The sequence below is a fragment of the Oncorhynchus nerka genome, linkage group LG15 (genome assembly GCF_034236695.1).
Source record: "Oncorhynchus nerka isolate Pitt River linkage group LG15, Oner_Uvic_2.0, whole genome shotgun sequence".
NCBI lineage: Eukaryota > Metazoa > Chordata > Actinopteri > Salmoniformes > Salmonidae > Oncorhynchus > Oncorhynchus nerka.
In genome coordinates this window covers 44,194,962-44,263,265 of record NC_088410.1, presented here as the reverse complement: position 1 = coordinate 44,263,265, position 68,304 = coordinate 44,194,962, and the positions used below count along the sequence as shown (strand labels likewise).

General features: G+C 43.1%; 3 protein-coding genes across 3 annotated transcripts; all 3 read left to right on the top strand.

Moving 5' to 3' along the window:
* Positions 1 to 8,347: 8,347 nt before the first annotated feature.
* On the top strand, positions 8,348 to 16,622 carry LOC115142762 (transmembrane protein 128-like). The gene is made up of 5 exons (XM_029682477.2): positions 8,348 to 8,534; positions 13,105 to 13,237; positions 13,565 to 13,726; positions 16,046 to 16,154; positions 16,363 to 16,622. The coding sequence occupies exons 1-4, from the start codon at positions 8,435 to 8,437 to the stop codon at positions 16,143 to 16,145; spliced, it is 495 nt and encodes a 164-aa protein (XP_029538337.1). The 5' UTR covers positions 8,348 to 8,434; the 3' UTR covers positions 16,146 to 16,154; positions 16,363 to 16,622.
* A 94-nt stretch (positions 16,623 to 16,716) lies between these two features.
* Positions 16,717 to 27,388, top strand: otop1 (otopetrin 1). The gene is made up of 6 exons (XM_029682476.2): positions 16,717 to 21,191; positions 21,495 to 21,631; positions 22,363 to 22,421; positions 22,633 to 22,763; positions 23,893 to 24,809; positions 25,097 to 27,388. The coding sequence occupies exons 1-6, from the start codon at positions 20,813 to 20,815 to the stop codon at positions 25,265 to 25,267; spliced, it is 1,794 nt and encodes a 597-aa protein (XP_029538336.1). The 5' UTR covers positions 16,717 to 20,812; the 3' UTR covers positions 25,268 to 27,388.
* A 2,315-nt stretch (positions 27,389 to 29,703) lies between these two features.
* Positions 29,704 to 33,366, top strand: LOC115143604 (D(1B) dopamine receptor-like). The gene is given in 2 exon segments (XM_029684103.2): positions 29,704 to 29,730; positions 29,733 to 33,366. Coding segments are annotated over 2 exon segments (1,410 nt in total). The 3' UTR covers positions 31,116 to 33,366.
* The last annotated feature ends 34,938 nt before the right edge of the window (positions 33,367 to 68,304 follow it).

Sequence of the window (68,304 nt, the reverse complement as noted above, 5' to 3'; positions counted from 1 at the left end):
CGTAATGGGTCAGCGGTCAAACGACCTCCACTCATCACTGTAAAACGCTCCCTGAAACACTTCAGCGAGCAGGCCTTTCTAATCGACCTGGCCGGGGTATCCTGGAAGGATATTCATCTCATCCCGTCAGTAGAGGATGCCTGGATATTTTTTTTAAATGCCTTCCTAACCATCTTAAATAAACATGCCCCATTCAAGACATTTAGAACCAGGAACAGATATAGCCCTTGGTTCTCTCCAGACCCGACTGCCCTTAACCAACACAAAAACATCCTATGGCGTTCTGCATTAGCATCGAACAGCCCCCGTGATATGCAGCTGTTCAGGGAAGCTAGAAACCATTATACACAGGCAGTTAGAAAAGCCAAGGCTAGTTTTTTCAAGCAGAAATTTGCTTCCTGCAACACTAACTCAAAAAAGTTCTGGGACACTGTAAAGTCCATGGAGAATAAGAACACCTCCTCCCAGCTGCCCACTGCACTGAAGATAGGAAACACTGTCACACTGATAAATCCACCATAATTGAGAATTTCAATAAGCATTTTTCTACGGCTGGCCATGCTTTCCACCTGGCTACTCCTACCCCGGTCAATAGCACTGCACCCCCAACAGCAACTCGCCCAAGCCTTCCCCATTTCTCCTTCTCCCAAATCCATTCAGCTGATGTTCTGAAAGAGCTGCAAAATCTGGACCCCTACAAATCAGCCGGCTAGACAATCTGGACCCTTTCTTTCTAAAATTATCTGCAGAAATTGTTGCCACCCCTATTACTAGCCTGTTCAACCTCTCTTTCGTGTTCTGAGATTCCCAAAGATTGAAAGTAGCTGCGTTCATCCCCCTCTTCAAAGGGGGGACACTCTTGACCCAAACTGCTACAGACCTATATCTATCCTACCATGCCTTTCTAAGGTCTTGAAAGCCAAGTTAACAAACAGATTACCACCATTTGAATCTCACCATACCTTCTCTGCTATGCAATCTGGTTTCAGAGCTGGTCATGGGTGCACCTCAGCCACGCTCAAGGTCCTAAACGATATCTTAACCGCCATCGATAAGAAACATTACTGTGCAGCCGTATTCATTGATCTGGCCAAGGCTTTCGACTCTGTCAATCACCACATCCTCATCGGCAGACTCCAGCCTTGGTTTCTCAAATGATTCTCGCCTGGTTCACCAACTACTTCTCTGATAGAGTTCAGTGTGTCAAATCGGAGGGTCTGCTGTCCGGACCTCTGGCAGTCTCTATGGGGGTGCCACAGGGTTTAATTCTTGGACCGACTCTCTTCTCTGTATACATACATTTACAACAACATTTACATTTAAGTCATTTAGCAGACGCTCTTATCCAGAGCGACTTACAAATTGGTGCTTTCACCTTATGACATCCAGTGGAACAGCCACTTTACAATAGTGCATCTAGGTCTTTTAAGGGGTGAGAAGGATTACTTTATCCTATCCTAGGTATTCCTTAAAGAGGTGGGGTTTCAGGTGTCTCCGGAAGGTGGTGATTGACTCCGCTGTCCTGGCGTCGTGAGGGAGTTTGTTCCACCATTGGGGGCCAGAGCAGCGAACAGTTTTGACTGGGCTGAGCGGGAACTGTACTTCCTCAGTGGTAGGGAGGCGAGCAGGCCAGAGGTGGATGAACGCAGTGCCCTTGTTTGGGTGTAGGGCCTGATCAGAGCCTGGAGGTACTGAGGTGCCGTTCCCCTCACAGCTCCGTAGGCAAGCACCATGGTCTTGTAGCGGATGCAAGCTTCAACTGGAAGCCAGTGGAGAGAGCGGAGGAGCGGGGTGACGTGAGAGAACTTGGGAAGGTTGAACACCAGACGGGCTGCGGCGTTCTGGATGAGTTGTAGGGGTTTAATGGCACAGGAAGGGAGCCCAGCCAACAGCGAGTTGCATTAATCCAGACGGGAGATGACAAGTGCCTGGATTAGGACCTGCGCCGCTTCCTGTGTGAGGCAGGGTCGTACTCTGCGGATGTTGTAAGCATGAACCTACAGGAACGGGCCACCGCCTTGATGTTAGTTGAGAACGACAGGGTGTTGTCCAGGATCACGCCAAGGTTCTTAGCGCTCTGGGAGGAGGACACGATGGAGTTGTCAACCGTGATGGCGAGATCATGGAACGGGCAGTCCTTCCCCCGGGAGGAAGAGCAGCTCCGTCTTGCCAAGGTTCAGCTTGAGGTGGTGATCCGTCATCCACACTGATATGTCTGCCAGACATGCAGAGATGCGATTCGCCACCTGGTCATCAGAGGGGGGAAAGGAGAAGATTAATTGTGTGTCGTCTGCATAGCAATGATAGGAGAGACCATGTGAGGTTATGACAGAGCCAAGTGACTTGGTGTATAGCGAGAATAGGAGAGGGCCTAGAACAGAGCCCTGGGGGACACCAGTGGTGAGAGCGCGTGGTGAGGAGACAGATTCTCGCCACGCCACCTGGTAGGAGCGACCTGTCAGGTAGGACGCAATCCAAGCATGGGCCGCGCCGGAGATGCCCAACTCGGAGAGGGTGGAGAGGAGGATCTGATGGTTCACAGTATCGAAGGCAGCCGATAGGTCTAGAAGGATGAGAGCAGAGGAGAGAGAGGCAGTGCGGAGTGCCTCCGTGATACAGAGAAGAGCAGTCTCAGTTGAATGACTAGTCTTGAAACCTGACTGATTTGGATCAAGAAGGTCATTCTGAGAGAGATAGCGGGAGAGCTGGCCAAGGACGGCACGTTCAAGAGTTTTGGAGAGAAAAGAAAGAAGGGATACTGGTCTGTAGTTGTTGACATCGGAGGGATCGAGTGTAGGTTTTTTCAGAAGGGGTGCAACTCTCGCTCTCTTGAAGACGGGAGGGACGTAGCCAGCGGTCAGGGATGAGTTGATGAGCGAGGTGAGGTAAGGGAGAAGGTCACCGGAGATGGTCTGGAGAAGAGAGAGGGGATAGGGTCAAGCGGGCAGGTTGTTGGGCGGCCGGCCGTCACAAGACGCGAGATGTCATCTGGAGAGAGAGGGGAGAAAGAGGTCAGAGCACAGGGTAGGGCAGTGTGAGCAGAACCAGCGGTGTCGTTTGACTTAGCAAACGAGGATCGGATGTCGTCGACCTTCTTTTCAAAATGGTTGCGAAGTCATCTGCAGAGAGGGAGGAGGGGGAGGGGGAGGAGGATTCAAGAGGAAGGAGAAGGTGGCAAAGAGCTTCCTAGGGTTAGAGGCAGATGCTTGAAATTTAGAGTGGTAGAAAGTGGCTTTAGCAGCAGAGACAGAGGAGGAAAATGTAGAGAGGAGGGAGTGAAAGGATGCCAGGTCCGCAGGGAGGCGAGTTTTCCTCCATTTCCGCCGGCTGCCCGGAGCCCTGTTCTGTGAGCTCGCAATGAGTCGTCGAGCCACGGAGCGGGGGGGAGGACCGAGCCGGCCTGGAGGATAGGGGACATAGAGAGTCAAAGGATGCAGAAAGGGAGGAGAGGAGGGTTGAGGAGGCAGAATCAGGAGATAGGTTGGAGAAGGTTTGAGCAGAGGGAAGAGATGATAGGATGGAAGAGGAGAGAGTAGCGGGGAGAGAGAGCGAAGGTTGGGACGGCGCGATACCATCCGAGTAGGGGCAGTGTGGGAAGTGTTGGATGAGAGCGAGAGGGAAAAGGATACAAGGTAGTGGACGGAGACTTGGAGGGGAGTTGCAATGAGGTTAGTGGAAGAACAGCATCTAGTAAAGATGAGGTTGAGCGTATTGCCTGCCTTGTGAGTAGGGGGAAGGTGAGAGGGTGAGGTCAAAAGAGGAGAGGAGTGGAAAGAAGGAGGCAGAGAGGAATGAGTCAAAGGTAGACGTGGGGAGGTTAAAGTCGCCCAGAACTGTGAGAGGTGAGCCATCCTCAGGAAAGGAGCTTATCAAGGCATCAAGCTCATTGATGAACTCTCCGAGGGAACCTGGAGGGCGATAAATGATAAGGATGTTAAGCTTGAAAGGGCTGGTAACTGTGACAGCATGGAATTCAAAGGAGGCGATAGACAGATGGGTAAGGGGAGAAAGAGAGAATGACCACTTGGGAGAGATGAGGATCCCGGTGCCACCACCCCGCTGACCAGAAGCTCTCGGGGTGTGCGAGAGCACGTGGGCGGACGAAGAGAGAGCAGTAGGAGTAGCGGTGTTGTCTGTGGTGATCCATGTTTCCGTCAGTGCCAAGAAGTCGAGGGACTGGAGGGAGGCATAGGCTGAGATGAACTCTGCCTTGTTGGCCGCAGATCGGCAGTTCCAGAGGCTACCGGAGACCTGGAACTCCACGTGGGTCGTGCGCGCTGGGACCACCAGATTAGGGTGGCCGCGGCCATGCGGTGTGGAGCGTTTGTATGGTCTGTGCAGAGAGGAGAGAACAGGGATAGACAGACACATAGTTGACAGGCTAGAGAAGAGGCTACGCTAATGCAGAGGAGATTGGAATGACAAGTGGACTACACGTCTCGAATGTTCAGAAAGTTAAGCTTACGTAGCAAGAATCTAATTGACTAAAATTATTAAAATGATACAGTACTGCTGAGGTAGGCTAGCTGCGTTGTTGACACTACCCTAATCGAGGGCGCTCTTGCTGCTGGTGAGTCTCTGATCCACCTCTACGCAGACGACACCATTCTGTATACTTCCGGCCCTTCTTTGGACACTGTGTTAACAACCCTCCAGGCAAGCTTCAATGCCATACAACTCTCCTTCCATGGCCTCCAATTGCTCTTAAATACAAGTAAAACTAAATGCATGCTCTTCAACCGATCGCTACCTGCACCTACCCGCCTGTCCAACATCACTACTCTGGACGGCTCTGACTTAGAATACGTGGACAACTACAAATACTTAGGTGTCTGGTTAGACTGTAAACTCTGCTTCCAGACCCATATCAAACATCTCCAATCCAAAGTTAAATCTAGAATTGGCTTCCTATTTCGCAACAAAGCATCCTTCACTCATCCTGCAAACATACCCTTGTAAAACTGACCATCCTACCAATCCTCGACTTTGGCGATGTCATTTACAAAATAGCCTCCAATACCCTACTCAACCAATTGGATGCAGTCTATCACAGTGCAATCCGTTTTGTCATCAAAGCCCCATATACTACCCACCATTGCGACCTGTACGCTCTCGTTGGCTGGCCCTCGCTTCATACTCGTCGCCAAATCCACTGGCTCCATGTCATCTACAAGACCCTGATAGGTAAAGTCCCCCCTTATCTCAGCTCGCTGGTCACCATAGCATCTCCCACCTGTAGCACACGCTCCAGCAGGTATATCTCTCTTGTCACCCCCAAAACCAATTTTTTCTTTGGCCGCCTATCCTTCCAGTTCTCTGCTGCCAATGGCTGGAACGAACTACAAAAATCTCTGAAACTGGAAACACTTATCTCCCTCACTAGCTTTAAGCACCAACTGTCAGAGCAGCTCACAGATTACTGCACCTGTACATAGCCCACCTATAATTTAGCCCAAACAACTACCTCTTTCCCAACTGTATTTAATTTATTAATTAATTTTGCTCCTCTGCACCCCATTATTTTTTATTTCTACTTTGCACATTCTTCCATTGCAAAACTGCCATTCCAGTGTTTTACTTGCTATATTGTATTTACTTTGCCACCATGGCCTTTTTTGCCTTTACCTCCCTTCTCACCTCATTTGCTCACATTGTATATAGACTTGTTTATACTGTATTATTGACTGTATGTTTGTTTTACTCCATGTGTAACTCTGTGTTGTTGTATCTGTCGAACTGCTTTGCTTTATCTTGGCCAGGTCGCAATTGTAAATGAGAACTTATTCTCATCTTGCCTACCTGGTTAAATAAAGGTAAAATAAATAAATAAATAAAAATTCCTGCACGGTTTCTTATAGATTCTGCTGAGCAAATTGGCCCTTGTATTACGCATATCATTAATCTCTCTCTTGAACAAGGTACCTTTCCCAGGGACATGAAATAAGCTAAAGTTATACCTCTATATAAGAAGGGGATAAAGTCTGACCCTGGGAATTATAGGCCTGTATCTATCCTCTGTGTAACATCAAAGCTCCTGGAGAGAGTTGTATTTGCCAAAATCGCCATAAATGATGAAACAAAAAAGGGGGAGGCTTGCAAGCCGAAGAACACCATCCCAACCGTGAAGCACGGGGGTGGCAGCATCATGTTCTGGGATGCTTTGCTGCAGGAGGGACTGGTGCACTTCACAAAATAGATGGCACCATGAGGAAGGACAATATATGTGGATATATTGAAGCAACATCTCAAGACATCAGTCAGGAAGTTAAAGCTTGGTTGCAAATGGGTCTTCCAAATGGACAATGACTGCAAGCATACTTCCAAAGTTGTGGCAAAATGGCCTAAGGACAACAAAGTCAAGGTATTGGAGTGGCCATCACAAAGCCCTGACCTCAATCCTATAGACAATTTGTGGGCAGAACTGAAAAAGTGTGTGCGAGCAAGGAGGCCTACAAACCTGACTCAGTTACACCAGCTCTGTCAGGAGGAATGGGCCAAAATTCACCCAACTTATTGTGGGAAGGTTGTGGAAGGCTACCCAAAACATTTGACCCAAGTTAAACTATTTAAAGGCAGTGCTACCAAATACTAACTGAGTGTATGTAAACTTCTGACCCACTGGGAATGTGATGAAAGAAATAAAGCTGAAATAAATCATTCTCGCTACTATTATTCTGACATTTCAAATTCTTAAAATAAAGTGGTGATTCTAACTGACCTAAGACAGGTCATTTTTACGAGGATTAAATGTCAGGAATTGTGAAAAACTGAGTTTAAATGTATTTGGCTCAGGTATATGTAAACTTCTGACTTCAACTGTAGATGTTCTTCTTCTCTGTTTTTGTTTTATTATTTCACTGCCATACTTTGTTCGAGTTTGTCTAGCCATATTGTCTCAAGAGGACCACAATGGAAATAAGTCCCAGACGTTATTGTGTGTTATGCTCAATGATTTTATTCATGTACATGTATGGCTTTTTAAAGTTTTATGTGTGCTTGTTTTTTAAAACGGTCAAATTAATAACCGAAACTAAAAAAGAGAAATGGAACTACAACATTTCACATCACACCAACCACGTAAACTAGTCTGTGCTACAGTCCGCCAAAAAGCTAGTTATCTTAGTTAGCTTTCTGCTTACCAGCTCTAACAAAAATGCAAGGATGGTATATTGTTTTGCTCCAGGCTGCAACCATATCTCTTCAGCGGGAAGGTGCTCATTTTATTGTTTCCGAACGATGTCCAGAGAAGACTTTGGGTCCATCTGATAAGGTGTATGCTCAGCATGTCCGCTATTCATCAAAGGCATGAGACCTGAGGTGTAGTTTTCTTTTTTAGATGTTAGCACATTGTTAGCATTTTACTTGTTTTGATTACATGAGTGCTTCAAAATTCACAAAGAGTAGCGTTAGCTGATGAGATATCATAGAACAAAATGTATAAGATCTCTCTGTGTTGACCACAGACCTCATTTCGGTGTTAATCCCCAAGAAACATTAATTTCCCCCTAGACTTTGGCTAATGATCCATGGCAGTTCGCCTTTGTCAGTGCCTACAAAAAGACACCCTTACTATTGCTTTCTATAACTATGAAAAAGTAATGATACTTTAATAGAAAATGACAAGTAAAAGTCACCCAGTAAAATCCTACTTGAGTAAAAGTCTAAAACTATTTGGTTTTACATATACTTAAGTATCAAAGGTAAATGTAATTGCTAAAATATACTTAAGTATCAAAAGTAAAAGTATAAATACTTTAAAATTCCTAGTAGCCTAGTGGTTAGAGCGTTGGACTAGTAACCGAAACGTTGCAAGTTCAAATCCCGAGCTGACAAGGTACAAATCTGTCGTTCTGCCCCTGAACAGGCAGTTAACCCACTGTTCCTAGGCAGTCATTGAAAATAAGAATTTGTTCTTAACTGACTTGCCTAGTAAAATAAAGGTAAAATTAAAAAATGAAGCAAACCAGACAGCACCATTTTATTTTTTTTTTTTTTTTTACGGATAACCAAGGGCACGCTCCAACACTCAGACATCCTTTAAAGCATGTGTTTAGAGAGTCTGCCAGTTCAGAGGCAGTAGGGATGACCAGGGATGTTCTCTTGGTGTATGGAGTAAAAAGTACATCATTCTCTTTAGGAATGTAGTGAAGTAAAAGTTGTCAAAAATATAAATAGTAAAGTACAGATAGCCAAAAATAGTAGTAAATACTACTTTCAATTATTTTTACATAAGTACTTTAAACCACTGCTTATAACACCAAAAATTTAACATTTTGCATGGTTCAGGAAAACTTGGGAAAATGAACGCGCCTATATTCTTTGATTTTCCCTTGCTAGGACTGTCGCATTAAATAAACGTCACCAGCAAACCTGCGAACAGGAAGCGTTAGCCAAAGCTAGCCAGTCAGACAAGACAAACAGCCTGATATCAAACATGCTTGCTGGTAGTGATTTCGTAAATCTGCGAAATAGATTCAAGAAAGATGCTGAACTTCTTATGCAAGGGGTTTCAGCAGGTGACCGCAACGAAAAGAGTAAGTCATGTTAACTATTAGCCATTAAATTACCCTCGTAGCTAACGTTAGCAGCTAGCACAGACGACAGTTTCAAGAAGTAACAAATCAATGAATGAGTCGTAAATAACTTATTTGCACTGTGTCGTTGCCTATCATATTCAACTTCCCTATTTCCAATTGCTATTACACCGAGGAGGTGTGGAATATGGCCAAAATACCACGGCCAATGGCTGTTCTTAGGACATAACCCTTAGCCGTGGTATATTGGCCATATAACGTTACCACAAACCCCTGAGTTACCTTATTGCTATTATAAACTGTTTCACAACGTAATTAAAACAGTAAAAAATAAGTCATTCCCGTTGTACATGGGCTGCTGTTATGTGCCAGATGTTAAGACTACAAACCGTTATAAATGGCCAGATGTTAAGACTACTGTTATAAATGGCCTATTTGCGAGATTGACTTATTTCAATAGGCATATGCTACTGACTAAAATCTGTGTTTCTAATTGCAATTAAACTTTGCCATAGTTTGCTGAGCTAGATGCAGGTAACCTATAGCCCCTGGTAGGCCAACATATAATTTCAGGGAAATATCCTCAATGATACATTTGCGATAGAGCTGTGAACATGATCACAATTGATAACTTTCAATTTAATGAATTAAACATGGCCATTAATAATTGCATAATAACACAAGCCTACAACAACAAACTGAGTTATAGGCTATTTATTCAAATCAATTAGCCATTAGCCAGGCTACACAAGTGGCACAAATTGATTTGCAATGGCTTCAGTGATATCGTCATTTCAATATATTTATTGTATCAAATGGTAGGCTACAGTATCCTACAATGGCATATAAATTAATATCCTACGTGATGGCCAACAGATGCAAATATACCCTATCATTCTCCACATTTAATGTCATGTTCATTGTGGACTTTTCCCCCATAACAGAAGCATGTTAGGCAGTTCCATAACTTCCATTTAAAATGTCCACTCACGCAGCACTCCAGACCCTAGAACTGAGCACGAGTAAACCCCTTTGCTTGATTCTGTTATCCATAAGAAAAGTCGACATCAGAATGTAATTGACTTTAAACCACCTTTGAGAGAATTTATCTAAAGAGCTCTAGTATACCTAAAGTAGTTTTCCATGCTTTGTCGCCATTATAGCAGTTCTAGTGTGTTAATATGTTTTATAGAAAAGGGATGTCTCCATAATTACCGATCTAAATAGCCTACCTACAACTGGTAAAACGTGTGGGTGTGCTGCCTCTGCTGCAGCACTCTCTCAACCAGTGCTCTCAACGCTCACACACCTCTCCGGCCCTCCCCACAATTCTCTCACTCATAGCAGCAGCAGGTAACAGTGAAATATATATATTTTTTTTTAAGAGAAATGCCATGGTGGCCTCTGGCCAATTTAGAAGTGGCCCAAAAACCCGACCAATACATTTTCACCCGCTACATCGTTTTCAAAGTAGCCCAATTTCAGGAAAACCACAAACATGGCAACCCTGCATAGATTTCTAAAATTTGCAGGCCAATGACCACTCAAAATCCACCCACAAAGCCTAAAAACTAGACCAACCTTTTTGAGAGCAGTTGACACATGTTTCCAATAGATGTCTCCAAAATGACAATCTAAATAGAACTGGTAAAATTGCTTTACCCTGTTCTCTGCATTTCTTCCTTTATTTGTTCATCACACCAAATTATTTAATCTGAGCTTTACTATAGAAGTGATGGGTAAAGACTGTTTTTTCTTTCAGAAAACATTGTGAAATTGTTTTTTCAGAATAATTTTATTGTATATATAAAAAAAAAAATCAATAGAAAAACAGGTAAAACTAACCTAAATGCAGTAGTTGCGTTCTTTCCAGCTTCAATTTGAAGTGATTGTTATCTGTGTAGTTGGCTAGCTAGCAAAGGGAGAAGAGCCTCGGTAGTGGGGGTTAGAACCAGCTACGGGAACAGAACAGAAAACCGGAAAATAACAATTTGAGGAACTGAACTGGGAACGAAAGTGATCTCTAGTGTTCCGGAACAGAGCCATTATTTTAAAAGCATGATAATAGGTTAATAATGTTATTTTACATTCCTAGCATTTTTTTGAGTCCCTACAAAAAAATGCCATCAAAGCGCCTATGCAAAGCACTCACTCTGTCACTCAGAAACTTCTCCTTCTATTGTTTGCCTGCCAGCTATTTTCTATGCTAGTTAAGGATGCTAAAGTTATGACGTTTCACATTGGATTTATTAATAACCAAAAGGTAAGATGTGTTTTAAATTCTGGTGCCGCTGCACCCACAAGCTTGTTAGCTAGTCCAGGGGCGTTGAGACAACTCTCGGATGTTCAAAGTTCCTCCATATTGTAATGAAACAGCATGGAGCAGGTCTCGAACCCTTGACCTTCTAGCCCGAGGTCCGGCGTGCTATCGACTGTGCCGCAAAAGCATGCTCAAGCGGCAGAGTCGATTTCCGCGCTTATAAACTCAGGGTCGTTACACTACTCCCTCCTTTCAAAGAACGCGTCCTCGCGACTTTACGTCTTACAGGAACGCTCTCACCGGCCAAGCACACGCTCTGTCGTGGATGCAAAGTCCGATCACTTCTGACACCAATGTAATGAAACGGCAGGGAGCAGGTCTCGAACCCTCGACCTTCTAGCCCGAGTTCCGGCGCGCAATTGACTGTGCCGCAAAAGCATGCTCAGGGTCGATTTCCGCGCTTATAAACCCAGGGTCGTTACAATATTAACCGCTTGCCCGTAGCTAGCTAGGAATCTAGTTGGCAAATAATTATGTCATTTGTTGAAGTAATGATAGGCCTACTAATATACTAAACACATAATGCACCTCATATTATGATGCCAAGCCTCCTCCATGTCCACCCCCTATCTTGCTCTCTCCCCACCCTGCAAAATTTCAGTTGCATCTCACACTACACTTGTCTGTTCGTCAAGCATGTAAACAACTAGTTTGCCTGGTCCATAGAAAGCTGCTCTATCTGCATTGATTGATTGGTGGAGTAAATTAATGAGTTAAATGTAAAAACGGTCGATTTTCACAGGTTTATAAAAGGAACGGAAAGGAACGATATAAACGGGTACTTTTCTGGTTCGAACCTGTTCAGGCCTTTATTATGCTGGTCGGATAGTGGTTCGAAACGATTGGAAAATAATTTTGGTTCCAACCCCTGCTCCATAGCAACCATTTTTGTTTTCCATAGCAACCTGCCAATCAATTGAACAACCTGTAAACCTTGGCTGGAAACAATGCTAATCGAACGAACGACCAGACGGCTTGGGTAGCAACCTCGGGACTATATCTTCATGGAAGGATGAAATCGTATGAATTCAGAATAATGTTTTTAATGATTCTAACCGTTGTATTTGTCTCGAATAGGCTTGCAAAATTCCGTGAACTTTCAATAAATTCCCTGGTTTCCCAAAATCCTAGTTGGAGGATCACGGAATCAGAAGGGAATAAGCAGGAAATCCGGAATCCTCCAACCAGGATTTCTGGAAACCAGGGAATTTATTGAAAGTTCCCAGAATTTTGCAACCCTAGCCTCGAACCTAACACGGCCCAATATATCCTCCAAACCACGTCTTTAGGTATTATCACTTAAATATATCCAACATTGTGCCATCACACAGGAGGTCCAGCAGGCAGATTTGACAACAGAGAGAACAATTGTCTTATCTTCAGGACCAAACTGGGCAACATGCCACTGATTCTTGATTGTTTTGACTGTGCAAATGCTGTGTCAGCACTGCAGCAACATGATAGTTTCAGACTATACTTCTGGACTGTACTCAAGACTCAGCCCAGTGCTTGCGTAAGCTGATATGCATCAAAAGAAACAGCAGACCCAACATTGGCTGGCTGGATGGTCCAGTTAATGGTATTCTTTTACGCTGGCGATATTTTGTGCCACATTATTCATGTGAAATATTCCCTTATTTTTTATACTATTAAATTACCTTAAGTTGCTATTTGAACTGTCTAGTATGAGACAGCGGCATCTTGGTGGGCCGGATTTTCAACTAGAGGAGATTTTTGTTCCAATGCCAGTGCACTGGGTTCATACCTGAGGACAGACCTCGCAGCTTGTCCACTTCACCAGCCAACTCCTGTCTCTGATACTTTTAATCAACTGCTAAATTATAGGGATTAATGGGCTTTCCAAAAAATTATCTTATCGCCTACTGCCCCTCGTGCTATCTGTTTCATCTTGAAATGTCTTGAACCTTTAAAAGGTGCGGATTGGGCACCTTCTGTTCTCATATTCTGCTGTAAATTCAATCTGTTTTTATAACCCCTTGGCAGACTGACAATATTCAGCATTATACTCAATGATGCTGAATAGCCTAGGCTACAGCCTACTATCATCATGCATAGGCCTAGCTAGATTGTGTAGCACCCTTCAACAAATCTCTAAACACTAAACTGTGAGCGCAATTACACGTGATCACTGTAGGCCTTTGCTGTTTCTTTTGAGAAATATACTGAATAAGTGATGATCTAGGCCTACTTCATTACCAGTGACCATGGCATTTTGTCTCAAACCTGCAGGTCAAGAAGAGAAAGATGCCAAACCACTCTCTCGGATCAACCGCCATTCTGTCTTCTGGATTGTGTCATCTGTTGGGTTGACGTATTATTTCGACTTCCTCCGGGTCCTCATGGAGAATGAGGATATCAAAAGGTGTTGTTTTGATGAAAAAATATTTTGTCCGCAAACCAATCCAGCTAGTTTGAAAAGATGAGGAATTGTGTGTGTAGGTCTTTGCAGTGGGTCATCTGTGATCAGTAGGCTAATCAAATGGGTTGTTAACCTGGATCCAGACTTGAGAATTGGTCAATGTAATTGGAAAAGTCCCAAATATTGTGCTTATTTGTTCTTTTTTGGTTAGGCACATTTTATTCATGCAGGATTATCTGAATACTCAATGTTTGCAGAAACGCAATTATGACGACTGCATTTACCGAAGTTCATATCATGTATTTGCTGCTTTGGGGTTTTGTTTTCCAGCTGGTGGTTCAATCTTGGTGTGATACTGCTGGGAATATGCCTATCTTTGGCCACATTTTGCATTGTATACCTGGAGTGGTTCAAGGGCATAAAGGACTACGACCAGGAGTACCCTGCTATTGCCCCTATTACCACAGCAGCCTTCATTGCAGCATCATGCAGGTAATACTCTTTCAATTACATTGTACATCCTGAAAACTGACATGGGATGTGTTAACATAAAGGATGTTTTTTTTCCCTCTTGCCGACATTAACTTACGCCTCTTGTAGAAGTGCAAGGTGCTTTATGTTACAATTTCATTAGTTCAAGCATAGAATATTAACTGTCAAACATACATTTGTATAATTGTTACTCTCCTGTGGCGGGGTTTTGCAGAGAAATAACATATTATTTTAGCTACGAAGGCTGTAGGAAACTCTTCACTCATCTATGCAAAAAGTAACAAGGGTTTACAAAAAAGACAGATTAATTTCTTATTTGCTTACTTTAATCCATTGTTTATCCTCAACAGTGGATTAAAGTGAGAAAATAAGAAATTAATCTCTTTTTTGTTGTTCTCCAACTCGTCTCTGAATCGAATTAGTCCTTTTGGAAATTTTTCCTTGGGTAAACCCTTTTTTGTTTTTTGTTTTGTCATTGCTGTCGAGCACCCCTCCTTAGTTTTCTTTGTTTGCTGTAGCACGGCAGCCTTCCTGAAATCTTCGCAAAAAGTACCTTAATATTAATTAAAGCATACCCTGTTATTGATCTACAGTGTCTTGCAAAAGTATTCATCCCCTTGGCGTTTTTCCTATTTTGTTGCATTACAACCTGTAATTTAAGTAGATTTTTATTTGGATTTCATGTAATGGACATACACAAAATAGTCCAAATTGGTGAAGTGAAAGGGAAAAAAAATCACTTGTTTCAAAAAACAAAAAAATAAAAAGTGGTGTGTGCCTATGTATTCACCCCCTTTTGCTATGAAGCCCCTAAATAAGATCTGGTGCAACCAAAGTCACATAATTAGGCCTCCTGTGTGCAATCTAAGTGTCACATGATCTGTCACATGATATCAGTATATATACACCTGTTCTGAAAGGCCCCAGAGTCTGCAACACCACTAAACAAAGGGCACCACCAAGCAAGCGGCACCATGAAGACCAATGAGCTCCCCAAACAGGTCAGGGACAAAGTTGTGGAGAAGTACAGACCAGGGATGGGTTATAAAAAAATATCAGAAACTTTGAACATCCCACGGAGCACTATTAAATCCATTATTAAAAAATGGAAAGAATATGGCACCACAACAAACCTACCAAGAGAGGGCTGCCCACCAAAACTCACGGACCAGGCAAGGAGGGCATTAATCAGAGAGATGACAAAGAGACCAAAGATAACCCTGAAGGAGCTGCAAAGCTCCACAGCGGAGATTGGAGTATCTGTCCATAGGACCACTTTAAGCTGTACACTCCACAGAGCTGGGCTTTACGGAAGAGTGGCCAGAAAAAAAACATTGTTTTATAAAGAAAATAAGCAAACATATGGAAGAAGATACTCTGGTCATATTAGACTAAAATGGAGCTTTTTGGGCATCATGGAAAACGCTATGTCTGGCACAAACCCAACACCTCTCATCACCCCAAGAATATCATCCCCACAATGAAGCATGGTGGTGGCAGCATCATGCTGTGGGGATGTTTTTCATCTGCAGGGACTGGGAAACTGGTCAGAATTGAAGGAATGATGGGTGGCGCTAAATACTGGGAAATTCTTGAGGAAAACCTGTTTCAGTCTTCCAGAGATTTGAAACTGGAGCGGAGGTTCACCTTCCAGCAGGACAATGACCCTAAGCATACTGCTAAAGCAACCCTCGAGTGGTTTAAGGGAAATATTTAAATGTCTTGGAATGGCCTAGTCAAAGCCCAGAATTCAATCCAATTGAGAATCTGTGGTATGACTTAAACGATTGTTGTACACCATCGGAACCCATCCAACTGGAAGGAGCTGGAGCAGTTTTACCTTGAAGATTGGGCAAAAATCCCAGTGGCTAGATGTGCTAACCTTTTAGAGACAGACCCCGAGCGACGTGGAGCTGTAATTGCTACAAAAGGTGGCTCTACAAAGTATTGGATTTTGGGGGTGGGGGGAGGGGGTGAATAGTTATGCACGCTCAAGTTTTCTGTTTTTTTGTGTTATTTCTTTGTTTCAGAATAAAAAATATTTTGAAAAGATATATATTTCTTCAAAGTGGTAGGCATGTTGTGTAAATCAAATCAAACAAACCCCCCAAAAAATCTATTTTAATTCCAGGTTGTAAGACAACAAAATAGGAAAAATGCCAAGGGGGGGTGAATACTTTCGCAAGCCACTGTATGTGAATGGACACAAATGCCATAGCTAGCTGGCTACATGATGCTTTTGGTTAGTAAGTTGTTAGCCTATTTTACAATATCTCCAAAGATTTTGATCAAGCACATTTTTAAATTTCTTCTCCCCAGTTTAAATATAGCACTGTGGCCTGTGTGGTCGTTCCTCACCCCCATCCTCCTGTTTACCCAGTTCATGGGTGGTGTTATGCTCATATCCATGCTTGGGTGAGATGTTAAGGTAAGATAGCAACATGTAAATAAAGATGGTCTTATGAATCAACAATATAGATTGTGTAAGAATCGGTATTGTGAACTGTATTGTTAATATTTGTTCCATCCAATATTTCTCCCTCCATTTCAAACTGATATCATTGTATTGCATAACTACCAATAATAGATAACTAAGTATCTACTGCTGAGTGCAATTATTTTTGTTTCATTTACAGTACTAAAGCCTCAACAATGATGACATTTTGACTTTCGTGTTAACAAATTGATAATGTTCAGGAAAGTTTTTTTTTTTGCATAAATATATTATATTTGATAAATTACCAAAGCTTTTTAAGTGCTTTAATTGTTTTTGTATATGTTTTTGAATCGCATGTGTATTTTTGAGGCACAAAGCCATTGTGCTATTAACATTGTAAATGTGTCCTCACATTCTCTCAAATCTGCTAAATAAATAATGGTTTGTAGCTAATGTCAACCTTGTTTTCCTCTATTGTTGGCAAAAAGTCTAACTGTCAGAATTATTGCTATGATCTTGAGTGTCTATATTTATTTAATACTGTATGTGGGACTAATAGGTCATTTAAGTGGACAACATTCTTCCACTCATTGGGTCACAAATAATCCTCAAGGTTTTTGTTGCATCAAGATGAGCTATACTGTAGTTGTCTAACTTTTGTGGGATCAGTTATTATAATCTCCTTGAGAAAATCTATAGGCCTAACTAAAAATGTACAGGTCTACACCTGCAAGATGGTTGTAGAATCAAACACCCTTTAATCACAACTGCAATAAGATACACTTGAGCAAGTCACCTTAAAACCCTTTACACTCGTAGGAATTGGCCTAATAGGGATAGGGCTAAATTGAAATGTTTCTTACAGAAGTATATGAAAAACATATGCATAACTGTGGTAGACACTGAAAGGGAACAATTTGGAGATAATGGGAAAATTATTAGACCAAAGGTGAGGACACAACAGTTCATCTGACACAAGACTTAATCCAAATATTACTGTTGATTTTATGTGCATTTTACATTTCCTGCAGTTTTCAACGCATTTGTTGAGAACAATATCTGAAAAATACTCTGTATACATTCAGTAACATGATAAGAATATTCCTGTAAAATGTGGGGTAGTGAGAGGACTACTTCTAACTCCACGTGGCCACACAACTCTCCAAAATGTGCACAGTTTCTAAGTAATTTAAATGCACTTTTATGATCCCAAGAATAGTCTCCAACTGTGCCGTTGAAGAACTTTTTTTATTTTTTATTTAAAAACTAGGCATGTCAGTTAAGAACAAATTCTTATTTTTAATGACGGCCTAGGAACAGCGGGTTAACTGCCTGTTCAGGGGCAGAACGACAGATTTGTACCTTGTCAGCTCGGGGGTTTGAACTTGCAACCTTGCGGTTACTAGTCCAACACTCTAACCACTAGGCTACTCTTGCCAAGCAAGCACAATTGTATTTGTTTTGTTTGGAACACAGACATGTATCCCCGACACCACACAATTACTGTTGAGGTTTACGCAATCCAAAAACACTTCAAAACATTAGGAACACCTTCCTAATATTGGGTTGCCACCCCATTTTGCCCTCAGAACAGAGTCAATTTGTGGACTACAAGGTGTCGGAAAGCATTCCACAGGGATGCTGGCCAATGTTGACTCCAATTCTTCCCACAGTTGTCAGGTTGGATGGATGTCCTTTGGGTGGTAGACCATCCTTGATACACATGGGAAACTGTTGACTGTGGAAAAACTCAGCTTCGTTGCTGTTCTTGACATACTCAAACTGGTGCGCCTGGCACCAGTGGAGGCTGTTGAGGGAGGACAGCTCATAATGGCTGGAACGGAGCTCTTGGAATGGCATCAAACGCATGGAAACCATGTTTGATGTATTTGATACCATTCCACTGATTCCGCTCCAGCCATTACCACGAGCCCATCCTCCCCAATTCAGGTGCCACCGACCTCCTGTGCCTACTGACATACCTCATTCAAAGGCACTTAACTTTTGTTTTGCCCATTAACCCTCTGAATGGCACACGCACACAATCCATGTCTCAATTGTCTCACAGCTTAAAAATCCTTTAAACTATCTCCTCCCCTTCACCTACACTGATTAAAGTGGATTTAACAGGTGACATCAATAAGGGATCATAATAGCATTCTCCTGGTCAGTCTATGTCAATGTTTTGTACACTCAGTGTAAAACGCAATCTGGGTTAGGTGGGCATCATTTGAAAGCTTGTTCTATTGCTAACATGACTAGCTAAGTTATAAAGTACACTCCTAATGTTTAGGCTTTCACGGGGCAATTCAGAGAAACTGATCGTAATTGTGTGTATAGAAAGGAGTCGTGTGCATTAGGTGTGTGTTCAGCGGCACGTTTTCATCACAGTAGACAAACAGGCTCATTCTGTTCAGAACAACCCAGAGTACAACGCCATGTCGTCTCGTAAATAACTATGTACATCATAGTGATCATAAATGTTGATACTGTAGGCCATGAGTTTCATATGGAAATATGTAGTGCACATTTGGGCTCGGGTGTTTGGCTTGCTTGTGTGACATCATAGTGGTATTTGTCATCATCCTCAACGTCTCATCTTTAAAAAATACATTTAGTCCCTCACTCAGACAACAAACAAGTAGCTCAAGTTGCTTAATTAGCGGGAGGGATGGGGGCAACTTCGTGTTGCATGCAGTGCTCAAGTTCAGAACTGCTGTCAGTCAAAACCCATCCAGCGCTGTGACGTGCAGAGCCTGAGCTTTGATGTAATTTCTAGCATGTTACTGTACAGCCACTGTGTTCCAATTTAGGAGCTTATCAGTGTCCAAAACTGCCATGTTCAACCTGTATATGGGTACAAGTGTAAATGTCTACCTGCATATTATCGGTCTGTAATAAACAACTATTGCTGGCCTAGAATCGAAAACACCCGACTCCGTCGATCCAAGGGAAGTTTCAAACCTAAATAGGCCTATCTTTGGTTTAATATGAGCACATGGATGCATGCGCGCGCGCTCCACTGGTCAAAATGACCGCCTCCAATCAATTTGAAATGCACCGAAACAGAATCAATCAGGTTGATGGAATTAACATTAAATGGATGTTTGTTTACTTGACGGATAGGAATCGAGAGCAATGATTAACGACATGGTGTCATCTCCGATTAGGATTCCCATTCAGAAAGGTTTGCGTTGATGATCACCTCAACTGAGTCCACGAGTTTATTTCCTGATGCTTTGACTGCAATGATCAAAACAATGAGTGTAAATACAACAACGGAAACGAAGGAAGTTCTGATTAGGCATGTAGAGTAGTATTGAGTTTCGATATAGATCTGCGCCAACCTATCTCATGAGCTAATTGATCATTATTTGTATTTGTTTTACGCCACTCTTGTAAGCACTATTCAATGCACCCTGGTCAAAGTGTAATTATCTTCCTATAAAACTGCAGCTATGGCAACATAAAAAGCACCAAATGGAATTTGGAGTCATGCGTAAAAGGTGTAAACCACTCGGGACAACATCTAGGTCAGGGGTTCCCCGGTCAGATTTTCCCAGAGTTCCCGAAGGATATTGAAATATAATGGCTCCCATTGTTAAACCATTACTCCTACCTGTACCAATTTCACTAAGTGTATCTCACACTATCTACCACTCATTGATAGCCTATTGCATGCAATATGTTATCATGCATTGGATAAATGTGTTGGGGGGGGGGGCACGAAAAGTTGACTAGGTTAATTTTGACTTTACTTATATCCCCCTCACATAAAAAAAACAATCCCCTTAGTGCTCTAGATGTTGCCAAAGACGATTTCATTTCAGGGGGGGGGAGCAATTCTCATTGATGATGAGTCCTCCTACTTAAACAAAGCCATTTACAAAAAGGGCCATTGTAAATTCGACCATTGAAATCCGATTCAGTTTTTTTCACTCTTGGAAAGCATAGTTCTTAACCATGACAAGGCAAGTGGAGGTACACGTTAACGGACTATTGGACTGAGGGGCGGTTGGGTACGAGCACTCTTAGCCCCATACCCCTAAAATCTCGCCAAAGTGGTTTGACAAATATCGTTTTCTTTTTATTTTACACGGGATAACCCCTCAAAACGGATTTCAGAGACTTGGATAGAAGTGCTAGTTGGCAACGACTATAGAAACGAGGATCCGTTGACGAAAAAGCTTTTGGGGGATTAAGTTATTCCATGATCACTTTTTAAAAAATGTAGATTAAGTGAAAGGTTGACACTACTAGTCCACCAATTTAGCAAAAAAACGTGTGACAGGTCCAACCGGACCACGGATGGCGGTCACCGATGGCTGAAACTCAATATATTAATCTGAATTCACACAGCTAGAGGGTATATGATGCGCTATAAAGTAGTCTAATTTCAGCTAAATGGTCCAGGGTGACAATATGTTACATCAAACACACCATGTTAGTGAAACAGGACACTGAAAGCATGCGAAACAATTGAGACCGTCTTTGGATTGAATCAACATGCAATTGGCACAGTTCCTATCCATTTGCGTCCCCGCCTTGTTGCAACAGGTTGCGCGCGTGGCCTTCCACAAATGCACTTATAGCGCACAGTTTTGACTTTGCTCTTACTTTCTGACTCGAATGTTACAGATTTCGGCGCCATGGTTGAGCACGGAGGCCTTGATCTTATGTGTTTAAATAAGTCCTACAGTCACAGTTCCACTACCTCGTCCTCCAGCTCAGAGCGAGAAAAGAAAATATTCACCAAGTTGAAAGTCAGTTTGACTGAGGACTATCCGCAGAAGAACGCGGAGATCCTGAGCGGCCAGTATGGGACTAACTTACTTTTGATCGGCGTGTCGCTGATGCTGGCTATTGCGCACCATGGCGCATCAGTGAAGGAAGAGCACCTGTTGTCGTTTATCACGACCCTCATGATCCTCCAGCTGATATGGATGATATGGTACATCGTGAGCAGAGACAGGCAGAGTAACTTACAGCCAGAAAAGGATGTGCATGCTACTACCTGTTGGATAAGAGGTGAAGCTGACACGCATGTTTGGAAGATTTACTCTTTCCTTTTACGTAAAATGGTGTTGCGACTGTATTTATTTAACCTCGAGGTCGTTATTAGTCCATAGGAATAACGTGGTATTATATTATATCTCCAATGTTTTATATAGTTTAATGCTTTTCAAAACTAGCTAAATGTGGCCTATTTTCCGATTATATTTGTTTTTGGTTTTCAAACATTTTATTGACATCAAAAGCTTTTAAAGGTTCATTTGCATAGTTTTCCCGTTTCCATGCAGCCCCATAATAACGAATGTTTCATTGATATAGGTGGGTTAACTCTTCTTGCGCTCCTCTCGTTGATCATGGATGCCTTCCGAATTGGTTATTTTGTGGGCTATCGATCATGCGTGTCGGCTGTTCTAGGGGTATACCCTATCATCCACGCAACTCACACAATAGCACAGGTAAGATACAACCCCCCATTCTATGTTAATTTGATCACGCTTTTCATGATGGCCTATACTTTCAACGATTTAGAAAGTGGTCTGTAATTTATAAACGGTTAATTATTCATTTAAAGATTGTTATTTTGGTGCTTGCTTTAATAATATGCTTGTGAATGCTCTATTGATTATTACTGTCATTATTGACAGTGCAGCCATATAAGCTCAGTATTTGCCAAGCAGCTAAATGACAAGCACACAGTTTAAACCAATGTATTATTAGAGCCTACAATTGCAAGGTACATATGCTAAGTAACAATGAACAGCTTATAAACCATGAATAAACCCCCTTTGTCCTCTTAAATGTGTAAAGTGTTACAGGTAAGCTGGCTGCTCTGTTTGAAAAGTTATTGAGTAATGGTATCAAAATTCCACTTAAACAGGTATAGTGCTTTGTCTTGAAGTGGAATAATGTAAGCTTTGTTACTCAGGCAAGAAAGAGAGTTGTCTGTACAACATAATCCTGTCATTGTCCATGTTATTGGAGTCTAATGTAGCACAGGCAGAGGTAATCCATCAGCTGAGAGGTCGCTTGATATGGCCTTCACATTCTGATGATTCATTTTCACAGTCCAAATGAAAGCCTTCACCAGAAATGTAATGTTTTATTTATTTTTTAATTTTTTAAATGTATTATATAGTGTCTTGTCAGTGTTGTGATACAAATATCATTTTTTTGAGTTTTGTTTTAGGTCCATTTCCTTTGGTTTCACATCAAGGACGTCATCAAGACCTTCGAGACCTTTGAAAGGTATTGTGAAATATAATGAACCAGTATTTTGAGATTGTCACAACCCATGCACGCCTCTCAAGCCTAAGGTATGTTTAGGTTATGCTCATGTACATTTTTCATTGGTGCAATTCAATAAAACAGTTGATGAGTTTATTTATCCTGTTATAAACATTGTACTAATTTAAAGTGTCAATGTAAGATCATATTGTTTCATGTGTGTTTCCCTCAGATTTGGCGTCATCCATGCAGTCTTCACCAACCTGCTACTGTGGTGCAACGGTGTGATGTCTGAGGCTGAGCACTTCCTAAACAACCACAAGAGAAGGCTCTCTTCCCTGGGCTATGTAAACCTCACCATAGGTAAGGGGACCAGGGGTCGAGTGGCTGCTTGTACCCAAAGAAAAAAGGACAATAGTTCACTTGAGAAGCTCACTTCATTGGATGAAAGACAGGGGTGCGAGGGGGGTTGGAGGGGAAAGTGGGATGGATTAGGCAGTCCGGCAGGTCTTGTTTGTGTCGAACGCCTCTCTCTTCGGTTTCACGAGACATGCACGGTCGCTGGCCCCCACCACCCACCCCACCCCCCCCAGCTCTAGCGACCTCAGACGCCTTTGTCCCAGGCCGGGCTGCTCCCGAGGGCGCTGCAATTACAGTAACTGATACATCTTAAGCCGTGGCTGCTCCACCGGCCCCCTCATATCCGGCCGACTGTGAGGCTGACTGTGCCGCTGTTGTTCCCTTTTTAATTAAAGAGAGCAGGGCCGTAGTGGTACCCTTTGGGGAGGGGGTCGTGAGTGGGTAGAGATAGTGGTGCTTCAGGGTTGAGTTTAAAAGCAGTCTCTAGAGGGCAGCACTAGGAAAGAGTAGTACAAATGGTAGGGGCTTCAAGTACAAAGGGAAGCATTATTTTGAGGAAAGACTGGAAGTCATTGTATACCATTTTGTGGAATTGTGTATTTTGGTGTTCAGAAGGTTGATTGATATACTTGATCCACCAACCTGATGATCCTCATCACACATGTGAAGAGCAGTTGTGGGAATATTTATCAGACCACCCACTGGTACATGAAGGATTGTCAAAGTTGAAATGACTAGGACATTGAGCTGGGAGGCCCAAACAGGACATTTTCTCTATATTTAAGTCCAGACCAATTCATTTGGTAAATATCTGAATTCTAAAGTCAATTCCTACCTCCATTTAAAGTGTATTGTTGCTTTAGACTCTGATGGCAAATAATTGATTCATTATGTTACATAAGACACAAAGAAAACAACTGGCTTCATGCAAACAAACTTTGAAATATACTTTATTGCCATACATCATTTATTTGGTTATATTTGAATAACTTGGGAGTTTACATCCTCTATGTAGTCTACTTGTATACACAAACTGGAGGCCACTGTTTTGTAAGGTACATTATGGTTGCAGAAGTGGGATTTCACTGTGCTTGAAACTGACAAGATATTGTTTATTTTTAATGTGTTTCAGTGGATATGGAGCCTCACTGTAATTGCACTACCAGCGCCTGCTCCATGTTCTCCAACAGCCTCTATTACCTATACCCCTTCAACATAGAGTACCACATCTTTGTCTCTGCAATGCTCTTCGTCATGTGGAAGAACATAGGGCGCAGCATTAACCTCCAGTACAACCGGAAAAGGCCGGCTACCAGGACCCAGGGGCTGGTTGTCGGCCCCATCCTGGGTCTTGTCGCCCTGGCCAGCACCATCGGCGTGCTGGTGGTCTACATCATCCACGTGGAAGAGTCGATGGACACCCGGGAGTCGGCCATCGCAATGTTCTACTGCTACGGCATCGTCATGCTGGTGTTCATGTGCTCGGCCGGGGCCACGGGTCTGCTCATATACCGTGCCGACCCTATGCCCATGGACACCACCAAGAACCCCTCGCGGACGCTGGACACAGAGATCCTATTCGGATCGTCGGTGGGCTCCTGGCTCATGTCCTGGTGCAGCGTGGTGGCTGTGGCAGCCTCAAGCAGCAGCCCGAGCTACCGCTGGACCAACCTGATGTACTCGCTGCTCATTGTCCTGGAGAAGTACATCCAGAACCTGTTCATCATAGAGTCCCTCTACCGCCAGCGGGAGGACGGTGAGAGGGAGGACGCTGAGGCGGCGGGGCCTGTGCCGGAGATCTTCTCTGTGACCTCCTCCTTGGCTCCGCCCTACAACGGCATCATCAACCGGGCGTACGAGAACCCAGACAAGGTCTGTGTCACGCTGGAGAACGAGCAGGTGGAGAACGGACAGGTTTACGGAACATTCAGCTCACGGAAACATTCGGCGGTGCCCCTGCACGCCGGGAGCAACGTGGCGGAGACCCCGAGCAAGAAGAGGCAGATTCTGAAGAACATCGCTGTCTTCCTCTTCATGTGCAACATCTCAGTAAGCTTGCTGTTTTTTTAAACTTATGATTTATTATTTATTTATTGACAATAGTCAGCATTGATGTTATTGTCTCATAACTAGTTCTCAAACACATAGGATTCCCCATTTCTTACCCTACTAACTACTCTTATTCTCTACCTTTAATGCAATGTTTCAGTAGGGAAATGTATTGTGTGTGAGTTTATGAAAATACAAGGCGTATTCACCACACAGAAAAAAAAAGAAAAAATAACAACAACAAGGTAAGTTTAATTTTTTAATTATTTGGTATCTCCTCACTGCAGCTCTGGATCCTTCCTGCCTTCGGCTGCAGACCCCAGTATGACAACGGCCTGGAGCAGGAGACGTTTGGCTTCACCATATGGACAACAGTTCTCAATTTTGCCGTGCCCATGAACCTCTTTTACCGCATGCACTCTGTGGCCTCCCTCTTCGAAGTCTTCCGAAGGGTGTGACAAGACGAAGAGGGACCGACGAGATGACGCAACATGCACAAGAACACTTGTCACCAAGGGCTCCATAGAGGAAATTAATAGCAACACAGGTCAACCTTTCAGGAGGAGCTCTTGTCATGTACTTTAGACTTCTAAATAAGCATTGAAACATGTCAGTGTAGGGGGATTATACTAGATGAGATGTCCCTTGTAGCGATGCATCTTCGGAAACATTTTGTAGCACCAGATATAAACAACAAATTACATTGATATCAGACCCTGGATTCAAATAGTATTCGGAATCTTTCAAATACTTTAGCTGTGCTTGATTGAGCTGGCCTGGCACAATGTAACCAATGGAATAGCCCCAAATGTGCAAGAACTGATCCCCCGCCCCGGGAGGCTCACCCAAAACGCCAAAGTCTTTGAAAGATTTCAAATAGTATTTGCTTTGTTGTGTGTTGCTGCACTGAAAAGTGAAATTGACATTTGAATTTAGGTCTCTGTTATAACAAGTGTTTGGGTTTGTCTTTTGATGTTCATCAATTTTTTGTTGAATGCGTTATTAAAACGCGTATGTAATAGTTTAGCGTCGAGTTGTCTCTCAGACCTAGTACAGATGTAAGCCAGGCTATGTATGAATGCATCATGAGAGTGGGAGCATGATAAGTGATGATACACGATGAAAGTAGATGGTGCAGTGAAACAACTTATATCGAAAAGCCATGCCACATTCATTTTTCAAATCCTGTATCATGGTGAGACTAGTGGGCCTCATCCCCGGTTGTGCTGGTATCACACACACCACTGTGTTTGCAGCAGTACTCCAACATCACAGAGAAGCCAAAGAAGCTCTCTCTGTCTCGATTATTCAACGTCACATAAAAACTGTACTATGGATTGTAAAGATGAGGTGCAACTGTAAAAGCCTTATAAAGGTTTTTTTTTTTTGTGTGTCTTGCCATTTTTATGTATATTTCAAATGCACAGTGTCATGGAGGATGTTCTCAGTGGTCGGAAAAATACACAGGAAACTCAATACTTCTGTGTCAAACACTTGAACTACTTGGCTGGCCACATTCTAGAGTCCTACATGTACTGTAGTATAGGGCAGCGCTAGACTTTGATTGCTCTTCGGTGTAATATTGGATTGTAGTTCTCAGAATCTCCAACAGATGAACACTGGACTGTAGTTCTCACAATCTTTCGCAAACGTCTCATTGTATTGACTGTTCTCAATCATGACTTGTTGACATCATTCTGTGTATATTTGATGACAATCACATTCAGTTGAATGCTGTACAGTGTTGACTGATCTTTAATGCTAGTAGCTCTGCTTTTCTTTTAGTTATATTTTTTCTTCTTCTAATGAACCTGAAATGTGGTTTCCTTAAATATATTTAACATTTCAATAATTGTTATGGAACTCAATTTCACTAAGAAACCGCCTGGGAGTATGTGAAGCGTGCTCCAATCCACACTGATGTATTCCCTGCACCCATATTAAGCCTAGTTCTGGACTAAAACAAATGCTCAATGGAGAATCTCCATTGAAAGTGTCCGTAAACTGGCCACCGTGCCCCATTTGCTCTGCCAATCCATAATGTTGGTGAAGAGACTAAGTATGCACTCTGCATTTTAAAGGGACAATCTGCAGTTCAAACAACACCAAAGTGTCCCACCCTGCCACTGTTTTGGTAAACAGCAGAAGAATAGGGCGGTTATTATGTTATTGAAAAGGGAAACAATACAATATTTGCACAGATCAGTATATACTGTATTGACTGACATGCATTTTCCAAAAAGCAAATATGTTTTTTAAACTGAAACAACTCTGAAACTGAACCAAATATCTTGATTGATGTAGTTTTGAAAAGTAAGTGTTGACAATAATCTTAACCTGTGATGTTGATCGATTCTGTGATGAATTAGTGAAATGTAGTGCAACTGTATGGTTCATTTTTGGACAACATATTTAGGCTGTAGGGACTATCAGAAAACTGTGAGTTCTACATGGGTGCTAACTACTGTACTTGTTTTCAGTTGTACGTGCCAATCTGTGGTCAATGCTTATTGGTAAACCTGCACCAATACTATATCCTGTACATATCTGAACGTAGATTAAAGTGAATGTACATAAAGGCTCCTGGCTCTGTAATTAAAAATGATTGAGAAACTGACATTTTAAGTTAAAAGAAATGACATACATTCGGTCTATTATCTGCAGTGAAGTTATGAAGATATAACTCAAATAAAACATATGTACGTGCATGGGTCCTATAACTCACTGCTGGTAGGGGATCCTGGTCTCTCTCGCTCGATCTTTGCATGTTAGCTAAAAGTTCATCAATTCACTGTGGACCCCTTCATCAGAGCACATAGGCCTATGTAGCATAGCGCAATGCTCAAATAGCAGAAGCTATCTTCTTTCACCGCAAGAGTTAAAACCATATTTTTGGAAACAAGATGAATCAATTTGCCTCGTTATAGAACTCTGGGAATATAGGCCTAAAGTTCTCACCCCCAGTCTCAGTTGATCCTGCTAATTATTTGAATTTTTGTAACAATTTTCTAACTTGCTAAAAATGTCGTCTTGGTGGAATAGCTGGCCACGTGGTGGCGACAAATGTTAACTTTCTAGCGGACTATGCGTTAGTGCATAAAACCTCGGAATCAGATACATTGCAAAGGTTGTTGCCCAATTCCAAGCGTGCTATGTTATCTTTGTATTCAACTCAGCGAATCTGAATTTGTATTTGTATTTAGGTCAGCGAATCTAAAATTTTGCGATCGCCCATTTTTGTCAGTTAGCCTAGTCCAATTGTTTGTTGGAATGAAATGGCTAAATCATTTCAAAACCGTTTGTGACTATATTCCCTAGGTTTTTTTTTTTTTTTTTTTACAAATGATTGGTATATAGCCTATTTATTATCTGAATTATGTCAATCATAATTTCAAATGCAGAGTATTATCTGAATATAACTCATGCTCTATAGATAAGCATATGCTAGCCTATTATAAATAGTTAACATTAAAATGTTCAATTTGTATACATCTTTGTCATTGATTGACACTGTGCAGGTAGGGCACAGGGGCTGACAAATCTCTTTTGTTTGGTAAACGCTCACTCACTATATTCAAGGAATGTGAAAGTTTAAAAAAAAGACTGATCATCATATTCACAAATTCCCACGAATGAAAGAAGTAAATCATGTCAGAATTCAACATAACATATCCTAGATTTTACTCGACAGAATTTTGCAGGACGCTGAGAGATTATGTAGATGGAGCATCAGATCGATTTGACAGGCATGTTGTTGACACACATAAAAATAAAGATGACGTTTAATAGACGGAATCTGCCAACGCAAGAGAGGATACACTGCAACTGCAGATGTTGTGTTTCTACTTTCACGTCGAGTGTGAGAGTGGATGTCGAAATTAAACTGAAAACATCACGCTCACTCCAAACGTGTCGTGCATAATTTGGAGAGAGCTGTACTATCAATTGCTCACAACGTAGTCTAGTGATGACCTTAATAAATGTATGACTTATATGCAATGTTTGTTTTCACACAAACAACGTCAATTAACAATACAATTCCATCCACAAAAGGCTAATTCTAAAAGAAGTATCGTGCGTAAAATTCGCATTCCTGAGGGAGAGTTGTCTCATGTGCAATTTCAGCACCACTGACAGCACCCCTGGATATTACTATTCATTATCCCCACAGCAATGAAATGCTCCATATTTTTTTCACTGTTTATAGCAAAGTAGAGATTAAATTTAAAAAAACATTCACTCAGGCCTACATTTTGCAAATTGAATTATTGCTTTTGAAGAACAGGAACCTACAACTGGAGTGTGCAACCTAATCCAAAAATATAATCCAAATAGAAAGCTCATTGGTATCTTTCTAGCGAGAGGAGTAGAAACTCAATTCATGTAGTGCGTGTTTCCACAACGGAGGTGTGTGTGTGTGTGTGTGTGTGTGTGTGTGTGTGTGTGTGTGTGTGTGTGTGTGTGTGTGTGTGTGTGTGTGTGTGTGTGTGTGTGTGTGTGTGTGTGTGTGTGTGTGTGTGTGTGTGTGTGTGTGTGTGTGTGTGTGTGTGTGTGTGTGTGTGTGTGTGTGTGTGTGTGTTGGCTCAGGGGACTCCCTCCCTCCTCAAAGCGCTCACGAACTCAAAATAGCCTCAGTGCTGTGCTGTCAGTGCTGCTGTCTTACTTTGGCAAGGCAGGTCAGACGACACGCGAGGTAATAACATGCGGTCGCCAACGCGCTTCAATCTTTTGGCGCACCGAACACCCAGTTCGGTTCAGCGTGGATGCAACACATTTGTCGCAAATTCACTTAGCAATCTCAAATCCTTTGTTTGTATATGTATTTCAAATAGAATGGCTGACGAAGGGACGACAGAGCACAGTGAGTTGGTTACTACTGCGTCCTCAGACGCGCATGGCGCTATGGACTGGCATTCCACTTGAGAGGACACAGAGAACCCTGCGAAATACAACTCAGTGCATAAGAACCACTCCGTTCCGTTATCTCTTGGGGAGATTATGTGGAACTCGACCGAATCGGAGGGAACATCCGACGGTGGAAAGGAACTGGTCATCCGGACAGTGACGGGCTGTTTGCTCTCACTGCTCATCCTATGGACACTGCTGGGAAACCTTATGGTGTGCTCTGCCGTGCTACGAATTCGGCAATTACGAAGTAAAGTGACCAACATTTTCATCGTTTCTTTGGCTGTGTCGGATTTATTCGTTGCAATTCTGGTGATGCCATGGAAAGCTGTGGCTGAGGTGGCGGGTTATTGGCCATTTGGCACTTTTTGTAATTACTGGGTGGCGTTTGACATTATGTGCTCAACTGCGTCTATCCTCAACCTCTGCATTATCAGCGTGGATAGATACTGGGCCATATCAAGTCCGTTCCGCTACGAGAGAAAAATGACCCAACGAGTTGCCTTTGTGATGATAAGCGTCACGTGGACTTTGTCTGTTCTCATTTCATTCATACCCGTCCAACTGAACTGGCACAAAGCCAGCGAAGACGAAATAGTCAGAGCGCATAACGCCTCCTTGGGTCAAGTAGAAGAAAACTGTGACTCTAGTCTCAACAGAGAATACGCCATATCGTCATCTTTAATAAGTTTCTACATACCCGTAGCAATTATGATTGTGACGTACACGAGAATCTATCGGATTGCTCAGATCCAAATCAGGACTATAGCGTCCCTAGAGCGCGCGGCAGAGCACGCCACAAGTTGCAGGACCAACAGACTCGAGTGCCAACACCACAATACATTGAAAACATCTATTAAAAGGGAAACAAAAGTTTTAAAAACATTATCGATCATTATGGGTGTTTTTGTGTGTTGTTGGTTACCTTTTTTTATTTTGAACTGCATAGTTCCATTCTGTGACAAACCACAGACTGACCAAGATGCAAGTCTCCCCTGCGTCAGCGAGACAACATTTGACGTCTTTGTGTGGTTTGGCTGGACTAATTCATCCATGAATCCTATTATTTACGCTTTTAACGCAGAGTTCAGAAAAGCATTTGCCAGTCTGCTGGGTTGTCGTAATTTCTGCTCCAGCACACCAGTTGAAACTGTGAATATTAGCAACGAGTTGGTCTCCTACAACCAGGACACACTTGTCCATAAAGAAATCGTGAATGCCTACGTCAATATGATCCCCAACGTAGTGGAATGCATTGAGCACGAGGACACGTTTGACAGAATATCACAGCTAACTCACAACAATGAAAATGGCACCGACTCCGTTTGTGACTTGGACGACTGTGAGGAAGAGATTAGCATCGACAGGATGACACCATTTACCCCCAATGGTTTACATTGAATTCACTTGTCTCACCTCGTGCGTAAGAGGATGTATTGCTTCAATCAGATATGTGAGATGTGGTGTTGTTGTCCCATGCTGAAAAGTGACGTAAATGTATGTCTTATAAGAGAAGACACCAGTCTTTGTTTATGCATATGATCTCTAAAAGTTATAGCTTCTATGTATTTGGAGCAGCAGATGTATTGAAACCAGTTGCTCCAATTGGTACAAGTTACCCTAGATGGTATTCAGAAATGACTGCTTATTATTATCCGATCAATGACAGTGGGACCACCGTCCTCCATACTGTGGAAAATATGGTAAGCCTTACAGGCGCAGTGTAGCCACATGCAGTTGTGTAAATGCCTTATTTATTCTGGGAAAGAGTGCAATATCATTTTTAAAACAAGGGGAATGTTAAAGGATTGCAAAATGTTTAATTTACACGAGGCCAAAATATTAAAAGTGCTTACACGCTCTCTGATGTCTCGCGCGCACAAACAAACACACACACAAAAATTGCCCTGCTCTCCACGTACTGAAGTAACTGCACAGTAGGCAAAGCATTCTCAATCGAATTATGCTCCTGCAGCAGCAGACCTCTTATAGGCTTGACTTTATCCATAATAAACCCACACCGGTCCAAAGCTAATTAGGAACTTCCTTTGAGTGATTATGGCGAACACCTGCCAAGTATGACAAGCTTACGGCCAGGTACCACACCCTAATAGGGTAACCCCCCCTACAGTTGAATGTGGACACAATTATAATACTTTTTTGTATATATTTTTCTGAAATATTTTATTAAAATACGCAAATTGGGTGGCCTCGTTAAATATTTTGCATATCACGGAAATCCATTTTTCTGGACACTGGATGAAGTCGGACTAAATATTTTGGTTTCACTCCAGGATCGGTAATGTAAAATACATATTGGCTCATTTTTCAGAAGAAAATGTCATCGAGAAGAAACATTTGACAACATATCAGCAATTCCCTATGTATACGTATGGAGAATACGTCTAAGGATAACCACACACAATTTGGTGAATGCAGATGCGTCTGAGGCTGAAAAAAATGAGTTAGCATGTGGGAAGAGTCTGACTTTCGGCAAATGGCAGTTAAAGACAAGTAGACTGAATTTAGCCTACCAACCCACTGGGCACAGATACCAATTCACCATCTATTCCACGTTGGTTCAAGGTAATTTTATTGAAATTACGTTGAAACAACGTTGATTCAACCAATGTGTGCCCATGAGAAACGCCAAACACCTACATTATTTAGACCCAATCACCATCTCTTCAAAATAAGTTACTACATACAGTCCAGTTTGTAATATTGTCTATGAAATGGGTTTTTATTCCATTATGTGTCATTTAATGTTGTGAGCTTTGCAATGATCGATGTATGGACATTTAAAGCGGGTTACAATTCAATAACTTATGATGGTAGTATGATAAACTAACGAAAATATGAATTTTCCTCAACCTATTTTAGAAATACTAATATTATTGGACTAAAATACAAAAAAAATCTCCAAATTGCCTAGGTAGATGAAAAAATGTCATTTCAGTTTGTGGTGCCTGACCTTAAAGGATATTCTATTCTACCTCTCTATTTGGTGAGAAAAATGGCCAAGACACACAAATCCAACCACTCTCATTCTCTATCATACAGCATCCATGTTAAGAAGTCCACCACACACCATTCGTAAAGCTAATTCCCACTTGACAAAAACTGGTTGAATCAACACAGTTTCCATGTCACTTCAACCCCACAAATCTATGTGATAACGTTGAATGTGGAAAACTGATTGGATTTGCAACAAGTAATAAACATAAGGGCATTTCATATTTTTATTCACCCACATTTTAACCTAAAGCCAATGACATGGTGAATTTTCTGTTTTTGTTTTCACGTTGAATTCACCTTAGTTGACAACTCAACCAAATGTAAATCAAAACTAGATGTTAAACTGACGTCTGTGCCATGTGGGTTGGCTCTATGAATCTCCCCAATTCCCAGTTAACAATCAGCTTTTCAAGATCACATAATATGTGATATGACATACTATATAGACAAATTAATCAACAATTACAATTATGTGCAATGGGGTAATACACATCTTGGTGTGAAATTCCACAGTGGGACCATGGTCAGCTTGATTTAATTTCATTTGAGCTACTTTACATATTTTGAAAATGTACAGATGCTATTCAATGTATACTGCCATCCAAACAGTGAAGTGTGTCACCATTTTGCAATAAAATACTCTCTAGCAGAGACTCAATTTATTCTAGTGGTCACTGTTCTTGTAGCCTGACTACCCATCTACATCACTCTGGCCAAATGTCTTCTTCATGATGAGTCTGGATTTGCTTTCCACCCTGACATCTTGTAGAATGCAAACACATTCTGATCATTTGGGTTGGGCCAGAGCCGGCCTACATGATGATGTTATCAACTCTGATTGGTTAGAGATGATCCAATTGCTGATGCATTTGTTTTGTACAACACCGCTCATTTTGAAGTCAACATAAAGCGACTTCCAGGATATCAGGTTCAGACGGAATGTATGTTTGAGCGATCGATAGAGCTTCAGAATTCAATTCAGGATAAGTCGTCAGGCAACTGTTGTCATAGAATGAAAGGGTACAATTATACTGTGTCCATATTATGACAGCCTCAGAGTAACAAGGAGTTAGTCAAGGAACTGCTTTGTGTTTTATTCCCTAGTGGGAAAACAATGTTGTATTTGATATTAGCAATCTTTAATTTAATAAGTTCTTAGTTAATAAGGAGAATACCATTCAAATCTATTTATATGATTACTGCTAATAGGCCTATACAAAAAATACAGTTAAATGCGTAAGTGTTTAAATACTTTTGGTCTTTGGGGAAAAGTTGCACCATTGTGTTGTTCAAGGTCTCCTTTCAGAGTTGTTGAACATGCCACCATTGCAGGCCCTCCCAACCAACCATTCATGTATTAACTGTCAGCAGTAAATTTCCAGTTGAAAAGATCGACTTTGCTCAGACAAAATCACCCAGAGGGAAAACTTCCAGACATTTGCCTCACCTTGCATCTCCGTAGAGTTGTTTGAGTCTTCAGTTGTTGCTATTTCCTTCCCATAAAACAGAGTTTAGTTATACAGTGAATTGTTCTTTTGTCTCTGAAGAGTAGAACAAAACCTAGGGAGATGGCTACGTGCCATGCTCTTGTCTCAGTGAAACCACATGGGCTTAGCGCTGTGGCTCGTCCTCCCCTCCCCGCGCTGAAGAGATGTGAAAGGTAGTTGGTCATGATGTTCTGCGATGACAGGAGGTTTGAAGAGGAAGCAGAGGCAGGCTCAAGGGGGTTTCTCTATCGGTCACTACATATTCATCAAAAGCCTCTCTCTATTTCCATAGATTCTCTCTCTCTCTCTCTCTCTCTCTCTCTCTCTTTGACATTGTTGTTTACTCACCTATAATTCACTAATTTGAGTCAAATGGAGGTGTACCTGTGGATGTATTTCAAGGCCTACCTTCAAACTCAGTGCCTCTTTGCTTGACATCATGGGAAAATCAAAAGAAATCAGCCAAGACATCAGAAAAACAATTGTAGACCACAAGTCTGGTTCATCCTTGGGGGCAATTTCCAAATGCCTGAAGGTACCACGTTCATCTGTACAAACAATAGTACGCAAGTATAAACACCATGGGACCACTCAGCCATCATTAACGCTCAGGAAGGAGACGTGTTCTGTCTCCTAGAGATGAACGTACTTTGGTGAAAAAAGTGCAAATCAATCCCAGAACAACAGCAAAGAACCTTGTGAAGATGCTCGAGGAAACAGGTACAAAAGTATCTATATCTACAGTAAAATGAGTCCTATATCGACATAACCTGAAAAGCCACTCAGCAAGGAAGAAGCCACTGCTCCAAAACCGCCATAAAAAAGCCAGACTATGGTTTGCAACTGCACATGGGGACAAAGGCTTTTGGAGAAATGTCCTCTGGTCTGACGAAACAAAAATACAACTGTTTAGTCATAATGACCATCGTTATGTTTGGGGGAAAAGGGGGAGGCTTACAAGCCGAAGAACAACATCCCAACCGTGATGCACGAAGGGTGGCAGCATCATGTTGTGGGGGTGCTTTGCTGCAGGAGGGACTGGTGCACTTCACAAAATAGATGGCGTCATGAGGTAGGACAATTATGTGTATGTATTGAAGCAACATCTCATGACATCAGTCAGGAAGTTAAAGCTTGGTTGCAAATGTGTCTTCCAAATGGACAATGACCCCAAGCATACTTCCAAAGTTGTGGCAAAATGGCTTAAGGACAACAAAGTCAAGGTATTGGAGTGGCCATCACAAAGCCCTGACCTCAATCCTATAGAAAATTTGTGGGCAGAACTGAAAAAGCGTGTGCATGCAAGGAGGCCTACAAACCTGACTCAATTACACCAGCTCTGTCAGGAGGAATGGGCCAACATTCACCCAACTTATTGTGGGAAGCTTGTGGAAGGCTACCCGAAACATTTGACCCAAGTTAAACAGTTTAAAGGCAATGCTACCACATACTAATTGAGTGTATGTAAACTTCTGACCCACTGGGAATGTGATGAAAGAAATAAAGCTGAAATAAATAATTCTCTCTACTATTATTCTGACATTTCACATTCTTAAAATAAAGTGTTGATCCTAACTGACCTAAGACAGGGAATTATTTACAAGGATTAAATGTCAGGAATTGTGAAAAACTGAGTTTAAATGTATTTGGCCAAGGTGTATGTAAACTTCCGACTTCAACTGTATATATACTATACAAATATGTATTGTAAACTCACTGTACTGGAAGTCGTTTTGGATCAAATTGGGTTATTATATTCTGTTTTGTTATTGATAGGTAGTATTTACTCATTTCATAATTTACTCGCTCTCTCTGCTTTAGCTTGTTCTCTTCACCCCTTCTAACCTTTCTTCCCACATCAGGCTCCGTCTCTCCCCGACACCGTGCTTGATTCAAGTGTTCACGCCTTGCTGTTCGTATCTCCTCTCCGTCTCTACCAGACGTTTGATTCACTTAACAATTCCCATTGGTCATGTAGGGGAATGCAATTGCTGTCCACTTTCGTAGAGTCACTTGGACTACTCCGTTACATCTCTTCTAGCTCTAGGCTTAGGGCTCTATTCAGTCTGTAACGCTGGAAGCATTACCGATTCCACGCTAGAATTTTAAAGGTAATGTCCGATTGAGCCTACATATGCAGTGTTTACCGTGAATGTAGTCTCCGCTAAAACGGAAACATTGCCTTTTCAATCATGCTCCAAAGCTGAACTTCTGCAATTCGGATTGACTGGAGTCCTAAATCTGGGTGGGAACTGGGAAGAGGGTATGTAGAAGGCATCAGCACCTCCCTGATACATGCTGTGGGTGAGTTCCACTACTTCCTCCCTGTGAGCCATTAGAAAGCATAAATGATGGATTTCATTCTAACGAACAGTTAACTCGTAGGCCGTGCGTTCACACTACCTCCCTCAAACACACTAGATTACATTTCAAAATTCAACATTTTGCAAAATGTACTATTATATTGTTGTGCGTTGTGCACACTTACAATCCTCAAAGATGCTGTGTACTTCAAAATTCAAATAATTTGCAGATCCTTGTACATCCCAGGGGGTACTCATAACGTTTTTGGACCGACTGAACATATTGTCAATGACTTGTCATATCCTCAATACATCTGAAACGTTTCAGTTTCGAACCTCAACCCGGTAACATGGTTAAATAAATGCTCTAGCCTCTCTTTGCATCAACAACACCGTCATTTAACAAACATCGAATACATTTGGGTTGTTTATAAGTGCTTGAATGGAATGAGAAATGCCTATTCAACTATGAAAACATTTCAACCATACACATTCAAGACACCACACATTCACTACTGTTGTACATTACCTCCTGGATATGGTCACTACACCAACAGCATGGTGCTCCCCAAAAGGTCAAAGGGCAGCAAGGATGACCCTTATTTCTTGTAGAGGTCCTTGTTATACATTGACTCTCAGTTGGCCTCTTGTTTTCTCTAACTTCACAGACCTGAATTCTATGTACGGTGTCATTGTCATAAGCCATGTCCCTTCCTCCTGTAAGGGGGTAACTGATCTTTAATAAGGGAGCATCATCGTGCTTCTGGTGTATTCTGACCATTAACCATGATGCACTCCATTTACAACAGAGTCGTATTCAATAGGCACCAACTGGAAGAAAATATATATGGAAACAGTGAGGGACTTCCTGAACTTCTCCAATAAGAAATGCTCATTTTAGTTTTCTTTTGCCAAACCTTTTGCTACAGTGTGCCCTAATGAATGAGTCAAGTAAAGTTAAAATAGTATGTCCAATATGTTTATGATGAATTCAGATGGCTCAGAGATATGGAATTCATTAAGCAGGAAATGATCAAAGGAAGGACATTGGCATAAGGATAGTTATTAAATATTGTTTCATGTCATACTACTGTACAGTAATTGAAAATAAACGATTCTCATGTCACTGTCACCTTGAGATAAATGTGGGGATTTGTGTGTTTTTGGCCTTGTACGTCACACCACCCTATAATAAGTGTCCATCCATTTAAGGTCGTCTTCAGATGTCACTATTATCGCCATACAGCTCTAATTGATGCAAATGAACTGAAGGCCGCTGTTAAATGTCATTCTTATTCAGCGAGAGTGAATTTAAAGTGGAATTGTAATGCATAAGTTCGGAACTCCATTAGGATACATAATGCCGGGGGAGTTTAATTTTATATTCCTATATCAAAATAGCAAAAAAGTTTAAATGATTGAGTGACAGGTTGGCGCCCCAAAACATCGGTATTTCCGCTGCACTGTGTCAGTACAATGGACAGGGCGTGCTGCAATGTGTGTAGGCAGCCTGATTTCATAGACTAGACGTAATATAGTAAATGTAAATCTAAAACACTCAAATTAGTATGAATGTTACGTTTGGTATGGTTACATAAGACAGAAGGTTACTTAAAGGTGCAATATGCAGAAATCGCGCCGCCATTTTCTGGTTGCTAAATTTAGAATAGTTTGGCTAATTTCAGTTTATATGACAAAACAAGCAGTCATTGTGTAGAGAATCATTATACCATCTAAAATGCTGTGAAATATATTTTCCATTACCAAAAATATTGTATTTCAGCTGTTTGAAGCTGATGTACAAAACCAAAAGTAAAAGACGCAAAAACTAAACTTAAGAACGGGAAGCATAGTGCACATAGAACAGATCGACCACTTCTTAGACTTGCTTTCAATAAGAATTTATAACTTGGTCAGGTCGTCGAAAAAGTTACATATTGCAGCATTAAAGCAAAAACGTATTGCATGCTTTGCAAATTCGTAACATATTGTACGTTTTGCAAATTCGTAACATATCATACATGGATTTATGTACAGAAAAATAGAAAATGCTCTGAGACCAGCTTGCGGCAGGGGGTCTATGGAAAGCCACTGGGCAGTTAGGTATGAACAAATTTGTGTTATTGTAAAAAGTGGAGGAAAAATGCTTCTCATCTTTCGTCTCTTTGGTATTTTAGGAAAATTAGGAAAGCTAAGGAATTTATCTGTTGAAATTGTTGCAACCCCTATTACTAGCCTATTCAACCTCTCTTTCATATCGTCTGAGATGTAGTAAGATTAGGGAGGTATGGCAATAAATAGGCCATAGTGGCAAAATAATTACAATTAGCAGTTAAACACTGGAGTGATAGATGTGCAGAAGATGAATGTGCAAGTAGAGATACTGGGGTGCAAATGAACAAAAATATAAATAACAATATGGGGATGAGGTAGTTGGGTGGGCTATTTACAGATGGGCTGTGTACAGATGCAATGACCGGTAAGCTGCTCTGACAGTTGATGCTTAAAGACAGTGAGGGAGATATAAGACTCCAACTTCAGTGATTTTTGCAATTCATTCCAGTCATTGGCAGCCGACTAATGGAAGGATAGGCGGCCATAGGAGGAGTTAGCTTTGGGGATGATCAGTGAAATATACCTGCTGGAGCACGTGCTAAGGGGTTGGTGCTGCTATGGTGACCAGTGAGCTGAGATAAGGCGGGGCTTTACCTAGCAAAGACTTATAGATGACCTGGAGCCAGTGGGTCTGGCAACGATTATGTAGTGAGGGCCAGCCGATGAGAGCATACATGGCACTGTGATAGACTGCATCCAGTTAGCTGAGTAGAGTGTTGGAGGCTATTTTGTAAATGACATCGCCGATGTCGAGGATCGGTAGAATAGTTAGTTTTACGAGGGTATGTTTGGCAGCGTGAGTGAAGGGGGCTTTGTTGCGAAATAGGTAGCCAAGTCTAGATTTAATTTTGTATTGGAGATGTTTAATATGAGTCTGGAAGGAGAGTTTACAGTCTAGCCAGACACCTAGGTATTTGTAGTTGTCCACATATTCTAAGTCAGAACCGTCCAGAGTAGTGATGCTAGTCGGGCGGGCGGTTGCGGGCAGCGATCGGTTGAAGAGCAAGCATTTAGTTTTACTAATGTTTAAGAGCAGTTGGAGGCCACGGAAGGAGTGTTGTATGGCAATGAAGCTCGTCTGGAGGTTTGTTAACACAGTGTCCGAAGTATGGCCAGATGTATACAGAATGGTGTCGTCTGCACAGAGGTGGATTAAGGAATCACCAGCAGCAAGAGCGACATTGTTGATATATATATAGAAAAGAGTCGGCCTGAGAATTGAACCCTGTGGTACCCCCATAGAGGCTGCCAGAGGTACAGACAACAGGGCCTCAAATTTGACACTGAACTCTATTTGAGAAGTAGTTGGTGAACCAGGCGAGGCAGTCATTTGAGAAACAAAGGTTGTTGAGTCTGACGATAAGAATACGATGATTGACAGAGTCGAAAGCCTTGGCCAGGTCGATGAAGATGGCTGCACACTACTGTCTTTTATTGATGGCGGTTATGATATCGTTTAGTACCTTGAGCGTGGCTGAGGTGCACCCGTGACCAGCTCACAAACCGGATTGCACAGTGGAGAAGGTACGGTGGGATTCGAAATGGTCGGGGATCTGTTTGTTAACTTGGCTTCCGAAGACTTTAGAAAGGCAGGGCAGGATGGATATAGGTCTGTAACAGTTTGAGTCTAGAGTGTCACCCCCTTTGAAGAGGGGGATGACCGCGGCAGCTTTCCAATTGAAATTTAGGTCATGTAGCTTAGATTGTAGGACTGTTGGGGTGTTAAGCATATCCCTGTTTAGGTCACCTAACAGAATGAACTCTGAAGATCGATGGGCAATCAATTCACATATGGTGTCCAGGGCACAGCTGGGTGCTGAGAGGGTTTTATAATAACAGTCGGCAACAGTGAGAGACTTATTTCTGTAGAGATTCATTTTTTAAATTAGAAGCTCGAACTGTTTGGGCATAGACCTGGAAAGTATGACAGAACTTTGCAGGTCATCTCTGCAGCAGATTGTAACTCATCCCCCTTCGGCAGTTCTATCTTGACGGAAAATGTTGTAGTTGGGGATGGAAATCTTTTGGTGTCCTTCCAAAGCCAGGATTCAGACACAGCAAGGACATCAGGGTTGGGGAGCTTCGTGGAGTTTAGTAACTTTCTCAGTACTTGTTGTCTTTTTAAGTACTTTCTGGGAAGGATCCTCAGAAGAGTTTGTATTGTCACAAAAAAAGATTCAAGATATTGCTGAGGCTCTAAAAACACACTATGTGCTTGCTCACATCTTATAAAATAAAACCGCTCATAAAACTGAAAGAAAGTAAAAGATGCTAGTTACACCTTTTGTTTGGGATACTTGACCCGTCAATTACATTGACCCAATTGACGCCTCTGGCAGCCCTGTCTTGACTATTATTTGTAGAATACCTCTATCGCTATAAAATCAAATTAATATTATATCTCTGTAAAACCCTGATGAAGGTCTATTGATCGAAATGTTAGTGATAAGTGATGAGATCCATTACATTTGTTGACCAAATCCAATAAAATTATGCTTTAAAAAACCTGTATCGTCACCTGATGATGTTCATTGTGATTGACAAGACTAGAATAGACTATACTAGACAACCCTTGGCCATCGATGACGAACAGGGTCTGTCAATCCTCAGTGACATGTGCAACCTACATCAAATTATTACTGAGTGTCTCCCCTTCAGGGACCCTTGTGATTACACAATCAATCAATCAACAGAAGGTTTCCGTGGGTGCTAGTTTGAACGCCAACATGCTAGGGTGACACTCTAACCCAACTCCCCAGGACTCTTTGACCTCTAACTGGCATGCAGCATCTGGCTGCCTGAGGTCAATACCTTCCTGTCTTGGAACATATCCTGACATATTCATATCCTGAGATATGTTGGTGAAGTGTAGACTGAAGTGAAGTGAGGACTAACCTGGCTCGGAAGCTACCCTGCCTATGGTGTTGCCCAGCTTCTCTGCCCTTAACCCTGCCCTTCCTCAACAATGCCTTGGCTTTGTTTTAGGTTGTCTTTGCAGTTTATCAGATCTCACAACTCCTGGTGAAGTATTTAAAAAGATTGAACTGAGGTTTTCTAGTACTTTTAAGCCAGTAGTTCTGAAGGTATCGCTCATGAGCCTAAAAGCGTCCCCAACAATTGTGCACAATTGTGTACAACGTGATCATGTCATTCGTCTCGAGCCCCTGTAGCGTGTGCACGAAGAGAGTAAAAAACTGTGGCGTGCATGTTGGGCTCACCACACAACCTCATTGGACAATACTGTGCCAGCCTGATCCCGCCTCCCACTTTAACCTTGCAACCTCATTCCACCTGCCAATCAACATTGTCCTACACGTTTGGTTGTTGCAGGCTAGTTCCCATTGTTGCATGCATTGTCTCATCAGACTCGTATGGCAAACGAGTAAACAAATGTGATACTGTCATTTTATACAATGGAAAAGTTATACTTACAGTATAGGTTTGCATCAAATGTCCTGCTCCTTGAAAGTTATGTATTGATTACATATAGCATAATCCTATGTGATGGATGATGATGATCTCTGGCAATCAACAACTGTAGTGTTGGAGGACACCGCTCAACTGGCATCCGGGGTCAGCCCACAGGCAACCGGCCAGCCACAAGGAGTCGCTAGAGCACAATGAGCCAAGTTAAAGCCCCACCGGCCAAACCCTCACAACGCTGGGCCAATTGTGCGCCGTCCTATGGGACTCACGACCATGACCGGTTGTGGCACAGCCCAGGATATGAACTCAGAGCCGTAGTAACGCCTCTAGTACTACTGCATGCAATGCAGTGCCTTAGACCGCTGCGCCACTCAGGTAGCTCTACACAAACCTCAGCTTTACTGATCATTCCGTACAACAAAAATGTATTTAATTATTTATTTACTACTACTAAATGATAACACAGGATACACACACACGGTATAGGTTATTGATTAGAAACTTAATACGATGGAAACAGATCCCTAGCGGACAAACGACAACATGACTGCATCTTTATCAAAAGAGGGAGGAGTAGAGAGGAACGAAGGGAGAAAGAAAGAGAGACAGACTTATGCACTTGGAACTACGCTCACTGTAATCATAATACTTTGCCCCAAACCAATGTATTTATGTGTTTGAATGTCTTCCTTCATCGTTTATCTCTGTTGGACCCAGGCCTTTGTGGAAAGGGTTCCGTTGGCCTTCTCCCGAGCTCTTAAGTGTAAGGCTCTGATCTTCCACAAGAGGTCACAATGTTCTTCTTCTTAGTTGTCCATGGCGTCAATGCCTTGTCCTGTAGTCTAAAGCAGACTAACAGGGTGGTATTTACTTTAACTCCCAGGAAGAGAGATTCTCTGAAGATATCTAATCAGCCATGTCGATGGTCCCCAGTGGGGTGATGTGAGCAGTATAGTTGACTATGATTTGAAGAGAGTATCCGGATGGTCCTACTTAAATGAACTTTCTTAGATACAGTACTTCGAACAGCTACTCAGCAGTAACATTGATTGTTAGAGAGGCTACTTTGTCGTCTTCTGATATGTTAATTCTCAACTCATTATTTATGCACACTGGTAAAAAGGGGTGTGTGCTTACACACTCTCTGAGATCCCTTGGGTATGGCTACTTACTGGGGCAAAGCATCATCAAAACTATGATCCTTTTAGAAAACTAAAATCACATTCATATCTTAACAAAGATATTCTCATCATCTTTGATATTTCCTACACAACGTAAAGGATGAAAACCTGACATATACAGTGTGTATACTGTTCAAGTTACAATATTTTAGTTAACATTTTAATATAATTTTTTATGACATCACAAAATTGACATTAGTTTCTCATCATTCCCCACATTTGGATGTTAGGAATATTGTTCCAGTGTCCACTTTTGGACGTTAGAGTTTTTGGGTGGTAAAAACTTTCTGTTAACAAAGGACATTCCAATCACCAATGCTAAAAGCTAAAAAGAGTCTTCTGTTAGCATACAATTTACACTGGGGCGTGAGGTGTCACAAAACCCCCACATCAATCCCTCCTCCACTCTAAGGGTGAGAGCGATCTGGTAGAAGTTGATCCCTTGTAACCTTGTCTTTGGATCCTCATAGGAGAGTCATAACACAAGTTGTGGGTGTTGTGTCGCGATTCACGAACGGGATAAATGGATGGACGCTAGCTCTCAAACTCTAGGCGGCATTCTGCCTTCTCCCTACATTTTTCAGTGGTTAGCTTCGCCTACAATTGGTTCAAGTGAACAAAAATCTTGACGCTGTGTTTTAACGTTTAGTAATATCAATAATCATCGCTTGTGATACAGCTTTTGAAATATATGGCCCTTAACTTTCATCAGCAAAAATAATACTTCAAATAAAAAAGAAACACTTATGCCGCACTTGTCTGTGTAGAGCAGGGGTGTCAAAGTCAAATGGACGGAGGGCCAAATAAAAAAATTAGCTACAAGACGAGGGCCGGACTGTTCGAATGTTCATTGAAAAATTTTTAAATGACGCATATAGTCTAGTGAACCTAATTGAACCTACTGAAAACCTAACAAATATATTACAATATGATCAGATAAATAAAGCAATATTTTCTTATGGCTCTGTCAGTAATCTTTAATTTTCAACAGACACAAAAGACAAATTTCCTTTATATAAATATCCCCATAACATGAACATTAAATGAAAGAAACCGGTATTCAAGGCACCATCAGTAGACTATATTTTCTATTTTAGCAAAAGTGGGCTAAATTTACTTCAAAGAAAAAACAATAATAGCAATTTTCTATCATCCACTCAACTGAAATATTTTTAAAATATAATTGGATTGAAATACAAAAAAATAAAGTGCAAAAATCTATTAATCAAAAACAACACTTTGTTTAAGGAGAAGTAACATGCAGTGAAAACAAATATTAAATTTTAACTTTTAAACTTGAACTGAGTAAAAACTCTAAATATGTGATTGCACAGTAATGTTCACTTGTTTGAGGTTGAGGGTGATACTTGGTGGTGTCCCATCTTTTCCACAAGTTCATCAATGTTCGGGGTAAGGCTCTGAGCTGAAGAAATCCTCAGAATTGAGTGGAGGTGTTCAGCAGTAAGTCGACTTCTGTGTGATGTTTTGTTCAGGTTCATCAAAGAAAACAGTTGTTCACACAGGTATGTGCTGCCAAACATAGACAACGTTTGAGCAGCCTGGATGCGCAGCTGGGGCATTGTGCCGGGAGGAAACGGGCGAACTCCGCAGCACCCAAATATTTTGCCCTCAGTGCATCATTGCATTGGAGGTCAATCAACTCCATTTGGAGGTTTGGTGGTGAGCTTTCACGTCAACAGCAAATGGGTTACCGAGCAGTTCCAACCTGCTTTTTGTGCTTCAAAGTCAGCAAATTCGAAAGTCAGCGGCAAGCATACCTATTTTATCAGCCAACTGTGTGCTCGGAACGCACTGGTAGAGAGCTTCTCTTTCATGGTCTGGCAGCTGGGAAAGTGGCTCAAATTTTCTTTCCGCATCTGCGTCTCCCACAGAGTCAGTTTGGTTTTAAATGCCTTCACTGTACTGTACATATCAGAGATGACACGATCCCGACCCTGCAGCTGCAAGTTTATTGCATTCAGATGACTCGTAATGTCACACAGAAAAGCCATTTCACACAGAAACATTTCGTCTCGGAGTTGTGTTGTGTCTTTCCCTTTGCTGTCCAAGAACAGACAAATCTCCTCACGAAGCTAAACATCTTTGAAGCACCTTTCCCTGGCTTAGCCATCGCACCTCTGTGTGATAAGGCAAATCACCATGCTCCGTTTCTAACTCCGTCAGAAATGCCTTGAACTGGCGGTGATTCAAACCTTTGGCTCTGATAAAGTTAACTGTGCGCGTGATGATGCTCATTACATGCTCCATTTTCAAGGCTTTACCGCACAACGCTTCCTGGTGTATGATACAATGATAAGCTGTCAGCTCACCTGTCGCGTTTTCCTCTTGCATCTTTTCCCGTATCTTCGCCACCAGTCCGCTCCTGTGTCCACACATCGCAGGTGCTCCGTCGGTTGTCAAACCCACGAGTTTTCCCAAGGCAGCTCCATCTCATTTACACATCTTGACACCTCTTCATACAAATCATGCCCCGTAGTTGTGCCATGCATAGGACGTAAAGCCAAAAACTCCTCTGTCACGCTTAGGTTGGAGTCCACTCCGCGGATGAAAATTGACAACTGGGCAATGTCAGAAATGTCGGTGCTCTCATCCACAGCCAAGGAATATGCAATAAAATCTTTTCCCTTTTTCACAAGCTGCTCTTTTAGATTGATGGACAACTGGTCTACTCTCTCGGCAATGGTGTTTCTGCTCAGACTCACATTTAAAAAGAGTTGCCTTTTTCTGGGCAAACTTCGTCACAAACTTTAATCATGCAGTTTTTGATGAAATCCCCCTCCGTAAATGGCCGGGCTGATTTAGCGATCTCTTCTGCCAAAATAAAACTGGCCTTGACAGCAGCCTGGCCTTGTGATTTGGCTTTTTGAACAGAGCCTGTCGAGATTTGAGGCCTCGTTTTAATTCCTCTGCCTTTTGTAGCCTTTGTTCCATGTCCATATTCTTGTTTTTGTCCGCGTGTTTCGTTTCATAATGTCGTCTCAGATTATACTCTTTCAGTACCGCCACACTTTCTCCACACAGAAGACACACAGGTTTTCCAGCTACCTTCGTGAACATATACTCCGACTCCCACCTTGTTTGAAACCCCCGGTTCTCAGTATCCACCTTCCGTTTTGCCATTTTTGATGGGTATCTGAAAGTTAATTTTACTGTGATGCTGACGACTGCTGTGCCAATAAATATTGAAATGAAGCAGCCTACTGCTCGGTGCGTCACCTTTGCATTGTGGGAAATGTAGTATTGGTGCGTGTAAAAGATCTGCGGGCTGCCGGCTTGCTGCGGGCCGGTTCTAATAATAAATCAAGATCATCCCAGGGGCCGTAAAAAACCTTCTTGCGGGCCGGATGTGGCCCGCGGGCCTTGACTCTGACATATGTGGTGTAGAGTATAGGCTGAGTATCACAATAGAATCCTACTCTAATGCGTTCTGCATAAAACAAAATCTCTTGCATAGTTCGTTTTGTTTCGGTATGTTGCATTGAAAGTGGCTAATATTGCATTGATTCGAGAACAATTGTCACAGTAAAGGGAAACAGTGATCGTGTTAACTAACAGGGAAAACTCTAGAGAGTGAAGTTCAATCTCGTGCTTCTCTCCGTGGGCTGATATTTCTTCTGTACTCTACTTCCAGGCGAGCTGCTTGTCAGTCTCGGGGCTACTGCGCACCTGCGCACGCACGCAGCTTAGAGGAAACATTACATTTGAGTCGTAAAAGACGGTCTGTCCTTTATCACTTGTCCTCCTCAGTCACTTCAGAGTCCTAAAGGGAGCAGTTGATTTGTCTTGTGATAGGCTTCAAAAGGGGGCCGTCAAATACAGAGCGGTAAACGCTTGGCCTGAAATGTGGTACTTAGGAAACTCTGTTCTACATGACTTACTCCACCCCGATCATGAGCGCTCTGCCGCAACATACGCTATAAGGTATTTCCCAGGCATTCTCAGTTCCATTACATTACAATACATTAATAGGGCTGAGGTATATGCAAATAGATCATTGCCATGTATGGATCTGTACCATTTAATTGAACTAGACTGTGTACACAGCTATGGTCATGAGTAGATACCTTCTTTTGAGATCAAAGCACATTTTCTTCATATCCTTTGCCCGTTAGTGAGTTATTAGCCCAGTTATAGGTACTTTGTAGTCAGCAATAGGAGAGTGTTTGCTTCCTTCAACTGCAGACAAACGTGTACATTTATAGACATCTTTGAAAAGCAAGTCATCGGGTTAAGAGCATTTTTTGGGGGCTTAAAGGGACAGTGTTGTATTTTGAGACTTGCTTGAATAAGCTAAGAATCCAATAGGCAGAGGGTAGCATCATTTGTCTGATTGTCTGTAATAATTGTATAGGAATAATAATGCATTTTATTTTGTAAAGTGGTTTCTTCCACCAAACAACACAACATTTTCAGTCACCTCCTTCCCTGAAGGACAAGTGGCTAAACCAGTTAATGTCAAGCCCTGCATGCTTTTTTCAAAACTCTCATGGAATGTAGGCCTACATTGAAGACAACAAATTAGCTTCTGCTGTAGGCTGAATGATAGAACAGATATTTCCATGTTAATGTGTTATGGGATGCATGTCCATTGTTTTTGATGGTAGGCCACTCTGATAGGCCTAGATTATGATCAAATAGCCACAGTAGCCTACTTGGCTATTGCTAAAACTCTAACTTAAAGCGGGTACAGCCTCAGTGTTCAAAGTAAACGTGCTAGAAGTCAGCACAGAATTTTCACAACGTTCAAGTTTGCGCTCAGCAGACCTGAAATTTGCTTAGTGCCTAATTTTTCACGACCACATAAAAAGACAAAACAGTAGTAGTTGGTTGTTGTTAGCTAGCTACCGTTTTTTTTACAATCCCTAATGCAATCATCGTCCATCCTTCGACATCCTGCCTTTCATAGCCCTTATGCTGGTACCATCAGTAAGTTGACCTTTCCTGTATGTTTTATGAATACTTTCATGTTGTTGAGCCGTTTTATATAACTTTTCTACCACATCAAAAAGATTGCTAGCCAAAATGGTCTTGAGTTTAGCCTAGCTGTTTGCTAGCCCCATTGAAATGTAGCTATGTAGCCTCTGTTTTATGTCTCGATCACACCGATAGCGTCATTGCATTTTGGTACACCAGAAGTTAATTCATTTCCAATGGAACGCTGCATTTTACTTGCAGCATTGCGTTGCAGAGGCAGTTGCAGTGTGTTCTGTGTGGCGCATACGTTGGATTGATCGAACGTATGCGTCAAACTGTATGCGTAGACGGCTTGACGGAAATGGTAGAAGAAGGTGAATGTTGAACTTTTGTTGCACACATTTCCAGTAGATGTAGCGTAACATTTTGTGCAATAACGCTGTAGGTGTGATCAGGGTGTTAGCCATGCTAGCAAATAAGTATGTGTGTTTGTATGAAAATGTGCGGGTATGTTCATATCGGTAAACTTAACCACTCCACTTCCCTCTTTTGACCTGTTGCCAAGGAGGCCCTCGACTTGCCTAGTTAAATAAAAAATAAATAAAAAATAAGAAGACTGGAGGCCATTGTTGGTAAGATTAACATTGTTTATCAAATGTTTTCCTGCGTTGTCTTATATGACCTATGTTAGCATAATGATTGATAATGGCTTATAATTGGTTGTCCAAGTAAAAGGTTATTTGGTGGAGAAATGTGGCTGCAACAAAAAAGAGGCTTTGAAGACAATTAAATCAAAGCTGAACGAAGACAAGGCCTCAAAGGGATTAACAAAAAAGTGTCAATATGTAATTTAATATGTAATGAATTAAATGTAACTTATTGTTTCTTGTTTGATGATTTAACTACAGTTACAAACATAAGGAAATAACATGTGCACAAGAGTAGTAGTGCAACACGATGTCAATAGTTATTTTGAATTGGCAAACAGTAGTAAATGTGTTCGTTTTCAATAGTAATTCATAAAGGTTTATCTAGGACATTAAAAAGGATCAGGAGCAATGTGCCTTTCTCTGCTGGGAGAGGACTACATATGGTTTCTTGTGCATGTATGAGCCATACATTGACACGTTAAGTCCAAAACAGGAGGTTTTAACAAGGTACTTTTCAATTCTCCATAATTTCACTTTAAACATCTCAGGAGCCACATTCAAATACGAGCAATCTTATAGTAATCTCCAACCTGCAACGCAATCTACTAGGCAGGGCTGGCCCAGTCCTCTTTGGCTTCCCTTGGGTGTTGGATTTGAATTGTCATCATGTTATTCTGTGAGTTGGTGTTCCAAAGGGAGTTTTTCATGTTGATCTTTAAGGCTTGTGTGACTGTCTGTGTACAATAGAGGTCTCATGATGAGGTTCTCTCTTCTTCTTTTTTGATCCCTCTCTTCTTTTGTCAGTTGAAAGGGTGAAGCAAAATCAATGCAGTGACATCAAACGCTCAGCTAAATCTGACGCCACAGAGAAGAGCCCCCCCCCATCCAAATGTCTGCCCCATAAACACTTTGGTGCTTGATCAACAGCACGGGGCATAGTCAAACGCCAATCAGAAGACATCAAAAACATCTTCACAAGAACAGCCTCTTCAAACTCTTCAAGCTTCACTCGCGCTCGCGGTCCAGCGCTCTCATTCCACCTTTTAATTTTGTTCTCCACCTCTAGCCCTTCTAATTTTATCCTCTCCCCTCTCTCTTTCTCAATACTTCTATCTCTGATTTAATCTTTGTATCTTTCATTCCCTTTCCAGACTTTATTTTTTCTTTCTTTGTCTTTACTCTGTTCTGTTCTCCCTTTGTTTCTGCGCTCTCTATGTTAAGCAGTATCTCCCCTTCTCCGGTCCAGTCTCTTGGGCTTGACCAAAGCCCCCTCTGTAGCTATATTATGACTATGAGGTATATACAGTACATTCTTCTCCCCACACTCAGCTCTGTGCTGTGTCTTGTATAACAGCGCAAACTAAGTTAGGAGGGGAAATCAATCTCCTAAAAAATGGAATAGAATTGAATATTATTCCCATAAATTCAAACTGGGGTGGAAGTGGGCAACCCAACTTCCTTCATGGTCTTTTCTGTTTGGGCAAGCGAAGCTGGGTCCTATGCCGCTAATAAACATTGCGCACGGCATGGGTCCTCTCCCGAGCGGATCTCGGTGTATGATTGTACGAATCCACAGTTTTGAAGTCAAACTGCAAATAGTTTGCATCGCAGCAGCGGAATTTGGGGCTCTGACCTAATCAGAAACGAGGATCAGCATCTACCCAGATCTGAGCGTCGAACTGCTAAAACAGAGGGTGACCTACAACAAGGTGAGATCCCAGCTACGCAAGCTGAACCTGAGATGCAGCTTCATTCACCCTGGGTGGGGAACGCACAATGGGTGCGTTTCCCTGTCGGTCCTGCTTTTTGTTTCACATCCATGGGCTTATCAACACTAAAGATAACCATTACATTAAGAAATAATACATTTTCAAATAATGGCAACGCTTGCCATTCTCTCTTGGAATTCCAAACGTTCCAGCTGTCTTGATATCCTAGCTAGAAATCGTGTTGATATAGCAATGCTCCAAGAAACACACCTGCTACAAAAGGACAAATAGAATAGAGAACAATGTGTACAACTGCCTACTTTTTCATCAGCCCCAAACAAAATGTCATCATAATGATACATTAGAAACTTAAAATTACCATCTTGGGTAAAGGCAAAGACCAAGAAGGCAGAATCATAAGGTGAAAGCACCAATTTGTAAGTCGCTCTGGATAAGAGCGTCTGCTAAATGACTTAAATGTAAATGTAATCAATTTCATTAAATGTATCCATAATGGAAAGAAAATTGTCTTTATTAATGTGTATGCTCCAAATTCATATGATCCTACTTTTTTGATTCTCTGAACAGCATATTGTTAGAATTAACTGAATTCCATCTGGTTATTGGGACAGAAGACATGAATGTCATTTTGGATATGCGGGAACAATCTATTAAGACCAACTACAATTCGCACTCAACCAAGGCTCTCCAACATATAGTCTTTGATTACAACCTCATTGATGCCTGGTGAGCACATAATCCTAAAGCAAATGAGTACACTTCCTACTCAGGCATAAATCATTCTCACAAATTGATTTCATACTATTATCTACACCTCTATTATCTTGAATTAAGAAAATAGAAATGTGGCATATGAGTTTGTCTGACCACCATGCTTACTACTGCCAACTTCAAATTTCAGAATCTTCTAAGAGCCACAACATGGCGCGTCAACATTTCATTACTACAAAATCCTACATTCTGTGATTAATTTGAAATGTAACTAAACTATTTCATAATGATCAATAAAAATTCAGTCGATGACCCCATATTATATGGGATGGCACCAAAAGTTTTACAAAAAAAGAATACAACTGCATTTGCATCTAGGTTGAAGAAAACACAATTAAGGAAGATATACCCAATTTTGAAATGTTTTTAACTCTGTTAGAGTGTTCTCAACAAACACTCTTTTCAGACCAGGTAGCTATTATTCTTTGTAAAGTCAAGACATAACTTCATTTATTGTTAAGACAGAGAGCAGAAGTTGCCATCCACCGAGTACGACTCAAGCATTACCTCCACGGTAATCGTCCCAGTTGTTTAGTTTCCAACAACTTACGCAGTAATGATACATTTGTTGACATAGCAACTATTGAATCTGAAACCGGGGAATTACTACAAATGAATCCATCAAACATTCTACCTCTTCTATAAAGAACTGCACACCTCTGATTGTAAATCCACACCAAGTCCGACTAAGTCCTTTCTAAAATAATTAAGGACCCCTCTTCTCTCAACAGAGGAAGCCACCTGGCTGGGAGCCCAAATCTGTCTCAATGAACTCAAAAGGGCAAAAGAATAGCATAAATAAAGGCAAATCACCTGGATGGGACGCTATTCCTCCAGAGGTCTATTTAACATTATGGAATCAATTTGGTCCACTATTCCTCGAAATAATTAACCATTTGACACGTATGAACACACAGGTCTGATCTTTATATAGTGGTCCCTACAGCGTACGCTGAAACTGGTGTGATTGGAACACTTCATTAGAATCTCTAGTTACAATTGACACAACCATCAGCGTTTGAGCTGGCCATACTGTTCCTTCACAGAAACATTTTGCACCAACAGTTTTACAACATGTCCTCAATGTGAGCGGTGTAATTTTGGATGCAGATGTTCCGACATTGACAGAAGTAGCAATTCTCTTTGTCTGAGGAAAGAGTGAGCTAACACAAGGGATCATATTTAGCTATCTCCTGGCTGACAGAAACCATCATTTGAATTATATAGCAGCAATTACTATTTATCACATGACGTTTTTATGCTTTTCCGCATAAAACAAAGATAAGACTAGGTGACAAGATGAGTTGGGTCTGTTTGCAGTATGCATGTTGAAGGCGAAGGGGGTGTGTCAACTACATCATTTGCTTCCCGGAAGTTTACTCAAAAGACGAGTGAACCATCCCTTTACCTCATTGGTCTGACAAACGTTTACGTGACACCAGAGATATGCATATAATGACGAGAGGCTAATGTCTCCGCCCTAATGTTGTCCCAAAGTCAGTAAGGCAGGTGACAAGCTTAGGTCCAAAAATTTGCCCACAGAAACGCATGGGGCTTATTTTGGAGATAGGGAAACCACATATAGCCGGCAAATAGCTTAGCATTAGCTCATCATAATCAATGCAAAGTTCATATGCACATATCCTATTTGTCCATTACAATCGATAGAAGAACCAGAATGCATGATTTGTCAACAGTACTTGAAAACATATAAATATAAGAGTAAATAAAGAAATGATTACCACACAAACCAGTTTGTTATAGTGATTTATTGATACAAGTGGTATGTGCCGGTGCTATGATACTGTCACGATCGTCGTAGTGAGGAGACCAAAGCGCAGCGTGATGTGAATACATCCTTTTAATGATAGATGAAAACAAACATGAAGTACACTAAACAAACAAAATATCAACACGACCGTGACCGCTATAAATACTGAGTGCAAACATGCAACATCACATAGACAATAACCCACGAAATACCCCAAAAAGATGACTGCCTAAATATGGTTCCCAGTCAGAGACAACGATAAACAGCTGCCTCTAATTGAGAACCAATCTAGGCAACCATAGACATACATAAACACCTAGATTGGAAACAACCCCATAAACCTACAAAAAACCCTAGACAGTACAAAAACACATACATCACCCATGTCACACCCTGACCTAACCAAAATATATAAAGAAAACAAAGAATACTCAGGTCAGGGCGTGACAGATACTGTTAATGTGTCGCCACAGATGATTTGTTTAGATGGAGTAGCTAGGCCTACAACAGCTACGTCTAGTGGTTGTGTCCGGGTCAGCAATTGTTGCTAACTGTAGGATTGTAGCGAACTCTAGCCCTAACCCTTTTCCTAACCTTAACCTCATTCTCTTAACCTCCTACGTTAATTCACCTAACCTGTTGTGTTAGTTAGTTAGTCCCTGATGTTATGAAAGGGTAGGCGTTCGTTCTGTCAATACATTCCCTCCAAAAAGGGACAGGTTTCGGGGTCTAGTTCTTTGTTATGTGCGATGTGAAGACAGAATTTGTCCAGGACATTACGGTCTACACAGGGTCCACCACTGACATCCAACATTATGAGAAGCTTGGTGTGTCCATTTCCGTGGTAATGACCATTCTGGCTCCTCATCTCGGGAAGTGCCACGTGGACAATTGATACAGCAGTCCCACTATATTCCAGCATCTTCTCTCCAACAGCACAGGGGCCTGTGGCACAGTCCAGACTAACAGTAAGGGGATTCCGGCATTCGGAAGCAGGAAGATGCAACGGGGGGAGGTGGAGTTCAAGGAGAATGGTCAACAGCTGGCAGTAAAGTGGCAAAACAAACGAGACGTCAATGTCCTCTCCACTGTCAATGTTCTCTCCATACAGCAACCATATCGGCCACTGAGAAGATGGACCACCTGACAGGAGAGAGATAGATCGAACCAGGTGTGTGCTTGACTATATTCCACATGAGGGCGGTATTGAAGCCATGGAACATTTTCTTCTGCAACATGACCCTAATGAACTACCTTCCAGTGCATGTTTATTATAACATGGCCTGAAATAGTACTCACACACAACTATTTCAAGTTTCTAAATGATTTCTTTATTCAGATGAAGGATACTGCTATGGGATCCCCTATGGCTCCTAACTATGCTAATTTGCATGTGGGTTACATGGAGAAACAGTCAGTTCTCAATCCTTTCAAAAAGACATTCTTGCCTAACATTGTGATTTGTTCCATGGAGGGGTGATGCAACACAGCTCGAGGCATTCCATGCTTTTCTTAACTCTTGTTCTAAGCACCTGAGATTGACGATGCAATCTGACACACGTCAAATCAGTTTCCTTGATCTTATGACTTTGTGTGAGGATAATGTTCTATACACTGATCTTTACAGGGAACCTACTGATCCTAACAGTTTGTTGAGGGCTGATAGCTGTCACCCGCTTCCCTTGAAAAAACAGTTTGCCGTACAGCCAATTCTTTTGAATCAAAAGAATTTGCAAAAAACAATCAGATTTCGACAGAAATATGGCTGAGATGCAAAGACAATTCAAGGAGAGGGGGTACCAACATTTTCAGATTAATACTGCCATTGAGCAAATCCAAAGGACAGTCTCGCAAAAATAAGAATTCTTCCTTTCTTACTACGTGCTATTCAAAGTGCTCTGAACAAATTAAGGGAATCGTTCACAAAGATTGGCACATTCTAAGTTCTAATGACAGGGAACCCGCTTCCGGGTTGGAGCGAGCGGTCGCATCCGCGCTTCGGTCTGCTTCGGTCTGCAGGTTGTATAACTTTTCATTACATTTCATTATAGTACAACGGTTTGATTTGTCTAATCTTAGCAATTTCTTCTTAGCTAGCTACATAGCCGTCTTTGTATCAAAGATAATTGCGTAATTATCGTATTTCGTCGTCCTCCTATCTGCCCAGCAGCTAGCCAGCTAGCTAACGTTCACCGTCTACCGTAGCACTGTAGTAACTATCACACTCAACTGAACGACTTGATTAGTGTAGTGTTAGCTAGCTACATAGTTGTCTTTGCTGTCTTCGTATCCAAGATAATTGTGTAGTTTAGAGTGTGTAGTCTTAGAGCGATTATCTTAATTTACCGAGGTTAGCTAGCCAGCTATTTGTCGTCCTTAACTTGTAGGAGTCACTCCTAGCTAGCCAACAGCTAGCCAACGTCTACTGAATAGAACTTTCGCATTCCGGTCGCATTCCGCTTCGCTCCACAGGTAATATCACATTTTCATTTAATTTCATTACAGTCCCAACGGTGTGATTTGTTTGATCGTAGCTAGCTACATAGCTAGCTACATAGCCGTCTTTGTTTCAAAGATAATTGTGTAGTCTAGAGCGATTTTCTAGGTTAGCTAGCCAGCTATTGTCGTTCTTTTAACGCAACGTAACGTAATCAACATTGCTAGCTAGCCAGCTAGCCCCCGAATAGCAGCATTGTAGAAACTTTACACTCAACGGAACGACTTGATTAGTGTAGTGTCAACAACGCAGCCACTGCCAGCTAGCCTACAAAGTCAACAACGCAGCCACTGCCAGCTAGCCTACCTCAGCAGTACTGTATCATTTTAATCATTTTAGTCAATTAGATTCTTGCTACGTAAGCTTAACTTTCTGAACATTCGAGACGTGTAGTCCACTTGTCATTCAATCTCCTTTGCATTAGCGTAGCCTCTTCTCTAGCCTGTCAACTATGTGTCTGTCTATCCCTGTTCTCTCCTCTCTGCACAGACCATACAAACGCTCCACACCGCGTGGCCGCGGCCACCCTAATCTGGTGGTCCCAGCGCGCACGACCCACGTGGAGTTCCAGGTCTCCGGTAGCCTCTGGAACTGCCGATCTGCGGCCAACAAGGCAGAGTTCATCTCAGCCTATGCCTCCCTCCAGTCCCTCGACTTCTTGGCACTGACGGAAACATGGATCACCACAGACAACACCGCTACTCCTACTGCTCTCTCTTCGTCCGCCCACGTGTTCTCGCACACCCGAGAGCTTCTGGTCAGCGGGGTGGTGGCACCGGGATCCTCATCTCTCCCAAGTGGTCATTCTCTCTTTCTCCCCTTACCCATCTGTCTATCGCCTCCTTTGAATTCCATGCTGTCACAGTTACCAGCCCTTTCAAGCTTAACATCCTTATCATTTATCACCCTCCAGGTTCCCTCGGAGAGTTCATCAATGAGCTTGATGCCTTGATAAGCTCCTTTCCTGAGGACGGCTCACCTCTCACAGTTCTGGGCGACTTTAACCTCCCCACGTCTACCTTTGACTCATTCCTCTCTGCCTCCTTCTTTCCACTCCTCTCCTCTTTTGACCTCACCCTCTCACCTTCCCCCCTACTCACAAGGCAGGCAATACGCTCGACCTCATCTTTACTAGATGCTGTTCTTCCACTAACCTCATTGCAACTCCCCTCCAAGTCTCCGACCACTACCTTGTATCCTTTTCCCTCTCGCTCTCATCCAACACTTCCCACACTGCCCCTACTCGGATGGTATCGCGCCGTCCCAACCTTCGCTCTCTCTCCCCGCTACTCTCTCCTCTTCCATCCTATCATCTCTTCCCTCTGCTCAAACCTTCTCCAACCTATCTCCTGATTCTGCCTTCTCAACCCTCCCTCTCCTCCCTTTCTGCATCCTTTGACTCTCTATGTCCCCTATCCTCCAGGCCGGCTCGGTCCTCCCCTCCCGCTCCGTGGCTCGACGACTCATTGCGAGCTCACAGAACAGGGCTCCGGGCAGCCGAGCGGAAATGGAGGAAAACTCGCCTCCCTGCGGACCTGGCATCCTTTCACTCCCTCCTCTCTACATTTTCCTCCTCTGTCTCTGCTGCTAAAGCCACTTTCTACCACTCTAAATTCCAAGCATCTGCCTCTAACCCTAGGAAGCTCTTTGCCACCTTCTCCTCCCTTCTGAATCCTCCTCCCCCTCCCCCTCCTCCCTCTCTGCAGATGACTTCGTCAACCATTTTGAAAAGAAGGTCGACAACATCCGATCCTCGTTTGCTAAGTCAAACGACACCGCTGGTTCTGCTCACACTGCCCTACCCTGTGCTCTGACCTCTTTCTCCCCTCTCTCTCCAGATGACATCTCGCGTCTTGTGACGGCCGGCCGCCCAACAACCTGCCCGCTTGACCCTATCCCCTCCTCTCTTCTCCAGACCATTTCCGGTGACCTTCTCCTTACCTCACCTCGCTCATCAACTCATCCCTGACCGCTGGCTACGTCCCTCCCATCTTCAAGAGAGCGAGAGTTGCACCCCTTCTGAAAAAACCTACACTCGATCCCTCCGATGTCAACAACTACAGACCAGTATCCCTTCTTTCTTTTCTCTCCAAAACTCTTGAACGTGCCGTCCTTGGCCAGCTCTCCCGCTATCTCTCTCAGAATGACCTTCTTGATCCAAATCAGTCAGGTTTCAAGACTAGTCATTCAACTGAGACTGCTCTTCTCTGTATCACGGAGGCACTCCCGCATTGCTAAAGCTAACTCTCTCTCCTCTGCTCTCATCCTTCTAGACCTATCGGCTGCCTTCGATACTGTGAACCATCAGATCCTCCTCTCCACCCTCTCCGAGTTGGGCATCTCCGGCGCGGCCCATGCTTGGATTGCGTCCTACCTGACAGGTCGCTCCTACCAGGTGGCGTGGCGAGAATCTGTCTCCTCACCACGCGCTCTCACCACTGGTGTCCCCAGGGCTCTGTTCTAGGCCCTCTCCTATTCTCGCTATACACCAAGTCACTTGGCTCTGTCATAACCTCACATGGTCTCTCCTATCATTGCTATGCAGACGACACACAATTAATCTTCTCCTTTCCCCCCTCTGATGACCAGGTGGCGAATCGCATCTCTGCATGTCTGGCAGACATATCAGTGTGGATGACGGATCACCACCTCAAGCTGAACCTCGGCAAGACGGAGCTGCTCTTCCTCCCGGGGAAGGACTGCCCGTTCCATGATCTCGCCATCACGGTTGACAACTCCATCGTGTCCTCCTCCCAGAGCGCTAAGAACCTTGGCGTGATCCTGGACAACACCCTGTCGTCCTCAACTAACATCAAGGCGGTGGCCCGTTCCTGTAGGTTCATGCTCTACAACATCCGCAGAATACGACCCTGCCTCACACAGGAAGCGGCGCAGGTCCTAATCCAGGCACTTGTCATCTCCCGTCTGGATTACTGCAACTCGCTGTTGGCTGGGCTCCCTGCCTGTGCCATTAAACCCCTACAACTCATCCAGAACGCCGCAGCCTGTCTGGTGTTCAACCTTCCCAAGTTCTCTCACGTCACCCCGCTCCTCCGCTCTCTCCACTGGCTTCCAGTTGAAGCTCGCATCCGCTACAAGACCATGGTGCTTGCCTACGGAGCTGTGAGGGGAACGGCACCTCAGTACCTCCAGGCTCTGATCAGGCCCTACACCCAAACAAGGGCACTGCGTTCATCCACCTCTGGCCTGCTCGCCTCCCTACCACTGAGGAAGTACAGTTCCCGCGCAGCCCAGTCAAAACTGTTCGCTGCTCTGGCCCCCCAATGGTGGAACAAACTCCCTCACGACGCCAGGACAGCGGAGTCAATCACCACCTTCCGGAGACACCTGAAACCCCACCTCTTTCAGGAATACCTAGGATAGGATAAAGTAATCCTTCTCACCCCCCTTAAAAGATTTAGATGCACTATTGTAAAGTGGCTGTTCCACTGGATGTCTTAAGGTGAACGCACCAATTTGTAAGTCGCTCTGGATAAGAGCGTCTGCTAAATGACTTAAATGTAAATGTATATACGGGACACGACAAGACGAGGACAAAAGACGTCTGAACTGCTATGCCGTCTTGGGGAATGAGTAATGTAGGATTTGTAAACATGATTAAAGTGGCGTTATTTAAAGTGACTAGTGATACCTTTATTAAGTACATTTATTAAAGTGGCCAGAGATTTGAGTCTGTATGCTGGCAGCAGTCTCTCTATGTTAGCGATGGCTGTTTAACAGTCTGATGGCCTTGAGATAGAAGCTGTTTTTCAGTCTCTCGGTCCCAGCTTTGATGCACCTGTACTGACCTCGCCTTCTGGATGATGGCAGGGTGAACAGGCAGTGGCTCGGGTGGTTGTTGTCCTTGATGATCTTTTTAGCCTTCCTGTAACATCGGGTGCTGTATACGGGCAACACATAACAAAACCACAGGGTTGAGTCCGTTTGAGGTCACCACAGGTCGATCCATGTCACTACCAGGCTCGTTAGATTTGAGAAAGGCAGACGTAAACTTTATGAGTGACACAATGCTTAACTATTGCATACAACTTTCTAATGCAGTAAGTAGGTTTAAGCAGACAGACAAGTAAAAGGCCTTCATATGTTGCGTCTCATGCTAAAGCAGGGAATCTTGCTAAATATCCTGTCATCACAACCAGATGTGTATTCTGTGAAACACTGGCTCAGTGATGTACAGTAGTAGTAGTAGGCTATAGCTGTCTGGGAAAAGTCATAGATGAAAACTGCAGAGGTGAAAACACAACTTCAATTTGTGAAAACAACCTCGAAAGAGGGTTTGGTACGGTAGATGTGGAGCACTGTCAGTCTCCAATATTGTAAAAAATATATATCAAAAAGTATGTCATTTGTTTGTAATGAGCAGGGAGGGGAGATCCTCACGACACCAAGCCCGCAGGTCCTTAAGTGCATCACCCTTGTCACGAGTCCGACCGAGGGTGGTTTCCCTTCCCGGTCGGGTGGCGCTCGGCGGTCGTCGTCACCGGCCTATTAGCTGCCACTGATTGTCTTTCCTCCCCCTCCTTGTATGTTTATTGTTAGCACCTGTTCGTGAATGATTAGTTGGGCTTTATTAGACAGCCGGCCCGCCTGTTTCTTTGTGCGGGATGAATTATTGTGACCTTCGGTTCTGTAGGAGAGGAACGTGTTTGTTCCTGGTCGTGTATTTCGGTTGTACTAGTTTCTTCCCCCGTGTTTGGGGCAGTTTGATTGTGAGCACCCTGGGTTGCGTTTGTGCATTAAAGACCACAGCATTGCACTCTCTGTTTCCTGCGTCTGACTCCACACCCACGACACCCGGAGCGTTACAACCCTACAGAGTTCCTGAGTTTCTCATAGCAGACAGAGCTCAAATGACAGTAGGAAAGACATTTTCCTATGGCCACAGATCGGATTGTTTCCTAACCAGTCAAATGAACACAGTGAGAATCCTTGACCTATATTGTGACACTACTGATAAGAGAACAATTCTCTTTTCTTTGGCTCTGCTCCGGCAGACAATAAAGTTGAGATAAGTGAGCATTCCAGCAGCTCAATGGATGGATCAATTCAATGCCCTCTCTCTTTTACACCACGACAGCCATCACTATTTAAGATGGTGTTAGAAAATGACCCGTAAAATTGTAATCAGAGGAAGTGGACAAAGGTAAGATTTAGACTAGGTTCTGAAAACGTAACCAGTTTGAATAAAAGTTTTTTTTTCACGGTCATTGCCCAACTATATTAGTCCTGCTTGTAAAGATGGCTGAGAGGCATTGCTATTTTTGACACTGAGCCGTTTGGAAAGATGTTCTTTCGGCAGTGTACAGAATATCCTATTGACAGCTACAACCTGAAAAGGAACCTGAAAAACAATTATTTCTCTGGGGGAGTGAATGTTATTTATAATAGGGGTTACATGGAGAAAATCGGGCCTCTCTGAAATGAAAATGGATGGCGCTCTCTTCAGCAAAATATATTTTACCTAAAGCCTCCATGAACGCTTGAAAAAAAGTGACCCTCCCCTATACCCAAAAGAATAATTTAAACAAAGTGGATAGCAGAGAATATGTCTACCATTTACCCTCACTTCTTGGACAAACCAGAGTCTTAGATGTGCAGTTTTAGAAACGGTTCTCGGTCCTGTAAGCATTTACATGGTACTTTAATAGCGCACAGGGCTGCGAGACAGAAGGTTGTGGGTTTGCAGACCACCATGGACAAGAGTAGGGGTGTAGAGATCTCCTTTATAGTAAAAGCATTGCATGAATCTATCATCGTATTTGCAGGTCCGAGAAAATTGGCCTTTTATAAAAATGTTATGCAATTCTATGTAATTTAACATATTAGCGGAATATTTTTGTTAATGCCACACAAATGACCTAAATTATAGGCTAAGAATTACAGACTAAGTATGGACAGAAAGATATGTCTATGTCTTTATCATATTTCTCCAATGCCAAATCTGTGTCTGAGACATCATTATGAATCTGAGCTTGATACTTCAACATTTAGGCCTGCTTTTCCAACCCAGACAGAGTAGACCTACCGACACAGAAAAATGTCAGCTTTATCTGCTGGGTACTCTTCTTCCGTGGTTTAACCCAATGAGAGAAGGTCACAAGTGTTTCCCTTAAAGCTGTCTGGGTTTAAACATCTTCTATTGTACAGAAAGTGAATAGCTTATTCAATTGATAGTGACAGAATTAGATTACTGTACATGCTAAGCAAAATCAGCCTCTGAATGTCAAAGAAATTAACCAATCACTTAAAAAATATATATATATACAGTATATATACATTTTTAAAAAACATTTATTTTAACCTTTATTTAAATGGGAAAGTCAATTATGGACAAATTCTTATTTACATTGACGGCCTACCCCGGCTAAACCCTCCCCTAACCCGGACGACGCTGGGCCAATTGTGCGCAGCCCCACATGCATCAGCTTCATGTCTGACCAGGGTATTTTACAGCTTGTTTCAAGCAAATCAAAATCAAATAAAGTGTTATTGGTCCCATACACATGGTTAGCAGATGTTATTACGAGTGTAGTGAAATGCTTGTGCAGCAATATCTAACATCTAATCTAACAATTCCACAACAACTACCTAATACACACACATCTAAGTAAAGGAATGGGATAAGAATATATACATATAAATATATGGATGAGCAATGACAGAGCGGCATAGACAAGATGCAATAGATGCTATTAAATACAGTAAAATACATAAAGCATCACAGACCAAAGTGCTGTTATAGATCACTTTATTGTGAGCGTACCAAGTAATTAGGCGTCACTCTAAAGCGGGAAGGTGGAATAAACGAGTCAGGAAAAAGGTTTTTCTGATTGAACACGGTTCTCTATTGAGAGTATTTTGTCAACAAAAACATTCAAACATAATCAATGAAAAATCTTCCAAGGAAAAACACACATCTTCTTCTCCAGATGATACAAGAACACAATAGGATAATCTTTAAACTACAACAAACATAAATCACGGTTTTGTCACCGTCTTAGTGGTTCTTTCAGCACAGCTTCTCTCTCTCGGTGGCCATCTTCCAGAGATAGTTTCCCCCCTCTCTTCTGGTTCCATTCTCTCTTTTATAGGGGAAGGAGAGTATCTCATTAGTACCATCAGCTGTGCTTAATTGACTCTGGTTACCTTGTCTCCCAGGCTCTGTTGGGCAACTATCCATGAGCCCAGCCTGCCCTCTAGTGGTCCGTCCACATACCTTCCCCCCAGGACCGAACCGGGAGGGTCGGGCGCCAGACGCACCGTCTTGGTCGCGTCGGGACAGCGCGTCTGCATTCCCGTTCCTCGATCCGGCCCTGTGGATGACATGGAAAGAGAATGGTTGTAAAGACAAAAACCATCTGGCTATTCTGTTGTTATTGTTTCTCTTACCAGCCATCCACGTGAGGGGCGCATGGTCAGTAACTAATGCAAACCTCCGACCCAGTAGGTAGTACCGGAGATAATCGAGGGCCCACTTGATGGCTAAGGCCTCTTTCTCTACGGTCGCATACCTCTGTTCCCGATCGCTGAGTTTCCTACTAATGAAGAGAATCGGCTTCTCTGCTTCACCTTTACCCTGAGCTAGTACGGCCCCGAGCCCTGTATCCGAGGCGTCGACCTGCACAATGAACTCTTGTGAGAAGTCCGGAGCCTGTAGAACGGGATCAGAACACAGGCCATCTTTTAACAATTGAAAGGCCTCTTCCGTCTCGTCTTTCCACTCTACCTGGTTTGGCAGGTTTTTCCTGATGAGGTTTGTGAGGGGGTTGGCAATGGTTGCATATCCCGGGATAAAACGGCGATAATATCCTGTTATCCCTAAGAAGGCCCGAACGTCTCGCTTGGTCCGGGGTCGAGGCCAGTCACGAATTGCCCTGGTCTTCTCTGCCTGTGGGCGTATTTTCCCATTCCCCACGGTGTACCCCAGGTATTCCGCTTCGGACAAACCCAGGCAGCATTTATTTGGATTGGCTGTCAACCCTGTGGCTTCCAAACTCACGAGCACCGCCCGTAATCGCAAGAGGTGACTATCCCAGTCCTCGCTGTGGATGACCACATCGTCTATGTGCGCCGCTGCATACTCTTGATGGGGCCGTAGAATGGCATCCATGAGGCGTTGGAAGGTTGCAGCGGCACCGTGCAGTCCGAAGGGCATCCTCACATACTGGAAAAGCCCCTCTGGAGTGGCGAAGGCAGTCTTTGGGCGATCCTCCGGAGCCACCGGCACTTGCCAATATCCCTTCGTCAAATCCAGGGTAGTGATGAACTTGGCCTTTCCTAAGCGCTCCAAGAGTTCATCCACGCGGGGCATGGGATACGCATCGAATGTAGAGATGGCATTCACGCCCCTAAAGTCGTTGCAGAGTCTCATACTACCATCGGATTTGGGGACCAGGACTATGGGACTGGACCACTCACTCGTCGAGGGCTCGATCACGCCCATCCTCAACATCTCCCTCACCTCTTTCTTAGCGATGACTCTGCGAGCCTCAGGAATCCTGTAAGGGCGGATATGCACCTTCTTGCCGGGTTCAGTGTGGATATGGTGGAACAGGACATCTGTTTGTCCTGGGAATGGAGAGAATATTCGACCGAAGTTCATAATCAGCTTGTCTAGCTGTCTTGACTGCTCCGGTAGGAGAGTTTGGCCACGGCGCACCTGTGGTAGAGCCTCCTCTTTCCTTTGCCCTCCAGGGCCATCAAAGCCACCTCCTCCTCTCGTCCATGGTATGTCTTCAGCAGGTTTATGTGATAGATTTGGACCTTCTTCCTCCTGTCAGGTTGCTTGATGAGGTAATTGACCGGTGAGACCCTTTTCATTACCTCGTAGGGCCCCCTCCACTGCGCCAGCAACGATGTTCGGCCGTGGGCACAAGCACCATCACTTTCTCTCCCACGGTGAACTCACGGGGGTCGCAGACTTATCATAGGCCCGGCCTTGGGTCCTTTGGGCCTTCTCCATATGCTCCTTGACTATGGGCCACACTGCTGACAGGCGGTCTCTCATCAGGGTAACGTGTTCTATTGTGGATCGAAAGGGGCATGGTTGGGTCTCCCAGGTCTCCTTGGCTAAGTCGAGGATTCCTCGACAGGGTCTGCCATAGAGCAATTCAAACGGAGAGAATCCAGTGGATGCCTGGGGTACTTCTCGCAGGGCAAACATTAAGTGTGGGAGAAGCATGTCCCAGTTTTTCCCATCTCGGGACACCACCCTTCTCAACATGCTTTTTATCGTTTTGTTCAAGCGTTCACACAACCCGTCTGTTTGAGGGTGGAATATGCTTGTACGTATCTGTTGAACCTGATATAACCGACACAAGTCCTTCATCAACCGGGACATGAACGGGGTTCCTTGATCAGTCAAGATAGTCTTGGGGAGGCCCCACGAGAGAACATCAGGAATAACTCCTTGGCAATTCCCTTTGACGACATGTTACGCAGGGGTATGGCCTCCGGGAACTTGGTAGCGTAATCTATAACCACTAGGATGTACTCGTGTCCTCTGGCGGATTTTGGGAGGGGTCCTACGAGGTCCATAGCTATGCGTTCAAAGGGAGTCTCTATGATGGGGAGAGAAATCAAAGGGTTACGTAGGTGTGGCCGTGGGGCTGTACGTTGACATTGATCACACGTCCTACAATACCTGGCCACATCCCGGGTGACCGGGGCCAATAGAATCTCTGCATGATTCTGTCAATAGTCTTGTCTCGTGCCAGGTGTCCTCCTAGGACGTGGGAATGGGCTAACTGTAGAACTGTATCTCTGTATGGCCTAGGCACCATTAGTAATTCCTGGTTTCCCCCCCTTCGTCGTACGACCCAGTATAAGAGACCCCGCCTGATTGCATAGTAAGGAAGAGGGGGCTCACCTGATCCATCGACGTTCCTCCCGTCGATCACCTTCACCTTCCTCATGGCCTCCCTTAGGTCTGGGTCTCTATGCTGCGAGGTGCCGAACTGTCCCTTTAATTCCTGGGGCAGGTCGACCTCGGTAGAGGGATGTGGAGGTTGTTCCACATCCCCATCAGGGGTGACCGAGGAGAATCCCTTCCAGGTTCCCTCCTCGGATGGAGCTTCAAATATATCCCTTAACGCCTGGTTGCTCCTTCCTTCCTGCGTTGTGTATAGCCCTTCACATGTGTCTTCATCGGTGGTTTCTTGGAATATCTGTCGTAAACGTTGGGTCGCTATTTCTTCCTCTGCTGCAGAGGACGAGGACGCGGCTACGTCTCCTTGTAGGACTACTACCTCGGGCTTGGATTTTCTCTTCTTTCCTGTCCCCCTTCTTCCCGTGCATAACGTCATCTGCCGAAGCTCCTTATATAAGGGACAGTCTCTCCCGATCAATAATGGCACCTTCAGCTGCGGCACTTTCCCGGCCCTGACTGTACACCTTCCTTTTGGAGTGAGAATAGGCAGATTCACAGTGGGGTAATAGTGGGTGTCTCCATGGATACAGGATACGGCTACTTTGTCTGGTAGCAGTGTTGCGGAGGTCACCATCCGCTCCTCTACTAACGTAACCATACTTCCCGAGTCGAGAATAGCTACCACATCTTGTCCTTCGACTTGCACCGGAATCTCTGAGGCTGGGGCTATCTCTGCTAACCAACAGTGTTGATCCTGCTGTGTGGTGGCTGACTTCTCCCACCTCCGGGAGGGGCTTGGACGTTTCGGTAGCGAGCGCGCCGGGGTGAGTCGTGGTACGGGATTGCAAGACTCCTTCCGTTCCTCCTTGTCACTTTTTAACAACTCCCCTGTAGACCGATATGTTTCCACCGCCTGGGCTATGTCGTCGGCTGACAACGGGTTGGCTTGCCCCACAACCCTTTTTAAGTCACTGGGTAATTCTCTCAATATCTTGTCCACTACGAGAGTCTCTATCACATGTCCTACTCCCTTTCCAGGTTCTAGCCACTGTTTAGTCAGTCGTATTAAGGCGAAGATCTGGGCACGGACGGGTTGATCAGCTGTATAGGTCCATTGATGGAACTTTACAGCCCTATCTCTGGCAGTCAGCTGGTACCGGGACAGGATCTCGGTTTTTAGTCGCCCATAGTCCGCAGCTTCGTGGGAATCCAGGTCAAAATAGGCTTCCTGAGCCACCCCGGTCAAAAGAGGGGCTAATGCGCTCGCCCATTCTGTGGGCGGCCACTCTTCCAAGGTGGCCGTCCTTTCGAAGGTCATGAGGAAGGCCTCAATATCATCCTCCTTGGAGAGACGAGGTAAGATGGCGTGAGCAGCCGCTCTTGGCTTAACTCTAGGTTCTTCTAGTCGGTTCAGCTGTTGTTGCAGGAGTTCTATGGTTGTCCTCTGTGCCGTGATCAATTGTTGTAGTAGGGCGTTATCCATTGTTCTTGAATGGTTCCTCCGGGTCTACTGGAAGAATCTTGATTTACTCACTTATCCTTGTGTCACTCGTCCACCTAATACCCGCATCCTCCACCAATGTGAGCGTACCAAGTAATTAGGCGTCACTCTAAAGCGGGAAGGTGGAATAAACGAGTCAGGAAAAAGGTTTTTCTGATTGAACACGGTTCTCTATTGAGAGTATTTTGTCAACAAAAACATTCAAACATAATCAATGAAAAATCTTCCAAGGAAAAACACACATCTTCTTCTCCAGATGATACAAGAACACAATAGGATAATCTTTAAACTACAACAAACATAAATCACGGTTTTGTCACCGTCTTAGTGGTTCTTTCAGCACAGCTTCTCTCTCTCGGTGGCCATCTTCCAGAGATAGTTTCCCCCCTCTCTTCTGGTTCCATTCTCTCTTTTATAGGGGAAGGAGAGTATCTCATTAGTACCATCAGCTGTGCTTAATTGACTCTGGTTACCTTGTCTCCCAGGCTCTGTTGGGCAACTATCCATGAGCCCAGCCTGCCCTCTAGTGGTCCGTCCACATTATATAATCATATTAGTTTTATTTTCTTAACTTAAACTAACAAGGGTAGGCCTTTAATAAAAGGTAGGCCTATGGCATACCCTCTCATACCCCCTCAATTCGAGCCTTGGTTTGAACTTAACAGCCCTTCACTGACACGAAGGTAGGGTATTAAAAGAGTGGATGAATTGACCGACACATCTATGGATATAGCAGCCTATAGCCTAAATTCATCTGTCAAACAGGTAGGCCAACTCTCCTTGAAAGCGGCAGCTCTACCCTTTAGCTCAGAGCGGCGCTTATTGATGAAGCCAGTGACTGATGTGGTGTACTCCTCAATGCCACCGGAAGAATCTCGGAACATATTTCAGTCTGTGCTAGCAAAACAGTCCTGTAGCTTAGCATCTGCTTCATCTGACCACTTTTTTTATGGACCGAGTCACTGGTGCTTCCTGCTTTAATGTTTGCTTGTAAGCAGGAATCAGGAGGTTAGAATTATGGTCAGATTTTCCAAATGGAGAGCTTTGTACGTGTCTCTGTGTGTGGAGTAAAGGTGGTCTAAAGTTTGTTTCCCCTCTGGTTGCACATCTAACATGCTGATAGAAATGAGGTAAAACAGATTTAAGTTTCCCTGCCTTAAAGTCCCTGGCCACTAGGAGCGCCGCCTCTGGATGAGTGTTTTCCTGTTTGCTGTGGTATGTACACAGCTACGAAAAATACAGATGCAAAACTATATAGGTAGATAGTGTGGTCTGCAGCAGTGATTCTCAACTGGGGGGTCGCGACAGGAGGATTT

Coding starts and splice junctions, on each gene's coding strand:
- LOC115142762 (XM_029682477.2), top strand. CDS start 8,435: ATGCTTGCTGGTAGTGATTTCGTAAATCTGCGAAATAGATTCAAGAAA. Junction 8,535..13,104: donor AGGTGACCGCAACGAAAAGA/GTAAGTCATGTT, acceptor TCAAACCTGCAG/GTCAAGAAGAGAAAGATGCC. Junction 13,727..16,045: donor TTCATTGCAGCATCATGCAG/GTAATACTCTTT, acceptor TCTTCTCCCCAG/TTTAAATATAGCACTGTGGC.
- otop1 (XM_029682476.2), top strand. CDS start 20,813: ATGGTTGAGCACGGAGGCCTTGATCTTATGTGTTTAAATAAGTCCTAC. Junction 21,632..22,362: donor CAACTCACACAATAGCACAG/GTAAGATACAAC, acceptor GTTTTGTTTTAG/GTCCATTTCCTTTGGTTTCA. Junction 24,810..25,096: donor TCTTCATGTGCAACATCTCA/GTAAGCTTGCTG, acceptor TCCTCACTGCAG/CTCTGGATCCTTCCTGCCTT.